The sequence below is a fragment of the Tiliqua scincoides genome, chromosome 1 (genome assembly GCF_035046505.1).
Source record: "Tiliqua scincoides isolate rTilSci1 chromosome 1, rTilSci1.hap2, whole genome shotgun sequence".
NCBI classification, from domain to species: domain Eukaryota; kingdom Metazoa; phylum Chordata; class Lepidosauria; order Squamata; family Scincidae; genus Tiliqua; species Tiliqua scincoides.
The window spans coordinates 16,092,270-16,153,217 of record NC_089821.1 but is presented as its reverse complement, the minus strand read 5'-3'; the positions used below and the strand labels follow the sequence as shown (position 1 = coordinate 16,153,217).

At 44.4% G+C, this 60,948-nt stretch overlaps 1 protein-coding gene across 1 annotated transcript; it reads left to right on the top strand.

The window, feature by feature from the left end:
• Positions 1-284: 284 nt before the first annotated feature.
• On the top strand, positions 285-47,437 carry LOC136641276 (cytosolic phospholipase A2 epsilon-like). The gene is made up of 19 exons (XM_066617019.1): positions 285-357; positions 7,639-7,775; positions 11,059-11,190; positions 14,429-14,469; positions 14,826-14,868; positions 19,222-19,285; positions 20,022-20,179; positions 20,917-21,024; positions 21,960-21,997; positions 25,574-25,709; positions 27,125-27,261; positions 29,461-29,683; positions 32,567-32,681; positions 34,286-34,423; positions 38,417-38,527; positions 39,903-40,094; positions 41,461-41,627; positions 45,887-46,073; positions 47,229-47,437. The coding sequence occupies exons 1-19, from the start codon at positions 285-287 to the stop codon at positions 47,435-47,437; spliced, it is 2,409 nt and encodes an 802-aa protein (XP_066473116.1).
• The last annotated feature ends 13,511 nt before the right edge of the window (positions 47,438-60,948 follow it).

Sequence of the window (60,948 nt, the reverse complement as noted above, 5' to 3'; positions counted from 1 at the left end):
ACTTTCCTTGTTTATCTGAACACTTCTTGATGCTGATTTATTCAGTCACTGCCTCCTAGTGTGACCCAACATCAGGATCCAACAGCCCCTCCTTGCCAGGTAAGTTTTTTTCCCCAGACACCCTTATTTTTCTGCTGTATCATTCCTTAGGAGAGAGAGGTTAATCATGATGAACTCTGCAATCTCTGCCTTGTGTTCCACCACTTTGGAAAGCTGAGCTTGTGGAACATACTTTCTTACACAGATACGCATGGTTCAATAAACATTATGATCCTGTTCTGCAGATGGAGGAATCGCCCTGCAATTTGCTGTCTGTGAAAATCATCCAAATAAAAAATCTTCAGAAGGCAGATTTATGTGAGTATGGCGGTGACTCCCCAAGGTCCACAAGAGCATTTGCTTCTATAAGGGATTCTATTCAGTACCTGCTGATTTACCCTGGTGCAGCACATTCATACTAGAATCATATAATAAAACCAATGCCCTGGTGCAAAGGCCTATAAGCTGCAAAGGCCACTGAGATCATATGTATGTGATTTAGGTTCTCAGGTCAGCTGTATCCAAAGTTCTGACATTTCTGAGGCAGGGCCTGGTGATGTCACAAGACTGCCAACCCTTGAAATAATTCATTCATTCATTCATTCATTCATTCATTCATTCATTCAGAAAGAAAGAAAGAAAGAAAGAAAGAAAGAAAGAAAGAAAGAAAGAAAGAAGAGGGTTGGAATCTAATATCACCCTAATAAGGCACAATCTTATTCAACTGGTGCACTACCGGAGTGTGTGCTCCATCTGTATGTCAGACCTTTGTGCTGTTGCAAAAGTGCCGTAAAGCTCTTTGCGACAGTATGAAGAATAGGTGCACCAGCAGAAAGGCCAGAACCTTCCTGCTGGTGCCAGTGGTCAGAGAAACGCCTGCCGGTGTAAGTGAGTCCCGTGCAGGGGTGAGGGAAGGGTGGGGGGGATTGGTTGTAAAGTGGTGGGAGAGGGCTGCAATGGGGTGGGGGTGGGCAGATTGGGCTGGTGCAAGAACGGTGCAGGTTGATGGTGCTAGCATGCACCGTATCCTACCCTCTTCCTGGGTCTGATCTGCCATCACAGGTCAACATAGACTTGTGCCAACATTCTTGCTGATGGAGGTCTGTGTTGACATGTTGTGGCTGCTGGGGCTTATCTCGAGGAGAGCTTCAACAGCTGAATTTCTCTGCAGGATGCAGCAGAAGCCACACTGGTGGGGGATTTCTAGGATTGGGCTGTAACTTTTGTTGCCTTTCTGCTTGTGTTGAAAGAGGAAAACCCTGCAGAAAACAGACTCATTTTGGTCAGACTGGCAGCCCTAGGTTAATAGAGAAGCTAATGTTTGGTAATCAGATTTGATGCACTGCCTCCCCATCCCATGGGGTGTGGTTGTGCGGGGCATTCTGTCCTCTTATACAGGCATTAAACTAAGCTGTTTAATTCTTGCTGCAATACACACAGGCAGTCTGTGCTAATCCTTTGATCCATAGCATTCACAGACTAAGGGCGCAATCCTAACCCACTTTCTAGCACCGACATAAGGGTATTTCCGCTCCTAGGTAAGGGAAACAAACATTCCCTTATTTTGAAGAGGCCTCCATGAGTGCCCCCCCCCCCCAACTGCAGGATGCAGCACACATCCCATTGGCACAGCTATGCCAGTGCTGGAAAGTGGATCAGGATTTGCGCCTAAGACAGAAATGCAAATGACTGGAATACATTTTGCCAAAGCGATGATGCTGTCTGTTACCCTGTGTAGGAAGGTTGGCTGGTGTTTCAAAGGGCAGCTCCTTGTGTAACATCTCCCAACACGTAACAGCATGCAATGACGCAATGTGGGCAGAGATCAGAGGACTTAGAATAAGCTTTGATGAAGTGCAGGAAGTTGATAAGGAAGTAGGAGAATTTGGTAAAGATGTGGCCCAATTGGACTTCTGCCATCCATACAGAGGGATTGCTGGGATGCCATTCCACCCTTAAGAATTTAATTGCTGTCAGTTCTTTCCCCTGACTGGCAGATTTGCTTTACCCAGCTGAATATGTTTTTAGGACAGGTGCCCTGGCAACAGGAGCAGCGATTGTCATGAGTAAGTTCAGACATGGAAAAAAATTGAATATACCAAATCAGATCTTCAGTGCCTCTGGGTCAGTCACCAAGGTTAACCTCTCCAAAGTTGCAAGCAGGGTTCTTTCCCAGCCCTCTCTAGAAATGCCAGGGGCTGAACAAATGCATACAAAGCACATGTGCTCTACCACTGAGCTATGGTCTCATCCCCTGGCCAAAAAGAATTTAGAATGGTAGTGAGCAACAGTCAGCACACCTACTCTCTGCACTGGAGTACCAATGCAGGATGTAGGAGGCAGAACACCACCTTCTGAATTCTGACCAAGCAGACCCCCAGTCCCAGAACTCTTACAGAATTGTAAGCAATCCTGTTCCTAGGCCACATTATATATATACATTCTCACTGTTTGATAGACATTGTCTAGTGAAGTGGTCTCCAAAGTGGAGATTGCTGTGCAGTGGCGTAGCTAGCGGGGGGTGGCCCTCCCTGGGAACAACCCTTGTGGGCATATAACACCACAAATGCCCCAATATCGCTAACATCACGGAGGTTATGGGTAACTCCATCATGTTATATACCGTTGGATGTGGAATTTCCAGCAGAATGCAATGCAGAAACTGGGATTGAAATATCTCCTTTCCATCAAAAGTTATGGCCAAACAACTGGAAACTAAAAAATGCATGGAGCCCTATAGAAAATGAAACTGAGCCATATCACATGTTTACTCGCCAGTAGGTGAACTTGCCAGTAGGTTCATCGGAAAGGGCAGGCTGAGAGGAATCCAATGACACCAGAATGGTTCCTATCCAATGAAAGCAGCCCCCAAAAACACCCAAGAGGGAAGTCCCTCCCTCCAAGCAGGTGAATGTATTGAGCCCTATGGAAAGCAAAAGTAAGCCACAGGGTCGCGTTTACTCATGAGTAAGCAAATGTGCCTTGTCTCCTGGTCAAGTCAGGCAAAGAGGAATGCAAGGCTAGCTGCATAGTCCCCATCTGATGAAAGTGGAGCTCAACAAATGCTCCAGATGGCAGCACCCCCCCCCCAAGAATAAACCAGAGGCTTCAACTGGTAAGGTGGGCACTGGGGAGGGCTGATTTTTTTGTGGGAGGGGTGTTATTGCAGGCAGGCTACAGAGAAAATTCACTTGGTGAAACAGGGTTGGCTTCCCCTTATTTATCTGTTTTTCTTTAATTTAATTATTTATAATTATTGTATTTTGCTTGTAATGTCACTTCCAGCCATGACATCACTTCCAGTGGGTCCTGGACAGATTGTCATTCTAAAAAGTGGGTCCCAAACTCAAAAAAGTTTGAGAACCACTGCCTTAACTCAAAACAGGTCAATGAGACATCGGGGGGGGGGGACACACCCTAGTGACCAAAATTCTGGAAATCATGGCTTTTAGGAATAATACCATCATGTTATATATACCATTTGATGCATAATTTCATCCATTGCTTGTGGATGAATAAATTGCATTTATTTTTCTGGCCATTATTATTATTCATTCCATGTCATGACTATTACTATCTCTGTCTCACCTACCTCACAGGGTTGTTGTGAGGACAAAATAAGGGGAGGAACCATGTACACCACCCTGAGCTGCTTACAGGAAGGGTGGAATAGAAAGTGAATTAATTAATTAAGCAATATAATTCATAATTAATTAATAATTAATTAAGTCATATGGGATGACAAAAATTTATGGGCCCCGGGTGTCAAATGACCTAGCTACGCCTCTGTTGCTGTGCGCCAGGAACGGCTTTCCCAGCGCAAACAGCGCTTACCGTTCCACCGGGGAGTCTCATGGTTGTGGCGCCACTCTCCTCCAAACTGAGCCCTGGCTTCTCACTTCCAGCATCTGTCACCCCAGCAGCCATTGCGCCTGGATTTCTGGGCAGATGCAGCAAGCTGGGGAACAGAGTGGAGGAGAGTGGCGCCGTGACCATGAGGCTCCCTTGCGTAACAGTAAGCGCCATTCACATGAGAGACAGCTGGAGTTTGGAGAGCCCTGGTTTAGTGCAATGTTCAAATCTACTTAATGGCCCTCTTAGCCGGGACCTAGGAGATGGGGGGTAAAGGGGCTAATTTGTACCCGTGCCCAGGGTCAGAAAGGGGGCCCAGGAGCCAAAGGAAGGGGCCCAGAAAGTTCCTGGGATCTGACATTTTCCTATCTCACCTGAACTCGCTGCCTGTGCATGATGCTGGGGCACAACCACATGCATGCAGTGTTAACTGCTGCTGCAAGCCATACATGTGGGGCTCAGGAATGCATCCATGACCCTCCTTTAACACAGTGCCAAATCTGGGAGGAAACTAGCTTGCCTCAATAGCTCTTTGGCTTGTGGATCCCATAACTATGAAGGAGTATATAGAAGTTCAGGGACCTTCTGTGGGGCTACAGCTGCTGCAGAAGTACGTTTTGGTCCATTCTAGTGTGAGCCTAAATATGATGGTGTTAATTTTCTGCAATGGATTATATATATTTTAAAGACTTTAGAGAGACTTAGGAGTGTGTTTGGTTTTCCATATTACTTTATCTAGCTGCCAGTGCTGCATGGTTGGGTAGACTTGAGCTCTGCATCAAGAAGCCTAGTAGGCCTTGGCTCCAAAGACTATTGTGGCTGTTAGCACCTTCCCCCTGCCTTATTTTGCCTGCCATTCTGCCTGCCCCCATTGCCCCCCTCCCCCTTTGGGAAGGGGCCCAAAAGAACTTTGTACCCCCTGATAAAATTCCTCTCATAAGCCCTGCTCTTAGCTCCCATTCCCTTATATCCCATGTTTATATATATATATATATATATATATATATATATATATATATATATATATATATATACACACACACACACACACACACACACACACACACACACACACACACACCTTCCTAAGGGTTATGCTTTCTTGTGGGACCAAGAGAACACCATCTAGCTCTGCCTGATGGCTGGTCTACAAGTGGTAATTGAAACATCTTTCATGCAACAGCTGCTTCATATAGCCATAATACAGGGGTTCCCAAACTGTACATGATAGCATCTTAGGGCGTCACGGCATAAGCACAGGGGCTCCGTGTGGTGTTCCCAATGGACCTTCCTACCTGTTCCCTTGGGTGCTACCAACTTGGATCTCACAAAATCTCATGAGAACCAAGATTGCAGTGCCCAAATCTCAAAAGATTTGGGCACTGCCATCTTGGATCACACAAAATCTTGCAAGGTTTTGGTGCCGCCATCATGGATCTTGTCAGATTTTATGAGATCCAAGATGACAGTGCCTGGCTCAGCGAGGAAGAAAAGACTGCAGGGGAGTCATGACCCATGTAAGTTTGGGAACTACATGTGTACTGATGTGCAGTATCCCACCCTCAAGCTCTCCCAGTTCCTCCCAAAACCATCTGGGTATTTTAATTGCTGTTGAATCCTTGAGAGATCTCTTGAGATTTACTCTTTCTTTTAACCATTCAAAATGAACATGTGAAAAACCCAAATACTATATTTGGTTCCCTCCTCCTTTCCTTACCTGTGTAAGTATGTGGGCGAAAGGTAGTATAGAACAGAGTAGGGCATGTTTTCCACCAGGCATTAACTAGGGGATGTTTTCTAACAGGTTGCATAGGACTGTAATTTCCTCCTCTTCTCAGTTCAGTTTAAAAGGCAGGGAAAAGTTCTGCTGGGGTTTATGGAGTTGTATTGGTATTTCTTGTTTGCTTAAGTTACAAGCTCCTCCCATTCTTGAGAAATCAGTGATAAAGTGGGAAGGGAACAGGACAAAACAATACAAAACAACAACAACAAAAAACCTGTTGAGAGATTAACAGTTAATAAGAGTTTTTAAGCCAACTCAAGGAAAGTGATATCAACATTAATCTACAGATATCCCTAATAGAGAAAAATTAATAGATAAGATTTATGAAATTGCAGCAATGGATGTATTAACAGAAAGAATGAAAGATAAAGATCTAGATAAAGTAAGAAGATATTGGAAGCCGTTTTATGATTGGATAGATAGTATTGATAAATATTTAAGATTGAGTAGATTAAGTTAAGCATTTTAATGTCTTATGCGGTGATGATTTATATATTTAGTTTTATTTTGATGCTTAAATTTTGTTTTAAAATGCATTTTGTAACCCATTGGCCAAATATCCTGTTGTGTTGCCTAACCTGTTTAACCCCATACCTAAGTTTATCCCATATCCTTGCCCCTTATCTGTAATAAATAAAAAAAATGTATTTAAAAAGAAAGAAAGAAAGAAAGAAAGAAAGAAAGAAAGAAAGAAAGAAAGAAAGAAAGTGATATCAACATTATCTCCTAAAGGCATTTTGAAGGTGGTACAGATTGTTGCAGGAAACTGGTGTATCCAAGATGGCAATCCTATGCACGATTTCCTGGGAGTAATCCCCATTTAACACAGTGGAACTTACTTCTGAGTAAGCATGTATAGGATTGCACTGTAAGTCCAAGGTGTTAACACAGATCAGCAGAGACTGTCCAATATTTCAGAGCGGAATTTCTTTCTGCCCCAGTTATTGATGGCAAGGATTAAACATGGAGCATATTTGTCTGCATACAAAGCATGTGCTCCACCACTGAAACACAGCTCTTCCCCATATAGCAGGGCTTCCCAAACTGTCCTTAAACGAACAGGGATAGGAAGTCCTATCCCTGTCCCTTGAAGGGGCAGGGTTAAGGCAGCAACATGATCTGCAGATTCACACTGTTGCCAGGGACGGGAGGTTTTTTTTTTTAACTCACCGGCCTCCAGTGCCATCATCATGGGGGGTCCGTGGAAGAGTCTGGACAGCCCTCCACAGGGCTAGCCCCATTTCAAAAAAACTGGGAAGTTCCTGTTTCATGATGAGGAGAAGTTTGAGAACCTCGGCTGTATATTTATCAGTAAGAAATCACACATCCATCAACAAAACAATTAGGTATTTGCTTCTTTGTGCAGGAAATGCCTAACAAACAGTATTAGTTTTCCTAATTATGTATGGCTCATAGCATTTAATCAGCCGAAGCTAAGAAGTGGAAGCACAGGCAAAGAAATTACTTGGATGCTGTGCAATGGATGTTATTCCTGCATTTTGTCAGTATCTGTGGTTTTGCAAGGACCTAATGAGCCAACAGAAGATTTCACAATGGTGCTGCCGCGCGGAATAATTTTTGCTGCTCCACCTGGAGTCCTCAAATGCTCCCGGAAGACGTGTTGCAATAAACTTGACAGGTTGGAAACTTCCAACCTAGTAAGGTTGGAACAAAGGTTTACTAAAGGCATTTGGGGCACAATAAATCTGCCAAATGCCACTGTAGTTGCAGCCATGCAAGATGTGCTGTGCTTATATTAATGTGATTTTGCAAGTGTTCCACATCAAAACTAATCCACCATGAGCACAAAGATGAAGTTCAATAAGAACAAGTGTCTTGATTGCCGTATGTAGTTCTGTTGAAAACTGTACTGTCTGCAGTACAAATGAAAATTTGGTGATTTAATGTTGAATGATGTGTTTTTGTCCTCAAAACATTGATTATATTTTGCCTTTTAAAAATAGTTCACCAGTCCAGTTGCTATGTGAGCTTGTTCCTGCCGACAGCTTCATTTCAAAAATTCCAGACCCAGGCTATCAAAGATTGCAAGCATCCCCAGTGGAATGAGACTTTCTGCTTCAGGATACAGCCTTGTGTCAAAGTAAGGCCCAATCTTGCTTCAAATGGCACCTTTGGGGACAAACAGCCCTGAATGGTGATTTTGGGTGGGGAAATGGCATGTTGCATAGGGTTAGCCCTCCTTCATTTCGATTGGTTCTTAGTTTAGGGGAGCTGGGGGCAAAAGAGAACAGCACAAAGTAACCAGTTCATGATTGGGCAAGGTTTTAAACCTTTAGGAAAGTTTTAGGAAAGATGCAGCACATTTGGAGCACATTTGGAGCACATTTGGAGAAGAATGGCGAGGAAGATCAGAGGACAAGCCATTTGAGGAAGAGTTGAGGGAACTTGGTAGTTTAGCCTGAAGAAGAGAAGGCCGAAAGGGAATATGGTAGCACTTTTCAAATACCTGAAGGGCTGTCTTGTGGAAGAAGGAACACATTTGTTCTCATCTGCCTCTGAGAGTAGAACTAGATCCAATGAGATTTAGAGAGGAGTTTCCAAGTTGACATCAGGAAGAAACTCTTGACTGTAAAGGTGTTTCGCCAGTGGAACAGATTGCTGAGGGAAGGGGTGGAATCGCTCTCACTGGAGATCTTCAAGCAGAGGCTCAACAGCCACCTGTTAGAGATGCTCTAGGACAGGGGTGGCCAACCTTTCAACTTTAAGGCTCCTGAACCTTTAACAGTTGTGTGGAAGAGAGAATTTCAGCAGGTGCAGCTTCTCATCTCACAGATGACAAGCTGGACCTGCTGAAATTCCCTCCTCTACACAATTGTTAAAAGTCCAGGAGCCCTAAAGTTGAAAGGTTGGCCACCCCTGCTCTAGGAAGATATTGGACTAGATGACTTCCTGATGTCCAACCAGATTCTCCTCTCTTGTAGTTTGTACCCATTGGACTAGACTTCCAACTGTATGATTCTATAAACTGTTGTTTTCCCATGTCAGATCAGCACAATGACTGACTAATATTCCTAAATTGCTTTTGGCCAATGTGCTTTCAAGATAACAATTGTACAATAAAAATGTGGAAAGATATACCTTGTTTGCTGGTTTACAAGCTAGTTTGACACCTTATTAATGCTTATGTTTATGTACGCTTGTGTAAAAGGAATATGTTTTATAGGATTACAGAACCAGTTATGTGAGCTGTGCATGATTAACACCAACAGCCATGGCGCTATGCTCAATGCTTTCTATTTTTTTAAAGTCCCCTATTCTTCTCATAGGAGAAGTTCACACATGTATGTTCATCAGTTGATGACCATAACATCATGTGATGACTTGCATCTAAACAACAGCCCTCGTAGTTCAAATGCTACAGAAAGACTGTCATCTGAAGGGCAGCATTTTTCTTTGGAGTTGATTCACATAGATGTGATGATTAATTAAGGAGATACTGTGAGTCATTATACCATAATATAACTTCCAGTGGAAATCATCCCAACGTAACTGCCTTTCTATTAGGAGGAAGTGGAAGAATTAGGAAATATAGATGAGGCGGGAAAGAGGGATAGACAGAGTGAACCAATTTAACTGAAGTCACTTCATAGCATGCAGAACCCATTTATAAACTCTTCCTAGACTTTGGCTGAAATCCTATACCCATGAACCGGACAGTAAGACCTATTGAACAAAGTGGGGCTTACTTCTGAGTAAACATGTCTAGGAGTGTACTGTTGGGTAACCTCTGGCCTACCAGTCTGAACAATTCAATTTCAATTTCAAAAACATTTATTAGGCATAAACATACAAGCCAAATGAGAAGACAAACAAACATGCAAAAGAGAGGCAGTGTACTCAAGCCTCTAGGGCAGCCATTTTCAACCACTGCGCTGTGGCACACTGGTGTGCCATGAATGGTCCCCAGGTGTGCCGCAGGAGTTTGGTGGAGGGTCATTTATTAATAGGACCATTAGGGGATATGAGCATGGCACAACAGCATGGTGTGCCTTGTCAATTGTCAAAAACCGATGGTGTGCCTTGACAATTTTAGTACCTTGTCAGTTTGCCATGAGATGAAAAAGGTTGAAAATCACTGCTCTAGGGAGTTAAATAATGAGAAAAGATGGCAGGATTAGTTCTACGTCTTGTAAGGACAGCAAGTAGAAAGTTTGCCATTTGGCTTGTAACTAAAACGTCGGTAGAAGCAAGAAATGAGCTTAATGCAACCATATCTTGCATCCGGGGCAGACTATCCCATAGTGAGTTTAAGAACATATTTCTGATATCTGTATAGCAAGGACAATGCAGTACAATGTGAGCTAGAGATTCAATTTCACCAGGCTTACCGACGCAATTGATATACATCCGAGGATAACACCAGTTCAAACACAGCCCACCAACCATAGACTGCAGAATAACAGATGCTTCAGAACACCCGTTTTTGCAGTCATTTAAAACAAAACAAAACAAAACAAAAAAACCCAAGTGGTTTATTGAGTCACTTGTGGGTCATCATAAGCAGCTGGTGATTTTCAAATTGTGCAGCCACAAATCTACCAGTAAATTAGGTAAATAGGAATTTCATCAGTTGTCTGGTGCTTGCACAAGTCAAAGTACATGCGGTAGGAGAAATGGATTTATTGCAGAGGCTGGATATATAGCAGCTACATGCCATCCTAGCACCTTTTATATCTGTTCCAAGTTCATCAATATGAACCCAAGTACGATTGCAATGCCTGTGTGTCTGCCATGAAACTCCAATACATTGCAAAGAATTCTGTAGTACAATTCTGTAGCTACATAGAAGAATAGACCTAACCCACTGACCTTCCAAAAGAAACTGCTACAGCTATTTTGTTGCAGACTACTTTGTTCTCTACCACAGCTATGTGTATCTCTAGGTTCATGGTGTGAACATTGGTTAGGGTTTAACTATAAGCCTCCAGTGGCGTATCTAAGTTATGGCAGGTAGGGCTCATGCCCTGGGTGCCATTTGAAGGGTGGCACCACTAAGCCAGCACGCTTTTCCCTCCCCCCAACCACAGCCTCACACAGGCTGAGCTCAGGGTTTCTTCTGTTCCCACCCACCCCCTCCCCACCACTGCCAGTGCTCCTTGAGATAGGGGAACCCAGGTCAACATCATATGACATCATGATGTTATCACCCTGGGCACCATGGCCTCTAGCTACACCGCTGTAAGCCTTGATATTAACTTTAATTTTGAAAGATGAGAGCCCATGTTAATTCTACTCAAACACTTTTCTGCACTGAACCCTAGGTATGGAAAAGGCAGTTTGAAGATTTCTCTAGTCTAGCCGTGAGAAAATGTATTTGGGGCCCAGAATTGATACTTTATAATTAACTTTGCTTCTCTTCTTAGAATGTTTTGGAGATGACGGTTCATGATGACAGTAACTACTTCAAGGCTGGCCACCTCCTCACTGTCCTCTTTGATGTTTCTAAAATCCAGCTTGGAGAAATAATTTGCCTCACATTTCCATTGGACCCAAAAGTAAGAAGATAGATAACTGGCCCTCCTCACCCCAGCACTGTCTTCTCTAGTGGCTGTTTGCTGGTGTTCTTTTGCATCCTTTTAGATTGTGAGCCCTTTTGGGACAGGGAGCCATTCGTGGTTTGTTTGATTTTCTCTGTAAACCGCTTTGTGAATTTTCTGTTGAAAAGCGGTATATAAATACTGGTAATAATAATAATAATAATAATAATAATAATAATAATAATAATAATAATAATAATAATTGTAAGAAAATACAATTAAAAAGTGAAGAACTGCACGGTATTACAGGGGGAGGGGAAAAGGTTTCTTTGATCTCTTGTGTTTATTGGGGAGTACAAAACATCTGATTGCCTCCCCTTCCTAAATTTTCCTACAAGCCAGATGTTACTACATTTTTAAAACAAGTTTTTAATTGATTAGTATGATTAGCATGAGCAAGATTGAAACTAAATGAAAACATTTAGCAGAATGGGATAATCTCCTTACTTTGAGTAGTGCTACAGCTTTTCATTTCTTCTACCTCAGCAAAGTTCTCCTCGTTTGCTTTTTCTTCTTCTAATACTGCACGGGCACCCAAGGACTGATTTTCACTATCTCCCTAATTACTATGGGCTAATTTTGAAACAAAGCCCAGATGAAATAAACCTGCCTGGCCTTTTTTTTATTTGTCATTTTTTTCCCCTCTTTTGTCTTTATTTTTCTTTTCTCTTCTGTGCTCCAGACTTATATTTGTTCTTCACACTGCTGATAATTCACCTTCAAACAATGCCAAAACCAATGCGAAGCAACAGGTAATGGGTACTTGGGCACCTCACACAGCAGCGGTGCTTTTCTAAGGACTCTGCCTCACCTCCCTCCCCACCCACCACACGTCCCTGGCCAGAACACATGTAGACCTGATAATAATAATAATAATACAGGTATTTATATACCGCCTTTCTTGGTCATCAGATTTCTCCTCAGACTTTATTCAAGGCGGTTTACATAGGCAGGCTATTTAAATCCCCACAGGGATTTTTACAATTGAAAGAAGGTTCTATCTTTCAAGAACCACAACATTCAGATATTTCTTTCTGATCTGGTTTCACATTCTGGCCTCCATCCTCCCACGCTCAGAGCAGATGGAATAACTCAGCTCAGCTTGTCAGTCACCTCAAGGTCGCACGGTGCCAGTGGCCTCGAACTGGCGACCTGTGGATGTTATCTTCAGGCAAACGGAGGCTCTACCCTCTAGACCAGACCTCCTGCCCAAGGCCATGCATTCTACACAAACACTAAACTAGAAGAAGGGGGGAGCTCACTATTGGGGCCTGGGAATTCTGTGAATCCAACTGGGTGACGTACTAGTAGTTCTGGTCTGAAGGTGTAAGTTTCACCTTTCTGGTGTTTGAATTGTACTAATACATGCTAGCGCTAGTAGAGAAGACTGTAGTTTTGACTGTGTGGGAGACTGTAGTTTGTTAAGGAATCTGAGAGCTGTTAAGAGCTACCATTAACAAGCTACAGTCTCCAGGATGCATTTGGGAAATAGAAGTGCCTTGAAGGTGGATTAAAGCTGTAGTGGAAATGCAGTCCTGAATAGGCCAAGATTGAGATACCCAATTTTATTTTTGTAATAAATTTGTTTAGTTTATCTTGTCATGGCCCTGGCCCCGAGGAGTCCCCCCTCAGCCCTTTCTCCTCAGGCTTGGCCTTCCCCTCTCTAACTGGACAAGCTGCAGCTCGGAGCCTGCTGAGTGTTCATCGAAACACACATAAGCTGGAAAGTGCCCTTGGCTGTCTTTCCTCACTTCCCTCTCACAAAGCCAACTAGGCTAGTGCCTTGCACCCGTTTGGTTAATCGACGGAGCCCACCTTGTTCCTCTGCCTGCCTTGAACACTTTTCCTCAACTGGGATCTTTCGGAATTTTGACTGTGCAGGGACCAGGAGGAAGACAAGGAGGGGTGGAATGGGGCGGTGGTGGGTGGGACATGGTGGTGACTGGAGTGGGGAGGAGGGTGGATCAGGTCTATGAAAGGGGAGGGTTTGGTGGCAGTAGCGCCTGTTGAATCCTGACTCCTTTCTCCAGGCCTCATCTGCCTTCATGGCTCAACATGGGCTTGTACCAGTGGTATCGTTGGTGCAAGTCCAAGTTGACCCACCAGATCTGCAGGGGCAGAACAGAACAAATGTTCCCTTACCCCAAGGAGGCCTCCTTAGGCCGAAATTCCCCCCCTGGTGCTGCTACATTGCTGCACGGCGAGTTGTGGTGGATTAGGCTGTGAATCTACATACTGAAGAAACATTTTTATATTGATTTCTCCTCCCTTTTGTGTACATTTATCCATACCTGCAGGGCCAGCATTATGCCAAATGGACCAATTGCTCTCAATTGGGCCCTGCGCCTAAGGGCCGCCTGCGCTAGGGTAATCTACTCTAGTCTCGTCAAACACACACCACACCACACATTGCAATGCACACCTAGCACCACACTGCAGGTTTTATAGAGAACAGCAATAATTTTAATTTTCTTCTGAATCCTTACAGAGCCAGTAGTGTTTGTTTATACTGTTTATATCTTGAAATTGACTGTTAACCTGGGGCCCCACAAAAAATAACTGGGCCCTGCAGCTCCTAAGGCTGGGCCTGTGTTCCGACATTGTTAAAGGTCAAGCTCCATTGTTGTGTATTGCAAACCAATTGCATAAAGGTCTAGTTCTCTCAAGGGTTCATGCTAGTATGTGTGTTTGTGAGTGTGCCCAGGAGGGACGTGATGTGCAGGGATGTCAGGTGAGGCAGAATTGCCCCGTTACAGTCTGTGGAAAAGCACCACATCTGCCCCACCTGCTTGCGCCTGAGTACTCTCCTTACACCCACTTTCTCAGGTGTAAGGAGAGCCTAATTGGGTGTAAGTGGGTGGGCAGCTGTGGTGCTTTTCCATTGACTATGATGGGGCGATTCTGCCTCATCTGCCATCCCCACACTGCATGTCTCTGGTGCCCAGTAACAAAGTGCTCCAGAAAATGTTCCTGACTGTACCCTACAGCTCCACAGCTCCACATTCCTAAAGAAAGTTGGTCATGAGCAGGCAAGCTGTACTTCAGGGACGTTTGTCAGTCAGTGCTGAACTTCTCATAGATGTATCCACGATACACTCCAAGAACTGTCAGTAAATGGTGAATAATTTAATTAGACGCTACACCACTCTCATGATAATATGATCTTGTACCAAAAAGCACATTTGTCTTTTTACAGATTCAAGAAGAACTGGATGTGGAATTTAGGCTGGAGAGTCTGTGAGTGCATCTCAGTAGTATGAATTATTAGAACTCTGTTGCATGCTAGACAGCTTGATTTTAGGGTCAGGTTTCTTGTGAACAAGCAAATCTTCTTGTGAACAAGCAAATCTTTGTGAGCAAATCTTGTTCACAAAGGTTGCTTGTGAACAAGCAAGTTACACTGTGCTCCTCAGGGTAACTATCACCTTATGATTAGTTTTTTGAATCATTCTTATTATTTGATTGTATTAAATGGTATGATGTGGGCTAAGGTAAGTCAAGTAATTAGCATAAAAGTGGAATGCTAGCAACTAGAAAAGTAGATTTGAGTTATTGCAGACCAGCTATGACATGTCAAGTCTTTTCTTTTGCAGTCCAATTCCTCCGGAGCGAATTGTTACTAATGGCGTTTTAGTGGTAATTTCAATTTTATCATTTCTTCTTTCCCCATAAAGTCATTGTGGGCACATGGTTAAGGTTTTGTTATTTTTTTTTAAACTACATTTCTGAAAGTGCTGGGTTCTATTATTATTTGACATCCTGTTGCATAGAGGTTTCCAAACCACCAAGCCCAACAGCTGAAAGGAGTCAAAGAGTTGAGGTTGACAATGGCATTTCCATGTGGGTTTTTTTTTTTTCTTTAATGGATCTCAGTTTTAATGAAACTCAGCCCAAAGGGGGCCTGCATGGCATTAATATCCTGTCCTTCCTCCACAGATTTTGTGGTCCTCCTTACCTCATTGTCCTCATTATGCTGTGAGACAGATTAGACATAGAGACATAGTGGCTGGTCCACAGTCAGCCAGTAAGCCTCAAGGTTAAGTGGAATTTGAACCTGGTTCTCCCTGGTCCTAGTCCAACATTCAAACCACTACCTTGTCTCTCATATGGACACATTATGCAAATGCAGAGCATTGAATAAGTGTATCATCCACGTCTCATGGTCTGGATCTCATGTGTAAGTGTACTTGTGTGTAATAATAATAATAATACCAAACTGAATGCAGGAAAGCATCAGAGCAATAAACACAGGGCAATTCCTGTCATAAAATATCAGCTGGCATAGTAGACTGGACCCAGGCTGTTAGAAGTGTTAGACAGGAAGACCTGAAAGATAATGACAATGAATCATGCCCTACATCCACGCAGCAACGCTGATAGACTCTATTTACCCAGAGGCATAGGTGAACATGGAATGTTATGAGTGCACCAAATTGTGCATGAAAAGGGCATTGCAAGAATATGTAAAAGATAGTGAAGAAGATGCATTGAAACTGGTTTTTCAAGACAACACTAAATAATGGGGATGGTGACACAATAACAGCAAAGCTGGCTTATAAAAAGATCAAATGAAGATCAGGAAAGAAAAATGGTAAAGCAAAGCACTCCATGACCAGTACAGAAAAGACACTGCAGGAAATACTGACAACAACAAAACCTGGCACTGGCTAAAAAGAGGTAGATTGAAGGAGGCAAAGGGATCAATTCTGGATGCCCAAGACCAGGCACTAAGAATGAATGTAAAAAAAAGAGCCAAAACTGCGAAAACATCTATGGCAGCAAATGTTGGCTGTGTAAAGATGCTGATGAAATTGTAGACCACCTGGTCAGCTGCTTCATGAAGATTGTGCAGACTGACTATAAAGAAGAGCATGACAAAGTTGTAACAATAATTCACTGGAACATGTGTAAAAAGTACAAGCTGCCTGCAAACAACAACTGGTGGAGCCACAAAATTGAAAAAGTAGTACAGAATGAAGAAGTCAAAGTGCTCTGGGATTTTAGAACACAACAAACATCTGCCGCACAACACGCCAGACATAACCATCATTGATAAGAAGGATGGTTGGTTGGCAACCTTCAGTCTGGAAAGACTATGGTATAAGCCTATAGCACCTGGTATTCCCAGGTGGTCTCCCATCCAAGTAATAACCAGGCCTGATGCTGCTTAGCTTCTAAGATCAGACAAGATCATGAAGAGCTATCCAAGTGCCAGAAACCAAGAAGAGACCAAGAAGAAGGATGAGAAAGTCTGAATAGTAGACATTGCAATACCTGGTGACAGTAGAGTAGAAAATAAAGAACTGGAGGTAATCACCACATTTAAAGAGCTGCAAATAGAAATTGAAAGACTGTGGCATAAGAAAGCAAGAGTAATACCAGTAGCCACAGGGGCCTTGGGTGCTATCAAACAGCTGGAAAATCACTTGAACACCATTGGGATGAGCACGAGCACCATCAGTCAGTCACAAAGGTAGCCTTACTAGGAATAGTGCACAGACTCCTGCAATATTTGTAATGCAACATGAAAACCAAAAATAGCTACCTCTCCTAGGTCCTTCGGAATGACTCGATAGGTGAATATAAACAAAATCCTGTCTAAAAGAACATGACTGTGCGAAAATATAATAATAATAATAATAATAATAATAATAATAATAATAATAATAATAATAATAATAATAATAATAATAATAATAGTTTCTGCAGCTTATCTTGCAGCCCCCTAAATTCCCCCACGCTGCTACAGCAGCGCCATTGTAACTTGCACTGCATCCTGTGGGACAATTTTGCTTGCTGGAGGTCTCCTCGAAGTAAAGGGCCATTTGTCTCCTTGCCTTGGGGAAAGCTCCAGCAGCCACAAGGAAGCATTTTGGACATACACCTGCTAAATTGCTGGCATTGGTCTGTGTGCACCCGTGTTGGCAGATTGGGCCCGGGAAGGGGGATAGGAGACATTGGCCCCAATCCTAAACAGCTTTCCAGCACTGACACAGCTGTGCCAATGGGGTATGTGCTGCATCCTGAGGTGGGGGAGCATTCATGGAGGCCTCCTCAAGGTAAGGGAATGTTTGTTTCCTTACTTGGAGCTGCATTGCCCTTTCCTCGGTGCTGGAAAGTTGGTTAGGATTGTGCCCATTGTGCACTGCTGCTGCCAATCCTGCCCCCTCCCAGGCTTGAACCACCCACCCCCGCCCCTGTTGCAACCCTACTATCCCTGTTACACGTCTCCCCCACCCTTCATCTACCCATGCACTGCCTGGCACTGAACTCATTGTGGGCACAGTCCTATCCAACTTTCCAGTGCCAATGCAGATGCAATGCTGCCCGGTGGTAAGGAAATAAATGTTCCCTTACCTTAGAAGGCATCCATGATTGCCGCCCACATCACAGGATGCAGTGCGCGCCCTACTGGCATGGCTGCATCAGCCCTGGAAAGCTGGATAAGATTGGGCCCTGAGTCTGTTATATGCTGCTCCCTGCACTGGCTCCAGTGGAACGGCGCAGGCATAAGAACATAAGAACAGCCCCACTGGATCAGGCCATAGGCCCATCTAATCCAGCTTCCTGTATCTCACAGCAGCCCACCAAATGCCCCAGGGAGCACACCTGATAACAAGAGGCCTGCATCCTGGTGCCCTCCCTTGCATCTGACATAGCCCATTTCTAAAATCAGGAGGTTGCACATACACATCATGGCTTGTAACCCGTAATGGATTTTTCCTCCAGAAACTTGTCCAATCCCCTTTTAAAGGCATCCAGGCTAGATTCCATCACCACATCCTGCGACAAGGAGTTCCACAGACCAACTACACGCGGAGTAAAGAAATATTTCTTTTGTCTGTCCTAAGTCTCCCAACACTCAATTTTAGTGGATGTCCCCTGGTTCTGGTGTTATGTGAGAGTGTAAAGAGCATCTCTCTATCCACTTTATTCTTCCCATGCATAATTTTGTATGTCTCAATCATGTCCCCCCTCAGGTGTCTCTTTTCTAGGCTGAAGAGGCCCAAACGCCATAGCCTTTCCTCATAAGGAAGGTGGCCCAGCCCCGTAATCATCTTAGTCGCTCTCTTTTGCACCTTTTCCATTTCTACTATGGCTTTTTGAGATGTGGCAACCAGAACTGGACATAATACTCCAGGTGTGACCTTACCATAGATTTGTACAACGGCATTATAATATTAGCCGTTTTGTTCTCAATACCTTTTCTAATGATCCCAAGCATAGAATTGGCTTTTTTTGACTGCCGCCGCACATTGGGTCAACATTTTCATTGACCTGTTCACCACCACCCCAAGATCTCTCTCTTGATCTGTCACAGACAGCTTAGAACCCATTGGCCTATATGTGAAGTTTTGATTTTTTGCCCCAATGTGCATGACTTTACACTTACTGACACTGAAGGGCATCTGCCATTTTGCTGCCCATTCTGCCAGTCTGGAGAGATCCTTCTGGAGCTCCTCACAATCACTTCTGGTCTTCACCGCTTGGAAAAGTTTGGTGTCGTGTGCAAACTTAGCCACTCACTGCTAAATCCTGTCTCCAGGTCATTTATAAAGAGGTTGAAAAGCACCAGTCCCAGGACAGATCCTTGGGGCACACCGCTTTTCACCTCTCTCCATTGTGAAAATTGTCCATTGACACCCACTCTCTGTTCCCTACCCCGTCAGTGCTAGTAACTGACACATTGTCACAACACTCTTCATGGGACAGTTGCATCAGCCTGCGCCTGGTGGAGCAGTTGCTCTACTGGCACCGAGACACCATAGGATTGGGCCATTAGCTGTATAGCCTAACAATAGGCAATTTAGCTTTGGTTCTAGGCCTTATTTACATATTCCAGGGAAACTTTAGATTTTTAAAACGTTTCCTGCTTCTGAGTCAGAGTAAGAACATTTTCTTTCATAGCTACCTTACTTTGGCCAGTCTTAATAATAATACCATGTAAAGTCTGACCTTTTGTTTTTTTGTGCTGTTCTGTTTTTATAGTCTCCTGAAATTTCCTGCTTGGAGGTGCAGATGAGTGAAAGAAAGACAAAGAAGAAATCAACAGGTCATTGATTACCTTTTTAAAAAACACTTCAGTTTTGAGTAGGAGTTGCACCACCTGCGCATCCACTCACTTTGCCCTGGCACTGACCCAATACCCTTGTGAGTGAGTTGTTCACTCTCTCTCCTTCCCACAAAGGAAAGTGGCAAAGAAAAAGATCAGGGCAATCAGTGGTGACCCACATTTTCATCCAGAGCTACTGCCATGAAGAGAAATCACAGAGCAGTGTTAGAAGTAGGGCGTTGCTGCAATCTTCCAGAGAGAAATTGGAATAGGATTGCAGTCTCTGCCCTCTCACTGCCCTTACCACCACTTTCTCCGCCACCTGATTGCTTATTGTAAACAGCCTGGGTTGGAGAAAGCTGGGAGTAGAAAAAGACTTGCTCTTGTACTCCCGACATCTTCCTGTCTGTCAAATTCTGAACAAGCAATGAGTGCTGGGCGGGAAGTAGTGTTGGCAGTGGTAAGGGGGAATTTGCAAGGGGATTTGGAGCGTGTATGCCCTGATTTGCCTGCTTACTAAAAAGAGGGGGCAGAAACTTTGGGTGGCTCGTCAGGCACCAGTTATTCTTGGGCTGGATCTATGCACTGCAGCCAACTGTTCCCACTGAAAGGCCCCTTTAAGGCACTGGGGAACAAGGAGAGAGGGGACTCTCTGGAAAAACTGGGGACTCTTCTTAAGAATATGTCATGAAAATAAAAATGGTGATCTCCATGTCCTTTGTTTTTTCCCCTGTAGACAGAAACCTTATATTTACTGTGCCAGGATCCTATGAAGAAACCCAGAATCGTTCTTTGGCATCTGGGTTGCATCCTGCTAATCCTGTTGTGTTCCACTACATCAAGTACAAAGAATCAGCATTGGAAATTGAATCAAAGTCATGTGCTGCAGGCTCTGTATGTTTTGCGGTGTGGCTGCTTTGGTGCAAGTGGTGGGGGACAGGAATGGGACATAAATTTCTTTGAATAGCTAAGTGGCAAGTATTTAGCTGCTAAAGGATTTTTGAAGTCTTGTTCTTTTTCTTTTAGTGTCATTGTATTAGAAATAATACAGATGAAAGAATTTGCCTCCCTTTGCCTCTGGATACAAATTGTATGGAAAAAGAAGTAACCATAGCTCAGGTAAATACTATAACATTGTCAATTAAATAGTTTGTGGAGCAAAGGAATCAGAGAAAATGAAACGTGTGTCTGGTGAAGTGGTCAGGCTGAAACAGCTTAAGGTCAAATAAATTGGTTAGTCTCAAAATTGTTGTTTTTGCAGAAGATTGGAAAGTGAATAGCTACTGTTAACCACAGGCTTAAGGGTGCTGGCAGCCCAATCCTCAGCTGCCTGTTTTGCTGGGACTGCAGTGGCACCGAAACGGCTATCGCAGTTTCAGGGCAGCCACAGGCGGCTCATTGGGGAAAGGGGACATTTTTTCCCTTCCCCTGGGTAAGGGAAGTAGCTCCGCAATGGGGCTACTTGATTCTGTGGCAACCGTTGGACTGCCATAGAATCAAGAACCTGTGTTGGGTCCGCGGCCCAACACGGAGGCTTTGGATGCGGAGGAGCAGAGCTCCTCCAGTCCCGCCTCTCTCCTGCCCTGTTCCCTCCCCTGGCATGCCTTCTCCCCGCCCTCCCCCTGCCCTAGAATGCCTGCTCCCCACCTCCCCCCAAGCCCCCACCTATGTCTCTGCCACCCAGTGGTTTGGGCAGCCATGGAGCAGCAGAGCAGTCCACTAGTGCTGAGCTAGCGCTGGTACTGGACCAACGCTGGGGGCTGCAGATGTGCCTTATGGCACATTTGCAACACTCAGTGCCAGCAGAGGATTGGCAGTAAGAGTTTAGGATTGGGCTCTAAGCCAGTTGATGTTAATGAGTTTAAGATTTATTATGTATTGTGGCCAACATATTTAGACAGTTCAGTCCTCATATGTTAGTGTGTGTGTGTGTGTGTGTGTGTGTGTGTGTGTGTGTTATTTATTTATTTATTTATTTATTTAAAAGATTTCTAATGCCCAAAGCAGTGTAACTATTGTAGCGGAGTAAGAATCAACCTGTTAAAAATAGTGTTATAATTTTGTACAGAACTTTAGAAAATGTTGAGCCCAGCGCTATGCACTCCTCCCAGTGGTGGTGCACCTCCTGCACTGGTGTCGACCGCCATCAGGCAGTCAGCAGTAGTAGCAAAAGGTGCTCCAACAGCGTACCATTCAGCGCTCTCCCACTCCAGTGCTTCTCCTGCCACCTGCTGACAAGGGTGTCAGTGGGAGAGGCGGGAGGGGTACTGAGAGGGTGGAATTAGGGTGGGGCTGAAACTGTGTGGGATGGGCAAATTGGGTCCAGAAAGTGGCAGGTTGGCCGGCAGTAGTGGCTTCAAATCCTAACCCCCTTCCCGGACCCTTTCCCAATGTGTTTATCTACACTTACCTGCACCAGCAGAGCAGCGGCACTATTTAGGTAGTGCAGGTCAGAGTAGACCACCCCCTGTACCACAGAGGCTTACCCCTGGGTAACGGAAAATTGTTCTGTTTTGACCTTTGTAACTGCTCCCACCCACATCCTGCTGCATCGAGAGGGGGAAGAACAGAAGTGGGCTCTAAAGCAATAAAGTAAGACAAAACACCAAGTGGATTGCAAACAATTAAACGCATTATAATCACATAAAATTAAAATTTTGTTTTCTGCCTCCAGGACAATGTCATGAAGCTAACTGTAAACGTAAAAGATTGGTAACAAATATTTTATTATTACTGTAGCTTTTACAAATCGTTGTCTATTTGATGTTCCATTTGATTTTTAAACTGTGGGAGATGCATACATCAATATCCCCTGGAACAGTTTAACAAGCGATGTGCAGGGCTTTCTTTGGCCCAGGCTATCTAGTGAAGGGAGCAGTTAGCAACAGCTGCCTCTTTCATCTTTGGCTCAGTTATTTTGAAAGTCCTGCAGGAAAGGGGAGGGAGGAATGTGTATTTAAGAATGTCTGTTGTATATAAAACTTAATGTACACAATCCAAGTTAATTTGGGCGTTAGATCTTCTCTAAATCACAGGGGCTTAAAGTATGTAACAGCCCAATGCAAAACAGCCCATGCCCTGTTGGCCTAGAGCAGGGGTGCTCACACTTTTTTGGCTTGAGAGCTACTTTGAAACCCAGCAAGGCCCGGAGATCTACCAGAGTTTTTTTTTACAATGTTCGCGCCATCATAACATATAACATTTATGTGTACAATGTATGTTGGTGTACCTTGAGCCCCACTGAGTATAACAGAACTTACTCCTGAGTAGACATGCCTAGGATTAGGTTGTGAGGCTGCAATCCTAGCCACACTTACCTGGGAGTAAGCCCCATTGAGTACAATGGGCCTTACTCCCGGCATTTCCTCCCAGAGGCACCTGAAGGGGGGGGGTCGGCACTCCACGATCTACTCATTTTGCCTCGCGATCTACTGGTAGATCGCGAACCACCTATCGAGCATCCCTGGCCTAGAGTGTGCAATACCCGTGACACAGCCTCTGCTGAGATCCACACTCTTCTGCCCCTTCCTGCCCTGGCTCCAGTGGTGTAGCTAGCAGGTGGGGGGGCGGTCCACCCCGGATACCACCCTTGGGGGGTGTAACACCACAAATGCTCCAGCATCACTAACATTGTGAAGGTTAGGAGTAACCCCATCATGCCTTATACCGTTGGATGCAGAATTTCCAGCAGAATGCAATGCAAAAAGCCGGATTGAACTTTCTGCTTTCCATCAAAAGTTATGGCCAAAAAACTGGAAACAAAAAAATGCATTGAACCCTATGGAAAATGAAACTGAGCCATATCGCGCCTTTACCCGTGAGTAAGTGAACTTGCATAGTTCCTTGGAAAGGACAGGCTGAGAGCAATCCTGGCCCAATCCACTCTCAAACTGCCCTGTTGATCCACCTCTTCAGGTGGAGGTTCTGTGGCCCACTGCTGCTCGCCCAGGGTTTACCCTCCTCCAGGTTATCAGTGAGCCACAGAAAAGCCGAATGGCTTCTGCGCCATCTATCCTGGCTTTACACCGGTGGATCACAAGTTCTGCTAACATAAGGCCAGCATATGATTGGGACCTTAGGCTGTAATCGTAAACACATGCACTATCTGTTTTTAACATGTTGTAAGCCGCCCTGGGTCCCCTTGGGGAGAAGGGAAGGGTATAAATAAAGTTTATTATTATTATTATTATTATTATTATTATTATTATTATTATTATTATTATTATTAGGAGAAAGCCTTACTGAACACAATGGAACTTACTTCTGAGTAAACATGAATAGTATGATCCTCACGAACCTTATAGAATTCTTTGAAAAGGTCAACAGGCATGTGGAAGTGGGAGAATCCGTGGACATTATATATCTGGACTTTCAGAAGGCGTTCGACACAGTCCCTCACCAAAGGCTACTGAAAAAACTCCAAGGTTAGGGAATTAGAGGACAGGTCCTCTCATGGATTGAGAACTGGTTGAAGGCCAGGAAACAGAGTGGGTGTGAATGGGCAATTTTCACAATGGAGAGAGGTGAAAAGCGGTGTGCCCCAAGGATCTGTCCTGGGACTGGTGCTCTTCAACCTCTTCATAAATGACCTGGAGACAGGGTTGAGCAGTGAAGTCGCAAAGTTTGCAGACGACACCAAACTTTTCCGAGTGGTGAAGACCAGAAGTGATTGTGAGGAGCTCCAGAAGGATCTCTCCAGACTGGCAGAATGGGCAGCAAAATGACAGATGCGCTTCAATGTCAGTAAGTGTAAAGTCATGCACATTGGGGCAAAAAATCAAAACTTTAGATATAGGCTGATGGGTTCTGAGCTGTCTGTGACAGATCAGGAGAGAGATCTTGGGGTGGTGGTGGACAGGTCGATGAAAGTGTCGACCCAATGTGTGGTGGCAGTGAAGAAGGCCAATTCTATGCTTGGGATCATTAGGAAAGGTACTGAGAACAAAACGGCTAATATTATAATGCCGTTGTACAAATCTATGGTAAGGCCACACCTGGAGTATTGTGTCCAGTTCTGGTCGCCGCATCTCAAAAAAGACATAGTGGAAATGGAAAAGGTGCAAAAGAGAGCGACTAAGATGATTACTGGGCTGGGGCACCTTCCTTATGAGGAAAGGCTATGGCGTTTGGGCCTCTTCAGCCTAGAAAAGAGACACCTGAGGGGGGACATGATTGAGACATACAAAATTATGCAGGGGATGGACAGAGTGGATAGGGAGATGCTCTTTACACTCTCACCTAATACCAGAACCAGGGGACATCTACTAAAATTGAGTGTTGGGAGAGTTAGGACAGACAAAAGAAAATATTTCTTTACTCAGCATGTAGTTGGTCTCTTTGCCACATGATGTGGTGATGGCGACTGGCATGGACGCCTATAAAAGGGGATTGGACAAGTTTCTGTAGGAAAAATCCATTATGGGTTACAAGCCATGATGTGTGTGTGCAACCTCCTGATTTTAGAAATGGGGTATGTCAGATGAAAGGGAGGGCACCAGGATGAGGTCTCTTGTTATCTGGTGTGCTCCCTGGGGCATTTGGTGGGCCGCTGTGAGATACAGGAAGCTGGACTAGATGGGCCTATGGCCTGATCCAGTGGGGCTGTTCTTATGTTCTTAACTACAATTCCCAAGAGGCCTTGCAGGTCTCTTGTTGTCTGGTGTGCTCCCTGGGGCATTTGGTGGGCCGCTGTGAGATACAGGAAGCTGGTCTAGATGGGCCTATGGCCTGATCCAGTGGGGCTGTTCTTATGTTCTTATCCAACTTGTAGTACAAACTTAGGAATGTCTACTCAAAAAGTAATTCCCAGTGTGTTCAGTGTGTCTTACTTCCAGGTAAGTGTGTGTCTAAGATTGCAGTCTAAGCCAGCTTTAGTTTTTTCGGACGGTACCTAATATTTCTTTTAAGCCAAAAGTGATGCATTGTATATGCCTGCACAATTTGTGACCTACCAAGCTGAATCATAGAGTTGGAAGGAGCCTCATAGGTCATCTAGTCCCTAGTCCAATGTAGTCCAATGTAGGCCACTAGCCTTTCTTGACAACCCCTCTGATTTTTTGTGTCAAGCATACAGCCAAAATTGCAGGATCTTGGAATCCCAAGTGGGAACTGAATATCAAACTGAAACAATATATTTGATGCCTGCATTTATGCAAGGGCAATCTCAGAATCTTTAGACATTAACCATTGAATAACTTTGCACAATAAATAGCTTTGCATCAAGTAAATAATTTTTAAAAATGCAATATAGTGACATTCTGTTTGTTCTGGCCCTGGCCTACGTGCAAGGCCAAATGATTTAGATGTGCGTTTGGGGTATGACTTATGTGTGGAGGAACAAATGTTTATACAGAAACGGAAGAAGATTGTTGCAGCTGCCTTGAAAAAGTGTCTTCACTTAGAGACGGACTTGCAGGAACCTGAGGTGTGTGGGGCACAGTTCTGGTAAATACACAGTATGATGAATTTATACTCTCTTTATATCAATACACAGGTGGGCCGTGTATCTGTGTATCCATGGATTCTGTATCCATGGCTTCAGTTATCCACCGATACGGGGAACTCCTGCAGCCCCCGCACAGCCATTTGTTTTTTCATCACAATGGAAGCGCAGGTGTTCCTTGTTTTAACTTGCCTTAGCTTGCTTAAACTGAAATCACGAGGTGCAGGTAACCAGCTTGAACACTGGAGGGAGACTCATAACATAACATTGTTAGTCTCCCTGTAGTATGCAGGCAATAGCCTAAATATTGCATCTTCTGTTTAAGCAAGTGAAAGCAAGTTAAAGGAAGAAATACCCAGGTTGCTATCATGACAACAAAAAAACAAAGATAATGGGTAGGTGGGGATGTGGGGGTTTATCTGTGGATAGGGGGACCCCCACACAGACCCCCCTACAGCCGTTATCTTTGTTTTGATGTTCTTTTTAGAAAACTGAGGCTACTAAAGATTGAACTTTGGACATGATTTATCAAAGCATGTGCCCTCCCATTGAGCTATGAACATTGAGCTACGAACCAGTCTTCTGCTCTACAGTCAAACCATTCTCCACCTGGCCCCATAGCTTGTGCTGGCTACTTGAAAATTCTCATGTGTGGATGCCAAGTTCCCATTCCAGTGTCACATTTTCACACTTCTGTCCTTCCACAGAAGAAACGTATTAGGTCAGGATTGCCCTTTAGCTAAGAATACCAGAAGAGCCATGCTGGATCAAGTTAAAGTGCTAGCTAGTTGGGAATACCGTTTCCCACAGTGGCTAATCAGTTGCTTCTAGAAAGCCCTGAAACAAGACATGCGTGCAAATAGCCCCTCCCACTGGTACCATTCCATAAGTAGTATTCCGAACCTGGAGGTATATAACCTATCAGCCAACATGACTAGTAGCTATGGATAGACAAGTCATCCATGAATTTGGCTAATCTCTTTTGATGCCATTAGGCTAGTGAACAACAAGTCCTCTTGTGGCCACGGATTCTATCAATTAATAGTTAAATAATGGTGATCTAAGATAAAATTGGTGTGGATTTTTATTTTTATTTTCCAAAAGGACCAGGGCCCCAGCTGGGTTTTACCTTTGAAATGTAGCAAACAAGATTAGGTTACAAAGCGCCCGTTTGTGTGAATGAGAAACTGTTTTTCATAAATGTTTCCGAGAATGTCCTCTACTGTTTCAACGTTCTGTTTAGAAGGGGAGAAAAGATAAGATGCTTATAAGATTTTGGTTTATTAGTCACTCCCACGGCCAGCTCCATCTCTTCCTTTGTATCACAGGATATTTTAAAAACATACACATATACCCTGGTGTTTAATGTTTTGGTTATTATTTCTTATTACCAACAGGTGCCCGTGGTGGCTATCATGGCAACAGGGGGAGGAGCCAGAGCATTCACAGCTTTACATGGCCACCTATTTGCTCTTCAAAAACAGAATCTCTTAGATTGCTTTACATATATCACTGGGTCTTCTGGCTCCACATGGTAAGGATGGTGTTTAAAAAAAGTATGCGGAAGGAAATACAACTGAAGCTTATTAAAAACATGAATGGTCTTGAAAAAATGGTTACAGAAACATTCTTCTCCCTTTCTCACAATACTAGAACCAGAGATCATCTAGCAGGGCCTCCGAGAGGAATTTTATCAGGGGGTATAAATTTTCTTTTGTGTCCCTTCCCAAAGGAGTGGGGCAGGATACAACAGAACAGGGAAGGGTGACAAAGAGTGGACAGAACAGGAGTTCTGTCCTGGGAGGAAGCAAAACAAGATGGGGGAGGGTGGTGACAGCCAGGAAAGTCTTTGGAACCCAGGTCTACTAAGCTTCCCAATGTAGTGCCCAGGTCTACCCACCTGCACAGTGTTGGCGGCTAGATACGGTAATACGGAAAACCAAACATGCTCCAAAGTCTCTCTAAAATCTTTTAAATATAGAAAATCATTGCAGTATATGGTATACTATAGTATGTAGGGTCACACTATAATGGAAAGCATCCTGTGTGTACCAAAATGTACTTCTACAACAGCTGTATTGCTGCAGCTGAGTCCCTGAGCTCCTATATACTCCTTCGTGGTTAGTAGATCCACAAGCCAAAGAGCTACTGTAGCAGATGTGACACTGAATTTCCTCCCGGATATGACACTATATTAAGGAGTGCCATGTATGCATTCCTCAGCTCATCAGACATGGCGTACGACACTGCTGCCACTGTCTGCCAAGAATCCCATGCAGTCAGTGAGTTTGGGTGAGATCAGAACATGTAAGATCCCAGGAAATTTCAGAATGTCTTAAAAGGCATAAAATGTAACTTCCGGTTTTCCTTGGAAAACCACAAGACACTTTTTTCGGCTCTATGGGCCATTACCTAAAATTAAGCTTGTGCACTACTCTAGTTCAGCTATCTTCAACCTTTTTCATCTCGTGGCACACTGATAAGGCACTAAAATTTTCAGGGTATACCATCAGTTTTGTTTTTTACAATTGACAAGATACACCATGCTGCTGGAAGGGGGCTCACATCCCCAATGGCCCCACTAATCAATTTCCTTGTCCCAAACTCCCACGGCACACCTTCAGACCACATGCGGCACACCTATGTGCTATGGCACCCTATAGTTGAAAATTACTGCTGTACTTTAGCAGAATTTAGTTCTATATTGTTGACCTGTGCAATGACTGTCCTCAACTGTCCACCTCCAAAATCACCCATTGTTTAGAAATGACCTCCAGAATCCTATTGACATGCTTCAAGCATAATGCATCTTTACCAATATGATCCACATAGTTCAGTTCAGCAATAGACAAGGCCAAAGTCCATTACCAAGCATCTTCAGCTAACAAGTATGCCTCTTGCTACAAGAAAATGGTTACACACAGGGGCTATATGGATTTTACAATACAATGGCAAAACTTGTGACATAACATATAGTAGTAGTTGGCAACCTTCAGTCTCGAAAGACTATGGTATCGCGCTCTGAATGGTGCTTCTGGAATAGCGTCTAGTGTGGCTGAAAAGGCCAATTCGGGAGTGACAATCCCTTCCACACTGGGAGCAAGTGCAGTCTGTCCCTGGTCTGTCTCCCTGGCTATGGCCCTTCCTTCTTTGCCTCTTAGCCTCAGACTGTTGGCCAAGTGTCTCTTCAAACTGGGAAAGGCCATGCTGCACAGCCTGCCTCCAAGCGGGCCGCTCAGAGGCCAGGTTTCCCACATGTTGAGGTCCACTCCTAAGGCCTTCAGATCCCTTTTGCAGATGTCCTTGTATCGCAGCTGTGGACATAACATATAACATATACACATTCATGAGACAGCTGAGGGTCACTAATGGATCACAGTACTGTTTTGGGCCTTCAGTTTCCCCAACACATGCCTAGCTGTTCTTTCTTCTTTTTGTATATTTGAGTTGGCTTTTGATTGTTGTTTGGTGGCTTATTTTTATTAACATTGTTTTGAACTGTTGTTGTTTTAAATGTTATTATCTTTATCTGGATTTCTTGTAATGTTACAAGCTGCCTTGAGCTTTCCTGTTGGGGTAGGAAAGGTGGGATAATTTTCATTTAAAAAATAAAATAAACAAACATTCATAGGAACAGGAACTCTGTCAGTTCCTGACTTTTACATGGCACTCCCAATAGTCTTTCTCTAAAAAAAAAAAAAAAAAAATTAACAGTTCCATTTCTTCTTTCCAGGACCTTATCAAATTTATATGAAAATGCTAATTGGTCACATCAGGAACTTTCAAGAGAAATTGCAGAAGCTCGTAAGAATGTCATCAAATGCAAGCTGAGCCTGCTATCCTTGAAAAACTTGGAAGAATACAGCCGTGCTTTGGAGCAGCGGCAGAAAGAAGGCCTCAAGACATTCGTTACTGATATTTGGGGACTTTTCATTGACAAAGCCTTTGGCAGTGGGGTAATATGTACCTCCCTTTCCTGAACGAAAGACAATGAAACCATGAAAATTCTGTCCAGGCACACTGGACAGTAATTAACAGCCCAATCCTTGCTAACTTCCCCTTCTTTGATGCAGTGGTGCTGGAATGGCCCCAGCTGTATCAAGCAAGGAAATGAGGCTGCTGGAGGTCTCTCCGAGGTAAGGGGACAGTTGTCCCCTTGCTCCGAGGAAAGCACCAGAAGCCACTAGGGGGCTGCACCAGCAAAAGTTCAAGCAGCCTCATGTTGGTGGATCAGGTCTGGGAGGGGGTGATAGGATATTGTGGAAGCCCCTCCCTGCACCCCTCTGCCAGCCCATGTAGAACTTACCTGCTCCAGCATCAGGCCTGTGCAGGCCTTCCTGCCATTACCACGATCAACTACGCTGTCACAACATGCTTTACTGCACTTTTGCAACAGTGTAGGCTGATGGAGCACACGTTCCGTTGGTGCAAAGTCTCAGTAAGAGTGCACCATTAAACTATTCATACGAATGATGACATGGCAGAGCCATGAGATCAGCATCATATGCTGTGATCCTGCTGCTGTGATCCTGATTCTGGCACCCACCGTGCACTATTTTTAAGTGACAAAATCTTCCATTAACTGTCATCAGAAGCTTTTTCTCACTAAAAATAGTGTGTGTGTGTGTGTGTGTGTGTGTGTGTGTGTGTGTGTGTGTGTGTGTGTGTGTTTGGGGGGGAGACGACCCATGATCAGGACTGGAGCCATAGTGAGGGAAAAGTACAAGGTAGTCTGCAGTTTAAAAAATGCCGTGCAACCTTACAACACTGTTCTATCCCTTGTCACTCCATAGCATGCAGGAGCACCAATGGACGGCACTCTGTGTGTTATGGAGGGGGTGACAAGAAGGCAAATCAGTGGTAAATAAAACAATTTTTTACTTACCTCTGGGAAGGCTGTCTGGTTGCCTAAGGGACTCCTCAAACCCCAGGCCAGCTATGTAACTGGTGTAAGTTCGAGGAGAGGAAGGGGACAAGGTGGGAAATAGGAGATAGGTTCCTGGCACAAGTCGCTGCCACCAGGACCTGCTCCTCCCTTCCTAATCCACTCCCTGCCCTTCCCTCCAAACCTGCACCTTCCCCAGACCTCCCACTCCCCACCCATGACACGTTCACTCTGCTGACTTACCTGCTATGGTGCAGCCAGGGTGAGCTATTGGCATGCGTGGGGCAACTGCTGTTCCACTGCCAGCTCCCTTGTACTCAGCAGCAGCAGCAGCAGCGCCATTCACCTTAGCCCCACTGCATCGATGACAGAAGAACACAAGTTCAATAGTCATAAATCTAGAATAGGCTTGGGCCCAGTGGCATAACTTGGGTTGACATCACCCAGCGTGGGAGGCCAGTGCGTCACTCCCATTGCTGCAAGGTTGAAAGAAAGCAACTCAAAAGACTCGGTACTCAGGAGTGAAAGTTTGCAGGCTGTTTATTTCATGGCATGCAATGGCTGCTCACGGGACTCTCATCTCAAAGCAAATGAGCATGCCCATCAATGGTGGATTTGCCCCTTTATACATTTTCAGCCTTTGTCTAAAAATCTAGACATCTCATTGGCTGAAATTTGCATCAGAGATGGACGAGAGGTGGGCAAATTATTGATTGGTTATGATTTACATTCGAGATGGGCAAGAGGTGGGATTTCCAAAAGTCAGCAGAGAGAAATATAACACAAAATACTCAAAGACAGGTGTGGAGACCGACATGACTTCATAAGTGATAAGATGTTTCTTGGCAGGCCCATCTCGTTTGTGTGGCCTGATACAGTTGCCTGGTCTCCTGTTATCTTTTACACCTGTTGCTTAACATAAACACTGTGGGGCCCAGTTTGCAAAGCCAAGGGTTTCTGTAACACAGCAAATCAGCTTTTGGTTCCTTTTAGAGCAGCCTATGATTCTTTGCTTTTTGTGACTACTGTGGCCTTTACATATGGGTTAAAGTTTGGGGGCAGGGGCTACCATGTGTTAACATGATGGACCTCCTCCCATGCACCATTGCCCTGCCCCTCCTGGGGTTTTGGCTATAACTTTGATATATATATATATATATATATATATATATATATATATATATATATATATATATATATATATATATATATATATATATAACTTTGATAAATATATATATTTAGAGTGGCCTTTTCAGCCACACTAGATGCTGTTCCAGAACCACCTTTCAGAGCGCGATACCATAGTCTTTCGAGACTGAAGGTTGCCAACTATATATATATATATATATATATATTTCAATGTGGTTTGTTTCATTGCATTCTGCATGAAATTATGCATCAGTTGATATACAACATGAAAGTATTATTCAAAAATACCAAGATTTTAAAAATTTTGACCAGTAGTGGTATCAAACTCCCCCCCCCCCCAATGTTCAACACTCAGTGCAACATCCGCACCCCCCACTCTTTGGGCCATAAGTTACATAATATAAAAGAACATTTATTCATGTGGAAAAAGAGGGAAATGAGGAAATGTATGTACCAACTCTTTCATACTGCTATATAATGAAGTGACAAATGACCACGTGGAGTGCAAGTGACAGCTCTGGAAGGGGAGGAGCAAATGGAAGTTGTCCTATTCAGGTCAGTGGAGGATAACACTATAATCATCTTCCCTCAGATGTCACCAGTTGTATTGTGAATAGGTCCTGGGAGACAACTGGAAGGAACTTTCTGTGGGTCGGTCATATGCATTTGAAATCAGGGCTTGGGGTTAAGAGAGCTTTTTTCACAATCATTTCCCTTTCTCAGCAATTGTACCTGCCCATAGAACTGCATCTCTTTGTTGTCTGAATAATGCTGTGTTTGTATAAATCATTTCTTGTTACAGAAATGCAACAGCACACTCTCAGGGCAGAAGCGTGCATTGACTCAGGGTCAAAACCCTCTGCCTATATACATGGTTCTCAATACCAGGGACAAGTACAGCCTTGAAGAATTTAAAGGTAATGTGATCCATGTTGTACTTGGGTTGAACGGGGGGGGGGGGGACTCCTTATAAGAATTGATATACCACCCAAGGTAGATACTGATTCAGGAAGACATATTGGGTTGCTGAAGGAAGTTGGTCATGACTTAGCACCATTGAAATCCATGTAACTGTTACCCTGCACATGCCTGATCTTGTCTGATCTTGGAAGCTAAGCAGGGTCAGGCCTGGTTAGTACTTGGATGGGAGACCAACTGGGAATACTGGGTGCTGTAGGCTTATACCATAGTCTTTCAAGACTGAAGGTTGCCAACCAATCCATGTGACAATGGCAGACAGTTCATGTGATTAGGTGGCACAACCCCAGCATGCCTGGAAGGGGGCAGGACACATTGAAATCCTGTAGAAGTGGGAACTGGTTGGAAGCATCCTCTGAACTGGTCCATTAGGAACAATAAGGGACAGTGGTTCATGTCATGTTTTCCCGCTTAATAATGTGCAATATTGCTTATCAGGGGCCATGATGTTATGAAGTTGTATGTTTCCCTGGTTCTGCCAGCTGCAGTCAATGAAGTAGGGTGGGAATGGGGAAATTGACTTGCAGGCCAATCTTAACAGGCTGCTGAGCCATCAGAACTTGTGGTGCAGCGTACTCTCCAGCTTTGCAAAATGCAACACGGTGTCATGCTCAACCGAGATTGTCTTGGAAACAGTGAGTGGCAGTGGTGTGACAGTGGACAAAGATGTCCTGGTGCCAGTTAGTTAGCTCAGTGAGTAGGTGGAACTAGGTGGGGAGGGGAAAGACTAGGGCAGAGGAGGTGTGGGTCAAGGGCAGGAAGGGGGCAGTGATTGATAGCAGTGGCTCCACCAATATCTTCTTCCCCTTCCCTGCCTTGATCCACCTCTCAGGTTCACTCCCTTACCTGAAAGACTCTCCCCTACAGCATGCCTTGTTAGAGAACAGCACTTCAGGGTAATCTTGCAAATAAATTTTCGCACTGTATGCCATGGTACCAAGTTCAGGTTTCCTTTTCTTTTGTGACATTCGTTTTACTTAAGAAGATAATTTAGACCAGGGGTGCTCAATAGGTGGATCGCGATCTACTGGTAGATCGCGAGACAAAATGAGTAGATCGCGGAGTGCCGACCCCCCCCCTTCATGTGCCTCTGGGAGGAAATGCCGGGAGTAAGGCCCATTGTACTCAATGGGGCTTACTCCCAGGTAAGTGTGGCTAGGATTGCAGCCTCACAGTCTAATCCTAGGCATGTCTACTCAGGAGTAAGTCCTGTTATACTCAGTGGGGCTCAAGGTACACCAACATACATTGTACACATAAATGTTATATGTTATGATGGCACGAACATTGTAAAAAAAAAACTCTGGTAGATCTCCGGGCCTGGCTGGGTTTCGAAGTAGCTCTCGAGCCAAAAAAGTGTGAGCACCCCTGATTTAGACTGTACTGCACTAACCTGGGAATAGGCTCAACTAAACATAGTGGGACTTACTTCTGAGCAAATGTATATTGTACTGTTAGATACTACAATTTGGACTATTACAAATCTAGACTCCATGACACAAGTCCTTAATTTAACTCTAAAACCTATCTTGCCATATTGTAGAATGGATGGAATTTACTCCTTTTGAGACTGGTGTGATAAAATATGGAGCCTATATTCGTTCTGAGGATTTTGGAAGCAAATTCTTTATGGGTCGGATGATGAAGAAGATTCCTGAATCCAAAATCTGCTTCATGAAAGGTGACGTAAAATTTGTACTTGTAAAAACAATGTTGAGTACAGATACAGTTTTTTGAGATACTATAATGTTTATGAAGCTCCCTCAAATCTCCATTTTTTGCTATACCAGTGTTTCTAAAACTGTGGGTCGGGACCCACGAGGTGGGTTGTGAGCCAATTTCAGGGGTCCCCCCCATTCATTTAAATATTTTATTTTTAATCTATTAGACTTGATGCTACCATGTTATGTGACTGCATTTGGGGAAATGTTACAGATTTCTACTTTTAACAAGCTATTATGCATATGCTTTTAACAATGATAGCAAATGGGACTTACCCTGGGTAAGTGTGGATAGAATTGCAACCTAGGATTATTAAAAAATGTTCCTGCTTCATGGTGTCACTTCCGATCATGACATCACTTCCGGTCTACCCTGATTCCCATTCTAAAAAGTAGATCCTGGTGCTAAAAGTCTGAGAACGACTGTCCTATACTATATAATGTTTATGAAGCCCTCCCCCCCCCCCAAAAAAAAAAAATTTCCCTTTTTTCCATATGATAATGTTTATATAATGGGTTGTAAGATGAACCTCCACCTGAAGACCCAAGACTAACAGCCCAATCCAAACTAAAACCGTGTGTGGCAATGCAACATGCACCCGTACAGGATATGCTGCATCCTATAAGTGAATTTTTGACTGCTGGAAATCTCATTGGGGTAAGGGGATGTTTGTCCCCTTACCCTGGGGTAATCCCCACCTTCCACAATGGGTCAACTTGGTCCTGCACCAGTGATATCGCTGGCGCAAATCCGTGTTGATCTGTGCAGGTGGATCAGGCATGGGTAGGGGTTTTGGATGCACTGGTGCTGCTGGTCTCACCCCTTCCCGGACTTGATGGCATCATCCAAGTTCCTAATATCTTTATATGTTCCTTATATAGTATATAAAATATGTATTGCTTTATATGTATTGCTCAGTTTAGAATTCTTGCAGGTATTGAGGCTGAGATATTTCTTTGAATGATTAAAGGAGAATTGATCCCCCCCCAAATTTTTCCAAAGTATGACAGAGACAGGGAAAGTCTGCCCTCTTGTGACAGTTAGGTGCAAATTGAGCAGAACTGCCTGTTAGAGTTACAGTTTGATCACCCACCCCAGATCGCAGCACTTGTTTTAAAGGGCAGCTGTAGAACACACCACAATACGATTGGTTTGGGGGAAAAGACTGATGTTTCAGTTTGAGAGTTGGAATATATGACCAGGTATGTTGTTTCTTTCCAGCCTCTTTGAGAATGAGCAGTACTGAGGGACTCATGCCTAATAACTTGTGTCCCTTCCTTTGTTTTTCATGGTTACTGGCAGGGCTGTCCTTAGAAGGGTGAGGGGCCTTGGGTGACTCAACCAGTTCAGGGCTCCCTATTATGGCCAGATACATATGGCCATAATAGGGGGCCCTGCACTGGTTGTGTCGTCCCAGACCCCTCACCCTTCTAGAGATGGTCCTATGTAGGTATGAATGAAGAGACAGAGGGGGCCATTAAAATATCTGCTTTAATTAAGATATACCCCAAAATTCAAATTAACAACAAATTTGAACTCATTCCCTATAAAAATAGAAACACTCTTTGTATACTGAAAATAAAAATATACTGAAAATAAAATATAAAATAAAATAAACTAACCCAACAAATAAAACAGGTAAACTAATAAATATTGAAATATAAGTGATGTATACAAAATACTATTTCAAAGCAGCAGCTTTCATAAATCTCTGCAACAGCCAGAAGATTGAAATACTATGCTTCCTCCCCCCCCCCCCAAACTTAGCCTCTTAGGAGAGATGTTTCTCTTATTTGGTAAATATAAGATCATAGGAGCCTACATGCAACAGGACTTCAGACTATGGGAATTCTGATGTGTTCTGATATGTAAAGGGCATAAGAGGTGGCAGATACAAGATCAGGGGTGCCCAAACCCCAGCCCAGGGGCCACCTGCAGCCTTCAGGGACTCCCAATGCGGCCCGCGGGGAGCCCCCAATCTCCAATGAGACTCTGGCCCTCTGGAGACTTGCTGGAGCCCATGCTTGCCCGACGCAAGTGCTCTCAGCATAAGGGTGACTGTTCAACCTTTCACATGAGCTGTGGGATGAGGGCTTCCTCCACTACTTGCTGTTTCACATTTGTGATGCAGCAGTGGCAGCAAAGGAAAGACCGACCTTGCTTTGTGCAAGGCCTTTTGTAGACCTTGAGCTATTGCAAGACCTTCATTCAGTCATAGAAGTTCCATCTCTAATATATTAATGTATGTAAATTTATTCAAATTTGAAATGTAAATTAATTCTTTTTTCCCCGGCCCTCAACACAGTGTCAGAGAGATGATGTGGCCCTCCTGCCAAAAAGTTTGGACACCCCTGTACAAGATCATTATTTGTAACAATGAGCAAAACTCTGCTGCCTTCCTTGCCTAAAGGCTCAATCCTTCACATAGTCGCCTGCAAGTAATACCTATTTTTGAGTAGACAAATATAGGATTGCCCCTCCTTGTCTCTAACTCTGCCCAGTGCTTCAGTGCTTTGCTACAGAAGTGGGCACAGACCAACCCCAGCTTTCCCTTGTACTTGTAATTATTGCTGCTTCTGAAGCAGTTTCTTGCCACAGTGCATGTTTGCTGCAGTGACATGGGGAAACAAGAAGGGAGGTACACCGCTCTGCGGGGCCCTTCCAAGTGCAGGGACCAGGGCAGCCTCCCCATTCACCCTCCCCAAGGGACAAGCCTGGTTACTGGGCTCCATTGTCGCAGGTAATTCAACAATGCGCGATGTGTTTGTAATGAATACATCAATACACCTGACAGCTAGGTGAGCATGGGTATCGTTCTCCAAAGCCATGATGAAAAAGAGCTGATTCTAGAGCAGGGGTCTCCAAACTTTTTGGCCAGAGGGCCGCATCAAACATCTGGCATGGTGTGGAGGACCGGAAAAATTTTTTAATATAAAATTTAAATAAATAAATTAGAGATGGAACATAGATGAGTGAATAAATGAATGATTAGGCTCATTCATTCAAGCTCTCTGGCCCTCAGAACACCCTTCAGACACAATCAGAGTACAGTTCTGGTCATGTTCAGTTCAGTGGGCCAGAGGCTTTCAGGGGACAAGAGGTTGGCCGTGGGCCAGAAAGAGGCTTGCTGCAGGCCGCATCTGGCCCCCAGGCCGGGGTTTGGAGACCCCTGTTCTAGAGTATCATTGACCAAATGAAGCTGCCTCTACCAAGGCCTCTAACCCAGAATGTAGTGATGGTGACTTTTCATGCTCTTAGGCAAAGGTCTTTCCCAGCCCTATGACTTGGGACCTTTAATTGGAGATGCCTGGGACTGGCCCAGGAAATTTATGTGTGCAAACATTATGCACAGGAAGGATAAAGTAGATAGAGAGATGCTCTTTACACTTTCACATAACACCAGAACAAGGGGACATCCACTAAAATTGAGTGTTGGGAGAGTTAGGACAGACAAAAGAAAATATTTCTTTACTCAGCATGTGGTCAGTCTGTGGAACTCCTTGCCACAGGATGTGGTGACGACATCTGGCCTGGATGCCTTTAAAAGGGGATTGGACAAGTTTCTGGAGAAAAAATCCATTACAGGTTACAACCCATGATGTGTATGTGCAATCTTCTGATTTTAGAAATGGTCTATGCCAGATGTAAGGGAGGGCACCAGGATACAGGTCTCTTATTATCTGGTGTGCTCCCTGGGGCATTTGGTGGGCTGCTGTGAGATACAGGAAGCTGGACTAGATGGGCCTATGACCTGATCCAGTGGGGCTGTTCTTATGTTCTTAAACATGCAGCCTGCCGCTGACCTCCTCACAATAGACATCTTGTATTGGAGCTTCCCTTGGAAACTCCTCAAAAGTATGGGCTGCCATTTAATTGGAGTTGATAAATGTCTGATAACCAGATTCCTGGCATGCACCTATCTTACAAAGATCTGAATAATATCTTTTCCTAGGTATATGGAGCAATGTGTTTTCTTATAACCTGCTGGATTCCTCCCATGCATGTGATACTTGCGGAGAAAACATTTGGCACAAACGTACCTGGGACAGTGTAACTGATATTGGTTAGTCATTTTTAATTTTGGTTTTAGATTTGACAGAATGTACCTTATCTGGCCCTGTACCGTAGCATCCATTCAACGGACATTATGTAGCAGTGTGATGTGTAATAGTCAATTTGTCCCTTGCTAGCATTATACCATCATGGTATGTCCTAAATCAGTGTTTCTGGATTGGGATCCACTAGGTGGGTCAACAGCCAATTTCAGGTGGGTCACGTTGCACTTAGTGCAGACACAATTGGAAGTATGGGGAAATGGTATGCTGGAAAAGGGGAGGGCTGTGTGGTTATTTTGCTTGTGTAAAGGTTGTAAATAGGCTTTTTTTCCCTTTCTGAGTCACTTTGCTATTGGAAAATGACTGAGAAGTAAGCAAATTTATTGCTGCATTCTCAGAAAAGCAGCAGGCTCTAGCATCACAATGACAACACTTCCTGCTCGATGATGTCACTTCCGGTCATGACATGGACAGATTGTCATTCTAAAAAGTGGGCTCCGGTGCTAAAAAGTTTGAGAACCACTGTCCTAGATAGGGAACATTAGCTCTGCTGCCCTCATTCATCCCACACATCTCATTTTCCTTCAACTGATTCTGTCCAGTTGCCTCCAGTGGTAGTAGGGAGCTCTTTTCTCATAGGGAGAAGCAGAGTGGGGACTAAGCATGGCAGGGCAGGGAACGGGGCAGGAGGGTTGCGGGACTGGCGGAGATCAGCTTCATCAGAACCTGAGCCCCATGTTGGACCATGCGGCCTGACATGGGTCTCCTTGATTATGTGCTGGCTCAAGATCTGCTGCAGAATTGAGTAGCTCCATTACACAGCAACTTCCTTTCCCCCTGCCCAACACACACAGGATAACATGGCAGCCATTTTTGGCACTGTGGCAGTCCTGCACACTGGGTAGCTCAGGATTGGGCTGCCCACCAGCTCACTCATCTCTAAAGGTCTCTCAGACACCGTCCAAGAGGCCCACAAATAAGACATGAAGGCACCAGATCTCCCCCATTGTCCCTAGCACTTGGTGTTCCTCGTTTTTCCTCTTAATTTGGAACCTTTATTTATCTGCCATGTAGAAATGGAACCTCTGTATTTGAAGACAATACATCTATTTCACTGTTTGAAATTGTGTATTCCAAGCCTTTGTTTAATTTGTTTTCCTGAAGACAGGTAATGATGTTAAAATCCATTTAACTCCTACTTTTCCCAAGCTGAGCACCAGATCACTTGGATCTTGATTGTCCCTAATTATATTTGTCATGACCATGAATCATAACAAAGATTTTTAAAAAATTCTCCATCATACATCAGTCTTTAATTTTGTTCTTCCTACAAATGAATGCTTCAGCTAATTTCTTCTAATTATAATTTCTTCTGATCTGCAGAGGCAAATCCACTTCAGCCACCAAGACCACATGAATTGAATACTCGCCTGATTGTTCCTGATTGTAAATCTACTCAGCTCCTTCGCAAAGTCATCACAGAGCGCATCACTACTTCTAAAATCTACAATTTCCTGAAGGGATTCCAATTACACAATGGGTATCTCGATAATAAAAACTTTGCTTTATGGAAAGGTAAGCAGTTCAGGAATTCAGGCTATATGAATGATAGTTAACCCTGGAGAAGACTGAATGAGTTTCTGATTAAAGTTAGATAGAGAAATTTGTATGATAATAAATCAGAATAAATATCCTGCAATTTTTATTTTGTATAAATCTGTTTCTGAAATAAGCAACACTGAAATTAGCAACATAAATGGTGTGATGTCTAAACTAAGGGTCAAACTAGGTATGCACCCAGCAACCCAATCCTAACATGCCTTAGAGCAGGGGTCTCCAATCCCCGGCCCGGGGGCCAGATGTGGCTCGCAGCAAGCCTCTTTCCGACTCGCGGCCAATCTCTTGTCCCCTGAAAGCCTCTGGCCCACTGAACTGAACATGACCAGAACTGTGCTCTGATTGTGTCTGGAGGGTGTTCTGAGGGCCAGAGAGGTTGAATAAATGAGCCCATTCATTCATTTATTCACTCATCTATGTTCCATCTCTAATTAATTTATTTAAATTTTATATTTAAAAATTTTTTCTGGCCTTGGACCCACACCAGATATTTGATGTGGCCCTCTGGCCAAAATGTTTGGAGACACCTACCTTAGAGGAAGCAGGCTGGCAGGCCTGTACTGCATCCAGAGCAGGGCTGGGCTGGGTTGCAGCACAACTCTGAATAAGGGGAATGCATTCCCTTTACCCCGTGTTGTGTGGCAGCTGCGAGGGGCTACTTGGTTCTGTGCCACCTAAAGAAGTGATGCAGATTTGAGCGGCCCGGTGGAAGGCCAGGACGCCCGGGTAGGGGGTTAGGATCCAGCATAAGTGCTGGATCCCGGCTCCATCTCCCTCCTGGGCCCAGTCTTCCCTCCAACCTGCCCACCGTTCACCCTCCCCCATCCCAGAACACACCCAAAGCACCCTACCCCTGCCCTCCCCAGACCCCCATGCTGGCCTGACTCAGCTAGTGCGAACTCACCGACCTTCTGACGCAGCAGCACTAGATTCAACCTCACGACTCCTGAGGTGGTGCTAAAGTGCCTAATGGCATCTTTGTGACACCTCTGGGCTGGTGCAAGGGAATTATGTGGGCCCAATGGCGCATCTGGATTGCATTTTTTAAGTGTGGAATGTTGCCCAATGATTAGGTGATTGTTTAAATCAATACTGGGGAAGGCATGAAATGTTGCAAAAATGTGGTGAGAGTAGGGGACCTTTAGTACTTTGTCCCCTTTAATTCAAACCCTATTGTGTGGTGCATTATTGAAAGACCAAAAGGATAAGTTAATCAAAAGGATGAGGAAAAGGTAAAGGCCTTGAACAAGATAAGTTGATTGAAATGGCATCAGATAACACTGCTTTAAACAGTACAGTGCTAACAAGAACGTTTGTTTTTCAGATACAGTACTAGCAACTTTTCCTAACGAGCTGACAGCAACCTCAGAAAACCTGTCCTTGACAGACACTGCAGCCTATATTGACACCAGCTACCCCCCTCTCATGAGGCCGGAAAGGAAGGTGGATGTTATTCTGCATCTCAATTATTCTACAGGATCACAGACAGCGGTGAGATGAATTGCAACGTAACACCTGTGTGTTTTGAATTGCCACTTTCAGCTTTTATGCTTACAAACTCAAGAGAAAAATATGAAGACTAGTGTCCTTATGTTCTGAGCACCACTTGAAGGCTGCATGGATTCTTCTTCATACTGTTACATAATGTATTCACTAACTTTGCTACATGGATTGCCTCATTTTATGAAGGGTTTTCACATCCGTGCCAGTAGATATATGAGTGAACGATACATGTGGTGAGGTGTTCTACATGGTAACCATGTATGATCACTGTATACAGTAACTTTCATGTGGAATCTTCTTTGATTCCCCATGAGGAAGTCATGTGGGAAGCCCTGAGTCCCCATGTGGAAACCATAACAACCTATAACCCAGCCTTTAGTTGGTCCCAAATGTGTGCTTTTAAAAAAGCAAGTCCTGATAATTTTGGCTTAAATGATTTTTGGTTTTCTGTTCCTTTTTGTAGCTGTCTCCCTTGACCTGTCCTCTCAAGCCTTCACTCACTATTTTTGGTTTCAATGGTCCACACCCCCCCCCCCAAATTGAGATGTAGATCTTTGTCTTTATTTCTTTTTTTCTATTTTAAGAAATTTATACCCCACTTTTCCCATGCCAAAGCAAATGGCCAAGGCGGCCTACAAAGCTTTATAGTCAAGTACAGAGTATCATAACAAGTAAAAACATCAAACAAGGCAGAAAAAACATTAATTTTAACATTATGTGGTTAAAAAAAGAAAATTACCAGATGCAATTCTGAAGTTGACAATAGATTTTAAAGACTTAACAATTTGTAAAGCTTTCAATAGATTGAATTAACTCTTGGTATGCATAAGATGTCTTTTGGGCCTTGGAGATATAACAGGGCACTAATCAGCTATGAAGAATATCCAGTTATCCTGGGCTATGGTCCCATTGTTTCCCTTTCCACTGCCTGCTTTTGGCTTTGATCTCAGTCCAGTTTGCTTTCCTAACTCCTCATGTTTTCTTTCTTTCTTTCTTTCTTTCTTTTTGTTGCTGTGGCCCTTTGAATTGTGAACCAAACTATGTTTTGCCCTAGATTCCATGATTCCATTCTTGTGATAATTAGAAAAGGCATTTAGAATAAGACGGCTAATATTGTAATGCTGTTGTACAAATCGATCGTAAGGCCACACCTGGAGTACTGCATCCAGTTCTGGTCTCCACATCTCAAAAAGGATAGAGTGGAGATGGAAAAGTGCGAAAGAGAGCAACCAAAATGATTACTGGGCTGGGGCACCTTCCCTATGAGGAAAGGCTACAATGTTTGGGTCTCTTCAGTCTAGAAAAGAGGCGCCTGATGGGGGGGGACATGATTGAAACATACAAAATCATGCAGGGGATGAACAAAGTGGATAGAGAGATGCTCTTTTCCCTCTCACATAACACCAGAACCAGGGGACATCCACGAAAGTTGAGTGTTAGGAGAGTTAGGACAGACAGAAGAAAATATTTCTTTACCCAGGGTGTAATTAGTTTGTGGAGCTCTTTGCCACAAGAAGTAGTTATGGCATCTTGCCTGGATGCCTTTAAGAGAGGATTGGACAAATTTCTGGAGGAGAAGTTCATTATGGGTTACAACTCATAGTAGGCATGTGCAAGCTCTTGGTTTTAGAGGCAGGCTGCCTCTGATTGCCAGATGCAGGGGAGGGCACCGGGATGCAGGTTGTGTCAGTTGTCTTGTGTGCTCCCTGAAGCATTTGGTGGGCCACTGTGAGATACAGGAAGCTGGACTAGATGGGCCTATGGCCTGATCCAACCAGATTTAGGCTTTTTTATAGTCCTAGGGCTGCACTGTGCCAGCTAGTTCTTGATAATAATCATGGAGTAGCGCAGTAGTCCTCAATGCTACGTCTTTTCCGTAATAGTTCTTGCTTCCTTGATCCTCCTGTTCATCTTCCCTTAATCGTCATGCACTTCACTTACTCCATTTTTTCTTATCAAGCAATTGAGAGCTGGTGCAGCATCTGAATTGTGGATCAAGAAGTCTATGATTCAAATCTTGCATTTGCCATGAACTCACTAGGTGACCTTAGAGCTGCTACTATTGTTCAGTCTCATCTCTCCATTTGTGATGTGGTGAGAATGACACCAGCATATTTTGGAAGGTGGTTGTAAGGATCAAGATAATGTATGTGGATCACTTACTGAAGTCCTGCTGAAGTCCTAAAGTGCTGCAAAGAAATCATCATCACTGAGCTGCATGAAATCCTTTGTCTCTGCTGGAGAGAAGGTGGAGTACCTCAAGACATGAGGGATGCAAACATCATCACGCTGTACAAGAACAAAGGCGACAGGTAGCAACAACTACCGTGGCATCTCTCTCCTTAGCGTTGTAGGAAAGTTGTTTGCCCGAGTTGCACTAAAGAGGCTCCAGGTACTTGCAGAGAGCATTTATCCAGAGTCACAGCGTGGATTCCGAGCCAACAGGTCCACCACTGATATGGTATTCTCCCTTAGACAACTGCAGGAGAAATGCAGGGAACAACGACAGCCACTCTTTATAGCCTTCATAGATCTCACGAAGGCTTTCGACCTGGTCAGCAGGGATGGCCTCTTCAAGATTCTCCCCAAGATTGGATGTCCACCCAGGCTCCTCAGCATCATCAGATCCTTCCACAAGGACATGAAGGGCACTGTTGTCTTTGATGGCTCCACATCACACCCCTTTGACATCCGAAGCGGCGTGAAGCAGGGCTGTGTTCTTGCACCAACCTTGTTTGGGATCTTCTTCGCTGTCCTGCTGAAGCAGGCCTTTGGAACTACAACAGAAGGCATCTATCTCCGGACCAGATCAGATGGAAAGCTCTTCAACCTCTCCAGACTGAGAGCAAAGTCCAAAGTCCAGCTGAAATGTCTGCGTGACTTACTCTTTGCCGACAATGCAGCTATCACTACCCACTCTGCCAAAGATCTCCAGCAGCTCATGGATCGTTTTAGCAAGGCCTGCCAAGATTTTGGACTGACAATCAGCCTGAAGAAAACACAGGTCATGGTTCAGGATGTGGACTTACCTCCCTGCATTACAATCTCTGCACATGAACTGGAGGTTGTCCATGACTTTGTGTACCTTGGCTCAACGATCTCCGACACTCTTTCTCTCGATACCGAGCTAAACAAACACATCGGTAAAGCAGCTACCACGTTTTCCAGACTCACAAAGAGAGTCTGGTCCAACAAGAAGCTAACGGAACATACCAAGATCCAGGTCTACAGAGCTTGCGTCCTGAGTACACTTCTGTACTGCAGCGAGTCATGGACTCTTCACTCACAACAGGAGAGGAAACTGAATGCTTTCCACATGCGCTGCCTCCGACGTATTCTCGGCATCACCTGGCAGGACAAAGTTTCAAACAACACAGTCCTGGAACGTGCTGGAATCCCTAGCATGTATGCACTACTGAAACAGAGACGCCTGCGTTGGCTCGGTCATGTCGTGAGAATGGATGATGGCCGGATCCCAAAGGATCTCCTGTATGGAGAACTCGTGCAAGGAAAGTGCCCTACAGGTAGACCACAGCTGCGATACAAGGACATCTGCAAGAGGGATCTGAAGGCCTTAGGAGTGGACCTCAACAAGTGGGAAACCCTGGCCTCTGAGCGGCCCGCTTGGAGGCAGGCTGTGCAACATGGCCTTTCCCAGTTTGAAGAGACACTTGGCCAACAGTCTGAGGCTAAGAGGCAAAGAAGGAAGGCCCATAGCCAGGGAGACAGGCCAGGGACAGACTGCACTTGCTCCCAGTGTGGAAGGGATTGTCACTCCCGAATCGGCTTTTTCAGCCACACTAGACGCTGTTCCAGAACCACCTTTCAGAGCGCGATACCATAGTCTTTCGAGACTGAAGGTTGCCAACTATGTACTATGTGGATCACTTGGAACACTTTCAAGCGGCATATAAATACTATGGGCACAATCTTGATCCAGTGCAGTTGCAAAGCACTTGCACAGAGGATTCCTGCAGGCTCAACCGAACCATGTCCCTGTTCCCCTCCGCCACTCCCCGCATAGATGCACATGCAGGCGGCACAATATGTTGTCACGGAGAATGGGAAATACATGCATGCTGTCATACTCCCGTGCAGCCCTCCATTGGTGCAAATGTCTAGTTTCAATTCATTGGGCAGGTCACAAACCACTAAAATATGTATTTTAAAACAAACTATACTGAGTATGAATAAAGACATAGCACACAGTCTTACCTCTGTTTTTGTTTTGTCCTATGATAATCCAGCCATTAGAAGAAGCCTCCAGGTACTTTTTAAAGCAAGGAATTCCGTTCCCCCGTATAGATTTGAGTAATCTTAAGGAAAGGGATCTGAAGGAGTGCTATGTCTTTGAAGATGCCAAGAGTTCAAGAGCACCCATTGTGGTTTTCTTCCCTTTAGTAAATGACACCTTCAGAAAATATAAAGCACCAGGTAAGTTATAAACAGTGTATTCATATTCATGGCTCCAACAAGCTTTTTATTATCATAACTCATTGCTGATTACACAGAACAAACCCAGACACTGGCATAATTATCACAACTAATCCTCCTACTAAACCATCCTGCATTTTTGGCACTCATATAAATCTCTTCTTAATCCTTCCTTAGTATGATGATTTTGGAACTGAACGGGTGCATATAAACTGAACCATGTAAGCTATTGCAAATAAATAAAATATTATGATTATTTAAAGCTCAAATATTCTTCCACTAGGTAATTTCTCGTTGTGTGCCCTTCTCTTTGGGTCTTTGACATTCTTCAGTGGAGATCCTGGCCCTGGTACTGCCCGGGCCATGACCGCAGGCTTCCATCCCGTCCCGTCCCCCCCACTGGCAGGCTGCCACCCTCTGCCTCCCTTCAGGAGACTCAGGGAGGCATGCACACCCTCCCCAACCCTCCAAAGGCCTTGTAAAGGCCTCAGAGAGCCGAAAAACACCACTTCCAGTTTCATGGAGGAAACGAGAAGTGACGTTTTTATGCCCTTAGAAGGCCTTCTGAGGGGTGGGGAAGCCTCCCCAGTCCTCATTAGCCTTCTAAGGTAGTGGTTCCCAAACATTTTCAACTGGTGTCTCCCTGGACCTATTGGGCTATTGGCCAGGACTACCCTTTAGAGCTACAATAATACACATTGTATAGGACAATAGGTTTTTCATGAGAATTCCACAGCCCCCCTGGCTGTTTTCTGCGACTCCACAGAGAGCCACAGCTCACAGTTGGGAACCTCTGTTCTAAGGGCTTAAAAATGTCACTTGTTGTTTCCTCCATGAAACTGAAAGTGATTTTTTTTTGGCCCCCCAAGACCTTTACAGGGTCTTCTGAGGGTTGGGGAGGCTTCCTGCTCCCCATATAGGCAAAAGACCCTGACTGCCATGGAGGGGGCACCGTGGTGGAAGGTGGCACGGTGCTGCCCTCCCAGCTTGGCACATAGGACATTTGTCACCTTTGCCCCTCCCAGGTACTACCACTGACATTCTTTAGAAGAGATTACAGTAATTGTGAGTCATGGAAGGAGAGCAGATGTTTCTACTCTAGAATTCTGCCGTGCACCCTGACTTGTCCTTTTTGTTTGTTGAACTGTTTTGCAGGTGTGCAACGCAGTCCCTCTGAAATGAAATATGGTGAAGTTGATGTGACTGGTCCCCATTCACCTTATGCAATACAACATCTTCAGTACACCGCGGAAAATTTTGATAAACTGGTGGAACTGACAAGCTACAACATCCAGAATAATAAATACTTGATCCTCCAGGCTTTGCAAAGAGCAACAGAGCGGAAAAAATGGCAGAAGAGATAGGCAGTGCCTAAACATGTTCCAAGGATTGGTGTAGCACTGCTTTTGCTGTTAGGAAAGGACATACTCCTTACGAACTGGGCAAGGAGGCACCTTTCAAAGTGGTGTCCTCTTATATTTAGCAGGGGGAGAGCAACTGTCCCTCTTCATCCCAACATGGCCTCTTTTCTATTGGCTGTTACTGGTCTCTCTTCTGAATATTTTTAGATTGTGAGCCCTTTGGAGACAGGGACCTATTTACTGATTTATTTTTCTATGTAAACCGCTTTATGAATGACTCCTGTTGAAAAGCAATATAAATATTCTTAATAATAATGATAATGATAATGATAATGATAATGATGATGATGATGATGATGATGATGATGATGATGATGATGATGATGATAATAATAATAATAATAATAATAATAATACTGAAATTGCAACTATGCTCCACTTGTGTAAGAATTCTGGAATGACGTAAAAATATGGTGAGAGCACATACCTGAGAAGGTAGTAGAAAATGAGCAGGTCAGCATCTTGTGGGATGTCAAAATCCAGACAGATAAAAAATAGGAACACAATACACCACAAATAACTGTGGATGAGAAGAAACAAGTGATGCTTATTGATGTGGCCATTCCAGAGATAATCAAATTGAGGAGAAACAATTGGAAGAAGATCACAAAATACAAAGAACTGGAAATTGAAACGCAGCTTATTTTGGGGGCAGGAGAAGCAGCTCTATTGTCATTGGTATACTAGGTGCAATGCTGAAGACCCTTAAGAAATATCTGGTCAATATAGGCATTGACAAAATAACATTTGAACAACTGTTCATTTCTAGATAGCTGAAGTTTCCAATTACTACCACATCTGTCCTCTTTGAAAACTTGGCTCTTTGCTCCAGGAGAGCATTGCCCAGGTCTTCCTTATGGCTTGGCAGCTGTAACAGACCTTCAGAGGTATTTTATCATCAAGTTCACACTCTTTTATTTTTACTCCAATGCTCTTACCTGGCCTTTCACCTTCCTGGATTTCCTCATAGACGCAAACTTCCTTAACAGGTACCACTACTCCTCACCATTCCTGTTTTGTTTCTTCCGCTTGAGTATGTTGTATACTATGGTTAATTCATTCTAGGTGTGCATCTCATCCCATCCGTTTGCAATAATACCTATGAGATCATACAGACCTCCCTGTAGCAACAGTGCTAGTTGATCTTGTTTGTTCTCCATGCTTCGTGCGTTGGTATAGTATAGAGCAGTGGTTCTCAAACTTTGAGGGATCTTTACTCCCTCAGTAAGTTCTTGCGGGAAGGGGGGGTAAGGCAGTGATGTGATCCCCAGGAGGGATCCCCAGGAGGGATGCTAAGGAGGGGGCAAGGGGGTTGCTTTGCACTTACTTTCAGAAGGCAGGGCTGCAGCAGGCTGCAGGAGATGCAGGGAGTCCTACACAGCCCTGCACTGCGCTCCCCGAGGCTTGGAACATTTGCTAAAAGTGGGCACAAAGCACCTCCTGCCAATCAGAAGTGCTTTGCGTCCGCTTTTAGTGAAAGTTCCAAGCCTCGGGGAGCGACTTTGATTGAAGCCCTTCCGTAACAAACTGGTGTTGAAATGCAAGATTGGCTGGAACAGGAGTCACTATTTGCAAATGGAGAAATATTCAGTCATACTGCATAAATTCTTCCTCTTGGGGGATGTTTCTGCTTATTACTATTCATATATAACTCCGTGGAACATAAGGTGACCTAATGTGAGCTAAACATAATGTACATAAACATAAGCATGATGAACATAATGTAGGCTAAAGTTTCAGGCATTGCCTTGATTCACTGGGCTGAGTGAGAAGCTATTTCTCACTTCTGTTGTTATGTAAATGGATTAGCAGATTACCTGACTTGCTTCAGGCTTTATTACTACTTTTCTTAGCAACGCTGAATGTTATGCCACCTCTTATGGGGCTTATCTGGGGTTTGCTGGCAACCTCCCCTGGCAACAGGCCTCTTATCCTCCCTTGTCTTATGGGGAGGTTGCTCTTCGCCTTGGGGTTACCTAGCTCCTGTGGTGAAGGACAAAATTTGGAGGGGCAAATGTGTTGACCTGTTCAGCATGCTGTATAGGGAACCTGAGTGTCGCCATCATAGTGGAACCTGTCCACAATCAAGAGACCACCCACAAACAGAAGATCAAAACTGGATCAACTGGCTATACAGTTACACCATCTTCGGTGGTTTGGTCATGCAGGCCAACTACACAGGGGCCCCATCCTTTTAAAATATTTAAATATTTCACCAGATCATTAGGAGCTTTATGGGGTCAGGATGGATGTCTTATAATGAGCATTTTGGGATAAGAGCAGCTCAGGATCCCCTTCTGAGCTGGGAGATGCCAGGGGAAGCTGTGGGACCAGCTTGTGGTACCTTCCAGGTTCTTGCAAGGAGATTGTTCAGGCAGTAGGCATATTATTGCCTGCATCATGCTGGGGAACACCAATAGTCAGTCCATGGGACACTGGGTTCAACCCCCACATATCTGCTTTGAGTACAACCTAAAAGCGCGAAATTCCCAGTGAAATTGTCCCTACGAACACACAGGCAGCCTGTGCGGGTCCAAGCACCCTCTCTGCTCCTCTGGCAAAGGCAAGTAGAACAAGCCTGATAAGGGCCAATACAGGAACCAGAAATGGGGTGGTGCCCCTTCCAGCAAAGCTCCTGTTTCAAAAGGGCCCAAGCCCAATCATTGTTCCCGAACTGGCTAAGTGCCTTGTTCTAGGCTAATCCCTCTTATGGCAGGGTAGCGCAAGCACAAAGACTTGAAGTTGGCATTTGGGGTGCACACTGAGGTCAGCAACGGCAGAGCAAGAACTCATTTTCACTCCTCAGTTGCTCGCTGATGCATTGTCCCTGGCCTGGATCAGGCCAGGGACCTGGATCAGGCCTGGGCTAGCTGCATTGTCCCTGGCCTGGATCACCATGAGAGCCTCAGATGCTTCCAGCTTGAGGCAGGCTTCTTTGGTCTGGCTGCCTCTCTCCCTTATGGGGGTTGACTGTGATAAGCTTGTCCCCTGCAGGGGGTCCAGCTTGGAGTGAGGAAAGGAATGCCCAGACAGGGGGTTGGCCAGTTGTCTGACACCCTTAGTTAAGCACCCTCCGCATTATGGTCTGTCATTCCCTAACTGCGAAAGGTCTCATGTTTCCATCTTTTGCAGCGATGTGCTGGAGCCACACCTCGAAGTAGAATCTCAAGTCTCTGCACCCTTGACTTGAGTCATCCACGAATCATAATGGCAGCTGTAGCAACTTGTCCAAAGTCATTTGTTTAAAAATTTTGACTCAAGTTTGAGTCCTATCGAGAAATAAGTTGAGGAAGTGGCAAAAAAAAAAAAGCAAGCAAGCACAAAACAGAGTCACAAGCACACACAAAAGTGAGTCTTGAGTCTATTTGAGTCTTTTCATTTTTAGGGTAAAATCACCAAATCCCAGGTCAGCGCCCAAGTTTTTGACATGCGTGATTCAAATCTGTACAAGTTCATATGTGTGTTTCTGCATCTCGGGTCCAAGTCATTTGAATCATGGCCCATCTGTTTTTTTGTAACCAACTGTTAGTAAAATGGTCCATTCACCCCTGTCTTTGTCTCACATGTTCATTGGGGAGTGCATGGGCAAATAACATGTTTAATTTCTTTACGAAGACTGAATTGTGGAATCTTTTAGATTTGAAACATGATCGTTTGCCTTTTAGTTACTGTTTTAGTTTTGAATTTTTTTTTTTTGGGGGGGGGGTTAGTCACTCTGGTGATTCCTTAAATGGGACAAAAGCTTTGTGGGATATAAATATTTGAAAGAAATATTGGCCTGAAGTTGGCCTGAAGTCTACCTTTGCCTTACTAGACACAGAGTTTCTGGGTTAGATTATATTTGGACTGAGAATTATTTTATATTTGACTTCAGGTCACAAGTTATTCTCAGTTCATACTATGTGTAGTTCCAATCTTTCATTTGTAATTTCAAATATAGTATTACAACCAGTTAAGTGAATGGCCCAGTTCTATCACCCAATAGCGCCAGCAGAACACATTTCGCTGGCATGTGCTAGCTCAAAAGCACCATAAAGCACGCTGTGACAGTATGAAGACCAGGCATGCCTGTGGGAAAGCTGAAGCTTTCCTCCTGACATCAGTGGCTGCAGGGAAGCCCTCCAGACCAGGTGCATCTGATGCAGGGGCAGGGGAGGGTGGAAGAGGGTGGAATGGCATGAGGGAGGCTGTCAGTGGGGCAGGGAAAGGGCATATCAGGCTCAGGTGGGTGTGGAATCAGTGGCGCCAGAAAGCAGTATATCCTATCTCCCTTCCTAAGCCTGCTCTGCCAATAGAGATCAACCCAGATTTGTGTGAGTGATATTGTGGCAGATTTGCACCAGGTTGACCCATTGCAGCAGACTTACCCTGTGACATTCCCTTGCAGCACGCAGTGTAGCCCACACACCGGTGCAGCTGCATCAATGTGCAGGAATTTAGCTAGGTTTGGGCTGTAATTCACTAAACAAATGTACATTAAAATATTGATTTGATTCAAGCAACATGCAGCACTTGATGATTATCTTGGATGTTCATTATATTAAAAGTACTATTATTCAGTTGACCAGTCTCCAAAATGCTTCTCAAATTTGTTGCCACCTAATTTAAACTGCAATCCCTGCTTTTTTTTTTTTTTCCAGGATAGAACCTTAAGCCTAATAAATCCTGGCACTAAAATAAACCCTGGGTCTTCTCTGGAGATTTTGTTTGTTGTGTAACCTTCAAATTAATCTACTAGAGACTATCTTACCTAGGAATATTCCCAGAAGAACTCTAGGAAGCCTCAGGCAGTGTTTCAGATTCTCAGCTAAGATACTGAGGAAAGCAACTTAAAGAAAACAAATCACACCTGCTTTTGTAGGTGTGCATTGGCAAATCTAGTTTAATTTACAAAGGCCCCAAAGTCATTGTACATCCATTATGCTGTTTAACCCCTTAAAAGCATGCTTTAAGATGCCACTAATTTCAATAATGATTGATTCAGTAATGATTCCGCCTACCCACAAGACCGGGCAGAGCAAGGGGGGAACACATGGTGGCCACTATGTTTTGGTTACAACCAATTTTTCTCGGGATAAAGAATTCTTTTGATGAATTATGTGGTGAGGTAAAGTCTTTAAGGGCACAATCCTATCTTGCACTAGAACAGGCAAACCAAGAGGCTTGCGTTGTATCCACACAGGATAGGTGCCCAAAGTGGCTCAGCCAGAGGTAAGGGGAAACTCTTCCTCTTACCTCCGGGTAAGCCACTGCAGTCTCTATGGGTCTCCTCGGACTTGTGCCACCTCAGGAGGTGGCTTGAAGCCACTCTGTGCTGCTCGGGTTACGGGGTTGGGATCCGTCATAACCGCTGGGTCCCAGCCCTGCCTCCTGCTCCCTGTCTGCCCCCGGGGCTGCCCATCACCTCCCCCCTCGCCCCGGAACGCCTCCCTCCCACCTCCTCCCTGATCATCCCAGAGTCTTGGGTCAGCCAACGCAAGGGTCGGCGCCTCTGTTGGCACAGAGGCTTAAGTAAGCCTCAGCAGGCTGGCGCACCTCCACGTGCCAGCCTAGCTGACTCACAGGGAGGCAGCATACGTGCCTTATGGCATGTTTGCGACCCTCCTGAGCCGGCATAAGTCCCAAGGGAGCCTCAGGATTGTGCCCTAAATGTGTTTCACTGGAAAAAAAAATAAATGATCACATAGGCCTGTGACCACTTTGCTGTCTTAAAAGTTAGATCTATCATTGGGTATATTTGAGGTGCTAAATCCAAAAATGGCATTGGTTTTGCCCAATTTGCTATAATTTGTGGGGGTACGGCACAGCCACCCGATATGCTGTTCAGGCAGCTTCCTTGAGAGGAAACCAAGCGTTGGCTTCCTAGATGAGAAAGCTGCTTGAATCAACATATAAGGGGGCTACACTGTACCCCCCACACTATAGCAAACCAGGCAAATGCCATTTTTGGATTCAGCACCCCAAAATAGACTAAATTCATTCAAACACCCTTGGCAATTTTTTAAAAAGTTTTTTTTAGTCCTGTGTAATTTTGTTCATAATCTGGCATGTAGCCAAAGTCCCGTGATATCTGATGCACAAATGTAGACATTGGAAGGAGCGAAAAAAGGGGGAGGGAGTACGATTAGCTTTCACAACCTCCTGCCTCCAGGCAATCAGTCTGTTCATTTTGCAGGCATTTGATGGACTTCCTCGTCTACTGGAGTAGGAGAAAATGGGCTGGGATCTATTTCCCTCCTGCAATAGAAAAGGGCGGGTCTCAAGTTTCATTTTTAAGGCTCCTTCTCAATGACACCTGTCAGCAAAATAGCCCTAAGCATGTTTCAGAAACGTCGGCCAAGAAAATTGCCTTTTATAACAACACATGCCTTCGATGTGGTCACAGCTGCTTCATGCTCTGGTTTACGTCCGGTAAGAAATGCTTAACAAGAAAGTGGTGGCGGTTTCTCTGTTTGTGAAATGCATGTTGTATTTGATTATTCTCAAATTTTCTGTGCCAGGCTATCATCCGGAGTACTCAAATGTAGCAGCGATAGATAATGCAAGAAGGAAGTACATGTGAAGCTTAGCTGTCAAGAACATTGTCTAAACAGTCAGACAACTCAGGGAAGAAAGGGGCAGATGTGATGCAGAAATCTAGATTTGACCTTAGAGACAGGTTTCTTGAAAGATATTGATGTTTGTATACCTCTTTCCAACAAAATAGTTCTCAAGGCCACTTTATACCACAAACAGCACAATCCTATGCATGTCTACTAAGAAGTAAGTCCCATTGTGTTCATTGAGACTTACTCCCAGGAAAGTGTGTATAGTATTGTAGCCAAAAGAAATTTGAAAAAAAAAAAGTTCCTTGTCTGAAAAAATAAACTCGAGAGAGACACAAGCATCAGCTACTGGAACAGATGCTATGCTGAGATAATAGGTAGTTCTCCCCCTACTAAAAATACATAAACCATTTCAAATGCATCTTTTTCCCCCCCAGGTACCTGATTCTCCAGGTAGCAGGAGAATCAGTGTGCTATTTTTCATTCATTGTTTTCTTCCACATTTGAAGTTGAAATTGTGAGTAGGTACCAAAGAGGTGAGATTCTGGATGGAAAAGTTGAAATACAAGCTTTATAAGGCAACTCATACTTTGATGTCTTAATTTGATGCTTCCTCCTCCATTAAGCCTTCCAGGGAAGGAAGTCATCTGTCTATGTCCTGTGACTTAGCATCCCCATTCAAGCAGGTGAGCCAACTCGACAAGTGTTGGCTCTTGGTTGCTACACCCAAGTATTGAATAAACAACTGCTCTACTTGGTAGATCCAACATGTAGATAAGCATTTGTGTGGCAAGCTTTACAACAGGATGATATTGTTGGTCTACATTTTTTAAATATATTTTTTGGGATTCTTCCCCTTGCCCCAGGCTTTGGTATAAATGTATATCCTGTGGAAAACACAATGATCTTATGTAAACATGAATAGGAATAGGATCATTAATCATTAATGATAACATTAATATAAATGATAATGATAATGCAAAAATTAAAAAGCAAAAATGAAAATGATAATAAATGATAACATCCCAACAGTCAGTCATGAACAAGACCATTTTTATGTATGTGCTTTATTTATATACTCTCTATAGCCTTTACTTGCCTTTATAATTCATTATGGTCTATCTCACCAGAACTCAATGGTTTCATTTAAATTTGTTTCACAATAGTGTTTTTTATGTCATTCTCTCTTAGGGCCAAGTCACATGCATTTAGTAGTGCAATTAAATCTGATGGGGAGTTAGCAAGTGGGGGGGGCAGTAAAAATGGGTGAAATTGTAGCAGAGATAGAAGGCCTTCAGTGGTTCAATTAGCTTTCAATTGAAATTTTTCTTTAAAAATATAAAAATAGCATGCAGGGCAGTGTGATTGAGATCCAAGTCATAGGGGCAAACCACTAAAAATATTTTTTAAAATTGTTTTAATGGTTTTCATTTTAAAGTTATTTATTCTGATGTGTTTTTTTAATCTTTTGTATGTTTACTTTCTGTTGAACACTGCTTTTTTTTTTTTTTAGAAAAAGCAGTATAGAAATCATTTAAATAAATAAATATATCCTCCTTACCCCAGTGTAGTTTCATCCAGTTTTGCTCACTTGCTGTTTACAGGGGGGACCCCCACATATATGAATCCCATATTCGTGGTTTCAGTTAACCATGGATTGGGCCCATGGGGCCCACCAAATGAGCCCACTTTGGAGGCAAGGGGAACCCAGCTCCCCTTACCCTCCAGAAGGGCTTCCAAGCCCTACCGAGGCCATGGGCATATGCCTCAGGTGGATGCCCGCAGCCTTGGCGGTCCTCAGAAGGGCTGTTTTTGGCCAAAAAACATCACCTCCCGTTTTTGGTTGAAAACCAGAAGTTATATTTTTTGGCTGAAAATGGCCATTCTGAGACCCACCATTCTAAGCCCCATGGGCAAATGCCCGTGGCCTCAGCGGGGCTCAGAAGCCTCTCCAGAGTGGAGGGGAGCTGGGCTCCCCTCTGAAGGATCCAGGCTGCAGGGATTGGCATTTGCCCGTATTCATGGTTTTGGCTATCCATGGGGATTCCAGAACAGAAGTCCCACAGATAAGGGGACACCCCTGTATAGTTAAATTTAACTCCACATCAGGTCTCAGTGAGCTATTAGGCACATGTGTGATTCTAGGAAACACAGCTGGTTAAGTCATATTCATAAGCTGACTCACTTTGGGTCCATGCTTGCAATAAAGTGGTTAAAAAGAGATCAATGAATTATAAGAGGTTGTTGGCAACCTTCAGTTTTGAAAGACTATGGTATCATGCTCTGAATGGTGGTTCTGGAACAGTGTCTAGTGTGGCTGAAAAGGCTGATTCGGGAGTGACAATCCCTTCCACACTGGGAACAAGTGTAGTCTGTCCCTGGTCTGTCTCCCTTCCTTCTTTACCTTGAATTTTTCATTAACTCATATAAGATTATGACTGAAGTAAGGCAGGAGAAGTAGCCAGCATTAGATAATATCTGATATAGCAGCTAACATTTGACAGTATCTGATAGATGATTTGCAATAAAATTGGAACACATTTTCTCATACAGGACAGTGTAATTTTTCAATGTTGAGTTTCAATTTTAAAATTTGAATTATGAATTTGGGGGTAAAATTTCATAATCAAATGGGAATTTGAAAATGTAGCATATTAAAGCACTTCTAGCAGACCACAAGCACTTCTAAACAACATAACGTAGGTAAACCACAGCCAATAAAATTCAACAACAGCATGAGTAAATTAAGCTCATAAATAATTGAGAAGGGAAATGGTTCTGCGAAAATCTATGAGCCAGGTAACCAAAGAATGCTGAACATGATGAAAACAATATGGATGTTCAGTGGCATAAATATTTTCCTGCAATATGATGTGCTCCAACTTTTTTGTGCTACTTTCAACGGAAATATTAAAATGAGAGAACATTAGACACAACCCAAATTAAAATATCTTCCACGGATTTTAAAATATATTTGGTGGATGTCCGGGGGAGGGGGGGGAAGAGAAAGACCCACTTTAAATACAAATTTTTTTTCCTTAATTAGTTCCATCTCAATTTGGGATTCCAGTGGAGGGGAAGGCTGCTCTTATAGTATTATTCATGGTTGAAAAAAACACATAAAAACATACGGCCTAAAGGAATATTAAATATAGTCTGACTTGTTTTGTTCTGGGCTGTTTATACCCTTCTTGAGAAACTGACCAAGGGCCCAATCCCATCCAACTTGCCAATTTATTTTTATTTATTTTTCACATTTTTTATACCGCCCTTCCTCCAAAGAGCTCAGGGCAGTTTACATAGCTGCTCCTCCCCTCTTTCTTGTCCTCACAACAACCCTGTTAGGTAGGTGAGGCTGAGAGAAAGTGACTGGCCCAAGGTCACCCAGGAAGTTTTGTGGCTGAGGGGGAATTTGAACCTGGATCATCCAGGTCTAAGTCCACCTCCCAAACCACTACACCACCCTGGCTCTCTCAGTGTCAATGTAGCCATGACAATGGGGCATTCGCTGCATCCTGCAGTGGGGAGGCAGTCATAGAGGCCTCCTCAAGGTAAGGGAACAAGTGTTCCCTTACCTTGGAACTGCATTGCAGCTGCATCAGTGCTAGAAAGTTGGATAGGATTGGGCCCCAATATCCCACAGTAGCTGACGTGGGAGTGAAGTTGTTGATGGGCAGTGATTGACATGGAGAGAGGGGGTATGCAGTGGTGTAGAAAGAAGAGGAAAGCCAGGTCAGCACCATGTACCCACATGGCTGCTGACTCACCAGCAGTGCCCCATATCAGTGACCCTCAGGGGATACCTGTCAATAGCTGCATACCTCTAAGGGGCTGACGTGACACCCCTCCCACCAACTCTGCCATGCTATGCTCACCAGTAACCACAAGTAGCCCCACTCTTCCTCTGTTTCTGCATAGTGAACAAGAACAGCCCCACTGGATCAGGCCATAGGCCCATCTAGTCCAGCTTCCTGTATCTCACAGCAGCCCACCAAATGCCCAGGGAGCACACCAGATAACAAGAGACCTGCAAGGCCTCCTGGGAATTGTAGTTTAAGAACATAAGAACAGCCCCACTGGATCAGGCCATAGGCCCATCTAGTCCAGCTTCCTGTATCTCACAGCGGCCCACCAAATGTCCCAGGGAGCACACCAGATAACAAAAGGCCTGCATCCTGGTGCCCTCCCTTGCATCTGGCATTCTGACATAACCCATTTCTAAAATCAGGAGGCTGCACATACACTTCATGGCTTGTACCCCGTAATGGATTTTTCCTCCAGAAACTTGTCCAATCCCCTTTTAAAGGCGCCCAGGCCAGACGCCATTACCACATCCTGTGGCAAGGAGTTCCACAGACCAACCACATGCTGAGTAAAGAAATATTTTCTTTTGTCTGTCCTAACCCGCCCAACACTCAATTTTAATGGATGTCCCCTGGTTCTGGTGTTATGTGAGAGTGTAAAGAACGTCTCTCTATCCACTTTGTCCATCCCCTGCATAATTTTGTATGTCTCAATCATGTCCCCCCTCAGGCATCTCTTTTCTAGGCTGAAGAGGCCCAAACGCCGTAGCCTTTCCTCATAAGGAAGGTGCCCCAGCCCCATAATCATCTTAGTTGCTCTCTTTTGCACCTTTTCCATTTCCACTATGTCTTTTTTGAGATGCGGCGACCAGAACTGGGCACAATACTCCAGGTGTGGCCTTACCATAGATTTGTACAACGGCATTATAATATTAGCCGTTTTGTTCTCAATACCCTTCCTAATGATCCCAAGCATAGAATTGGCCTTCTTCACTGCCGCCGCACATTGGGTTGACACTTTCATCGACCTGTCCACCACCACTCCAAGATCTCTCTCCTGATCTGTCACAGACAGCTCAGAACCCATCAGCCTATATCTAAAGTTTTGATTTTTTGCCCCAATGTGCATGACTTTACGCTTACTGACATTGAAGCGCATCTGCCATTTTGCTGCCCATTGTGCCAGTCTGGAGAGATCCTTCTGGAGCTCCTCACAATCACTTCTGCTCTTCACCACTCGGAAAAGTTTGGTGTCGTCTGCAAACTTTGCAACCTCACTGCTCAACCCTGCCTCCAGGTCATTTATGAAGAGGTTGAAAAGCACCGGTCCCAGGACAGATCCTTGGGGCACACCGCTTTTCACCTCTCTCCATTGTGAAAATTGCCCATTGACACCCACTCTCTGTTTCCTGGTCTTCAACCAGGTCTCAGTCCAGGAGAGGACCTGCCCTCTAATTCCCTGACTGAGGAGTTTTTTCAGTAGCCTTTGGTGAGGGACCGTGTCGAACGCCTTCTGAAAGTCCAGATATATAATGTCCACGGGTTCTCCCACATCCACATGCCTGTTGACCTTTTCAAAGAATTCTATAAGGTTCGTGAGGCAAGACTTACCCTTCCAGAAGCCATGCTGATTCTCCCTCAGCAAGGCCTGTTCATCTATGTGTTCATCTATGTGTAATAAAGAGGCTGTTTATTACCACCTCTGTGGTAATCTCTGTGTCAGCAACACGTTTTTCAACACAAAGCCCCAACATAGAGTCTCTTGGAGACATCCAAGATCAAAGCACTGGCACCAGCTCGACCTGATCCTCACCAGACGCTCCAGCCTTCCCAGCATCAAGATCACACGCAGTTATCATGGTGCTGCCTGCGACACTGACCACTCCCTGGTGTGCAGCAGAGTGAAACTGCAAACAAAGCGACTGTATCACACGAAAAAGGAAGGAAGACCTCGCATTGATACCAGCAAGACCCGGGATCAGAGAAAAGTGGAGGAATTTGCACAAGCGCTTGAGGAATCTCTTCCAGGCCCGGCCGACGCAAATGCATCCAACAGATGGGAACATTTCAAGAATACCGTTTACAACACCGCCTTGTCCATATTCGGCAAAAAGACCAACAAGGCGGCAGACTGGTTTGAAGCCCACTCTGAGGAGTTGACACCAGTCATTGAGGAAAAGAGGAGAGCTCAAGCAGCATACAAGGCCTGTCCCAGTGAGCGCAACCTGCAGGTCCTCCGAATTGCTCGCAGCAAAGTCCAACAGACTGCCAGGAGATGTGCTAACGACTACTGGCTCCAGCTCTGTTCCGAGATACAGATAGCAGCTGACACGGGCAACATCAAGGGGATGTATGATGGTATCAAGCAGGCCCTAGGTCCAACACAGAAGAAAATTGCCCCTCTGAAGTCTGCCACAGGCGAGGTCATCCAGGATCGGGCGCAGCAGATGGAACGCTGGGTGCAGCACTACTCTGAGCTATATTCCAGAGAAAATGTAGTCACCGAAGAAGCACTGAACAACATTGAGTGCCTGCCTGTGCTGGAAGAGCTTGACAGTGAACCAACCCTAGAAGAACTTCACGTGGCCCTGGACTCCCTTGCCTTTGGCAAGGCACCTGGAAAAGACAGCATCCCTGCTGAAGTCCTAAAATGCTGCAAAGAGATCATCGTCACTGAGCTGCATGAAATCCTCTGTCTCTGCTGGAGAGAAGGTGGAGTACCTCAAGACATGAGGGATGCAAACATCATCACGCTGTACAAGAACAAAGGTGACAGGGGTGACTGCAACAACTACCGCGGCATCTCTCTCCTTAGCGTTGTAGGAAAGCTGTTTGCCCGAGTTGTACTAAAGAGGCTCCAGGTACTTGCAGAGAGCGTCTATCCAGAATCGCAGTGTGGATTCCGAGCCAACAGGTCCACCACTGATATGGTATTCTCCCTTAGACAACTGCAGGAGAAATGCAGGGAACAACGACAGCCACTCTTTATAGCCTTCATAGATCTCACAAAGGCTTTCGACCTGGTCAGCAGAGACGGCCTCTTCCAGATTCTCCCCAAGATTGGATGTCCACCCAGGCTCCTCAGCATCATCAGATCTTTCCACAA

What these genes read in the sequence shown, in the direction of transcription:
- LOC136641276 (XM_066617019.1), top strand. Translation starts at nt 285, where the DNA reads ATGGAGGAATCGCCCTGCAATTTGCTGTCTGTGAAAATCATCCAAATA. An exon ending in GGGTCTTCTGGCTCCACATG is followed by an intron (nt 27,262 to 29,460) that starts GTAAGGATGGTG and finishes TCTTCTTTCCAG; the next exon opens with GACCTTATCAAATTTATATG. An exon ending in AAACTTTGCTTTATGGAAAG is followed by an intron (nt 40,095 to 41,460) that starts GTAAGCAGTTCA and finishes TTTGTTTTTCAG; the next exon opens with ATACAGTACTAGCAACTTTT.